The sequence below is a fragment of the Rhincodon typus genome, chromosome 31, assembly GCF_021869965.1.
Source record: "Rhincodon typus isolate 14 chromosome 31, sRhiTyp1.1, whole genome shotgun sequence".
NCBI lineage: Eukaryota > Metazoa > Chordata > Chondrichthyes > Orectolobiformes > Rhincodontidae > Rhincodon > Rhincodon typus.
Window position 1 is genome coordinate 37,100,163 of NC_063362.1, and position 72,089 is coordinate 37,172,251.

Here is a 72,089-nt window from a genome sequence, read left to right on the forward strand (position 1 = left end):
ATATAAGGGTCTTCCTCCCTTTCCATTGTATCCTCTGAGTGCCATATTTGCATCAGAATTCTGAGTGGGGCACCCTTGTCCTGTGTAAATGGAACACACGGCGCAATCCTATTGCAAGGACCGACTTTCAAACCAACTGCCAAAAACGTTATTTGTCACGTACCTGTCCATGGTGCTCACACCTTTATATCAGTGTGCATTTTAACTGCAGTCCAGCCACCTGGAAAAAACTGATTCTTATATGTTTTAGCACAGAACTCCCAAAAGGGAGTGAAGTGGAGGCAAGAGGAGAGAAGCAACGTCACTTCTCAGTCCTTAACAGCTATCACAGCATCCATTTTAGACCTTAACCAACCACATGAAATAGATGTTTACAGATCAAATGCCTGCTAAACATCTCTCCGATTCTTAATTTGTATTGATCAATTTATACAGTTGACTGAGTTAATTTAGCCAATTTTAAGCTTTGCGTGTGTTCTATCCACTCATTGTTAGCTACTGCTCCACTCTGCACTATTTCCTTTGCAATTATTTTCCAGTGGTGATTGGCTTAGCAAAGAGCCACCAGGAAAATATGATGGCACGATTAGGAACACACACTGGGGCCTGGACCCAGCCAGAAACACACACTGCAACCTGGGACCAGTCGGAAACATGCACTGAGGCCTGAACACAGCCAGAAACACAGGCTGGGGCCTAGGCCCAGCCAGAAGCACACACCGGAGCCTGGGAGCAGCCAGAAACACACACCAGGACCTGGGAACAGCTGGAAATGTACTCTGAGGCCTGGGCCCAGCCAGAAACACTCACTAGGACCTGGGAACAGCTAAAAACGCACGTTGAAGTCTGAACCCAGCCAGAAACACAGACTGGGGCCTGGGCACAGCCAGAAACACAGACTGGAGTCTGGGCACAGCCAGAAACACAGACTGGAGCCTGGGCACAGCCAGAAACACAGACTAGGGCCTGGGCACAGCCAGAAACACAGACTGGGGTCTGGGCACAGCCGAAACACAGACTGCGGCCTGGGCACAGCCAGAAACACACTTTGAGGACTGGGAAAATCCAGAAACATACAATGGAGCCTGGGCCATGCCAGAAACACCACTGGGGTTTGGGCCCAGCTAGAAACACACATGGAGACCTGGAAACAGCCAGAAACAGACACTGCGGCCTGGGCCAGTGAGAAACACTACTGGGGACAGACACTAACACATTTCTCTTCGTAAGATCCATTGTACAGTATTTTGTATCAATGAAAATTAAAGCAGATTTTCTTCTCTTTTGGCAACCTTTCCATAGACCCTTTCCGACTGACAGACTACATTTTTGAAATGTAGCTTTTTGATGTGCCTATTTCTTTCTTGCGGGCATTGTGCTGTCTCCATGTCTGAAATCATTACTGCAGTTTATTGTTATTCTTTCACAAGATGTGAGCATCGCTGGTTAGGCCAGTATTTATTGCCCAGAGGGCAGTTAAGAGTCAACTATATTGCTGTGGGTTTGGAGTCACATGCAGGCCAAATGAAGTTAAGGACAGAAAATGTGAGGCATTACTTGTGTGTGGAAGATGTTTATGTACTTTCTGCAAAAAGCATTTCAATTTGAAAATTTAAGGGAGACCCTTAGCCTTCTGTTTGACACAAAGTGCTCTAGTTCATGGTTATCAAGCGAAAAAGGCCCATATGGTATACATGCCAAAATAACATCAAATCAAACTTAAAATCTTTGATCATTACAAAGAAATTTTCCTTCGAAAGAAACATGTTTCTGCATCTTTGACCATGTATTATTGCTGTTTTACTGATCGTGATGGTACTGTTTATGTGAAATGTTTTGATGACATCTGGAGTCTTCATTCACATTCCAACATTAGAAAAAGTGGTTGCAAAGTTTCAAAGGTACAACGGTTGGTTTTGCAAAAGACATTGCTTCTCCATTATGGAGCTGAAGAATTAAAACATATCTTTGAGACGCCTGCACAAGATGAACATTGCTATATTTCAATCAAAGATGATTTCTCACCTAAGATAACTGCAAGAATCAATAAAATTGATTTCTGATGTGTGAAGCAAGCAGCAAATGAGACAACCGAACAATATTGCATGTGATTGAGACAACTAGCAACCAAAAGCGACATTGTGGAATATGTCAAAAGGGAAATCAAAACAATCAAAGAATATTATTCTTTTCAAACATACCATAAGCACTTGAGAAAGGCAGAAATCTGTCCAAATGGCTGGTAAAATATCATTACTATTTTCAAACTCCACAGTTACTGATCTTGAGGCTGCCAACACTATCATTACACTTGAGCTCAACTCCTGTGACACTGTCCATCACTCACATGACAGGAAACCACTTGCAAAGCAACAACAGCCGTCTCACAAGCAGAGTGCAAATTTCTCCTATTAATGGTTCTCCTGCCCCAGAGATTCTCCATATGGAATAGAACATCCTCCTACTGGTAATTATTGTAAAACCTGTGGGAAACACAATACAGTGGCTAGGGCAGCACAGTGGCTCAGGGGTTAGTACTGCTGCCTCACACCAAGACGGACCCAAGTTCAATCCCACCCTCAGGCAACTTTCTGTATGGAGTTTGCATATTCTCCCCATGTCTGAGTGCTCTGGTTTCCTCCCACAGTCTAAAGATGTACAGGTTAGATAGATTGGCCATGCTAAATTGCCCATAGTTTCCAGGGATGTGTGGGTCATCCATGGGAAATGCAGGGTCACAGAGATAAGATAGGTGTGTAGGTCTGGGTGGGATGCTCCTCCTGTGTTCTTTTCCTGGCTCAGCAACAAACCATATATGACAGTAACATTGTCTGTTAAGATGTATATACTCTCATAGATACAGGAGCATCTGAATGAAAATTCAATTATATGTCATCTCTGGAAAAAGATAGTTTCCACAGAGAACAGATCTGTACATCATTGCTGTCACACGCACTGTTTCTACAAACAACAACAGCATTCTGAATTGTACACTGACTACTTCACTGTCTTGGCAAACAGTAAACTTCCCATGGAGGTCACATGCAGACCCTAATGTGTCTACAGCTACACATCACTAGTGAAGAGTCCCGCTTCATGTCAGATAGCAAACCGAGAAGCAGCTTCAGTGTCCACTTGACCTTGACATAATTGAGAAAGAAGGAGACAGTCTGCCCCTTGGATCTCATCAATCTCATCAAGTCATCGGGAAACACAAGAACAAGGACAAGGTTAAAATCTCCATTGATATGTGGTCACCAAACCATGCAACAAGAAAGATACTTGACATCCATGATAACATGGAGGCAGTGTACAGTGCTAAACACCCCGCTTAAATTAAGCTAGCTTGATGGGATCTGGCATTGAAATTATCTTGGACTCAAGGAATCTGACAGTATTCCCCAAAGACATCAGACTCTCCAATACAGGAGGCTCAAATTTGAGGTCAATTCATGTATCTCAGCTCAAGAATCAGCACAATAGTTAGTTAGGTGGTTATTTTTAACTTGCACAGACCCAATAGGCAAAGGGCCTTTCTCTGTGCTCTAGACCTCTATGACTCTAGGATTCAGTTTGGACTTCAAAGACTTGAAGACACTTTGTACATTAGCGATGACATTTTCATCTAGGGTCACACTGAAAATGAACTTGAGACACACATACACATGTCAACAACGTCTTAGTGAATGTAATCACCTTGGACAAAGACAATTGCTTGTTAATTAAACCAGACTCTAGTTCTTTAGCCCTCTGTAAGGGGTATCATCTGATCCACAGAAAGTAAAAGCCAGTACAAATGTATAGGAAATCCAGAATAACCAGAAAATTGTCTGAAGTGACAATGGAACCCCAGACAACAATGAAGAGTTCAGTAAACTTGAAAACTACTTGCAGTTTAATCATTAAAGAACACAATCTTTGGCCAAGAGCTGAAGTTTTAGTTTTTTTAGGTCGAGAGTTTTACAAACACTTTGAAAAGAATGTGATAGCTGAGAATAAGTCAAGGAATCAAGACCTGTATCATTTTCTTTGCAATTACAGAGCAATTGTTCACTTGACTGGAAAGCTACACTAAGTTATGCATAAAATGTGTGCACATGTTTTCCTGAGCTACTCCGCCTAACTAATGATTACCATGTATGGGAAAACAATCAAAACTAGAAGAATGAATGAGATTAAATGCAGCATGAATGACATTCAGAAGTAGACTAAAGACAGGAGATATTATACTTGTGAAACATGACAGTCGTTTATTGCGATCAATGGGCAAAAATTGATAATCATAGCTAAACTCAGTTCTCAATTTATCACATGACATATTATTCAAAGCACTGAAAATCCCACTCATAATCATCAAATCTCATTCCAGCATCCCAGATGAAGAACATGAATTAAGTGTGGCCGTACCTAATGTCAGACATTATCCTGCTCATGAGCGGAAATGTTCTGCAATACTGAAGTGATTATGTTCAAAGTGAACTATTTTCAGTAGGTAAATAAATTTCACGGTATTTGATTGTGTTCATTGTTAAATTAATACCAACGTTAGAATAATGTGAATGCTGTTGAACGTTCATAAAATGTTTTGGGTTGATTTAGTAAACCTTTGGAAACAACCCATTGAAACATACAGTGTGGAGCTGGAGGTACACAGCAGGCCAGGCAGCATCAGAGGAGCAGGAAAACTGATGTTTCGGGTTGGGACCCTTCTTCAGAAATGGGGGAGGGGGAAGGGGGCTCTGAAATAAATAGAAAGGAGAGGCGGGACTGGGAAGGTAGGTGGGATGGTGATAGATGAGTGCAGGTAGGCAGTGATGGGGGTTGGTCAGTGAGGTGGGAGGAGCTGATAGGTGGGAGAAAAGACAGGTCAAGGAGGCGGGGATGAGAGGGAGGGTTGGTCATGGGATGAGGCCGGGGTGGGTGGGGAGCTTTTGAAGCTATTAAAGTCCACATTGAGACCATTGGGATGTAGACTCCCAAGGTGGAATATGAGGTGCTGCTCCTCGAGTTTCCGGGTGGCGTCATTGTGACACTGGAGGAGAAGAATCCCCCTTGTCCTCACGTATCACCCCATTAACCTCCAGATTCAATGCATCATTCTCCGCCACTTCTGCCACCTGCAATCTGACCCCACTACCAAGGATACATTTCCCTCCCCACCCTTATCTGCCTTCCAAGGGACCGCTCTCTCCATGACTCCACACTCCTCACTAGCCCCACCACCCCCGGCACCTTTCCCTGCAACCACAGGAAGTGCTACACCTACCCCTACACTTCCCCCTCACTTCCACCCAGGACTCAAAAAAGCCTTCCACATCAGACAGATGTTCACCTGCACATCCACTAATGTGGCCTATTGCATACTCTGCTCCCGATGTGGCCTCCTCTCCATCGGGGAGACTAAGCAAAGGCTCGGAGACCGCTTTATGAAGCACCTACGCTCAGTTCGCGACAAACGACAATACCTTTCAGTCGCGAACCACTTTAACTCCCCCTCCCACTCCCTGGATGACATGTCCATCCCGGACCTCCTCGTGTCACAAAGACGCACCCAGAAACTTGAGGAGCAGCACCTCATATTCCACCTTAGAAGCGTACAACCCAATGGTCTCAATGTGGACTTTACTATCTTCAAAATCTTCCCAACCTGGCCTCATCCCATGACAACCCTCCCTCTCATCCCTGCCTCCTTGACCTGTCTATCCTCTCTCCCACCTATCCACTCCTCCCACCTCACTGACCAGCCCCCACGACTGCTGACCTGCACTCACCTATTACCATCCCAGCTCCCTTCCCCAGCTCCATCCATCCTCTCTCTATTTATTTCAGAGCCCCCTTCCACCGCCCCCCATTTCTGAAGAAGGGTCCTGACCCAAAAAGTCAGCTTTCCTGCTTCTCTGATGTTGCCTGGCCTGCTGTGTTCCTCCAGCTCCACACCTTGTTATCTCTGACTCCAGCACGGCAGTTCTTAATATCTCTGAATAAAGGAATCTGTTGTTTAACAGCATGTGCAGTTCTGATTTTGAAAGCTGCTGGCTGAATCTTCCTGTTTCTACCTGAGAATGTCACTGTTGTAATGTTCCCCAATGGGGCAAATAATCAAATAAAGAAATATAATTTGTTGAAATCTCCAAGATGGATTTCTAATTTGAGAGAGATGCAGGAAGTTGTGTGCAATCAAAGAACTGTTTCAGCATAGGACGGGAGGAACTGGAAAACGAACAAAACAAATTAAATTGGTCAGATTTGTAGAAAAGGTTTAAGCTAATTACAAGTTCCATGAATTTCAATCAGTAAATGAATACAACAGCAAAGTATAAAAGCAAGCATGACTCACAATAAATTTCTTGTAAAGGGGAAGCGAAACTTGGCATTGGTCTTCACTGAACTCTTTGGCGCTATTCTGAAGGGTTTTATCACTTTGCTAGCTGCCAATTCCAATTCTACATGCATCCAGCCTGGACCTCCCTCTTTTGGTTTTTCAGTGTTTTGTTTCAGAATTGTGCAATATCTCCCGCAACTTCATTTCTTCATTAAACTTTCAGACAGTGCTCAAGGTAAGATCCAGCAGACTCAAACAATCTTTCAATATTTTAGTAAATCTAATTTGATCTTTAATACCGCTGAATTGAAATACTTATTAATGTTTTGAGGTCTGTGCAATGCATTTGGTAATCCAGGGTTAACTCTTTAATGAGAGCTATGTAAATAATTCTTGTATGTACAGACAGCATTGGGGTCAGAATTGTTATTTCTGAAAAATTTGATTTTTTGCATTTGGGCTTAAATTCTTTAATTATTAAATTATTAATAGAAACCTTAAAACCTGAAAATGGTTTTAAATGTTTGTTCTTGACACTAAAGGGACTGATCCCAACTTGAGAATTGTCCAACAATATTAGTTTGTATCTTCACTTTATTGATGTTTTTATTTACATCTCCTGGTTCCTGTCCTGGGAACGGGGGAAGGGGAGAATCTTTTATCATGCTTTGGTGGCATAATACCAAATAGTTCTCAGGTAAATCAGCAAGATTGTCACTTTTCATACATGAGTTATAATTTACAGAACAATCAAGCTGCTTCACCGTGAAAGGCTGCAGAGTTTTGTCCTGCCCACGTTCATGTCTGTATATTTGCATATGAGTGCACTGGTCAATAGATATTTATTGGAAATTGGAATCCTACCTAATTTCCTGCTCTCTAGCCCAGGGACATTTTGGGCCAATTTAGCTCCCACTAATCTACAGGGTCATTAAGCTGTGCAACATGCTGGTCTGCATGCATCTGTTTGTGTTCATTGCGGACTGGGTTTCTCTCCTGAGCACAGTGTATAACGGCTAGGCCTATTTCAGTGTGTTCCATTAAAGATGTGTGCTTGTTGCCAATCTTGCCAATCGATTTCCTTCTTGGGTGCCATTACTGCCTCACAGCACCAGGGACTGAGTTCAATTTCAGCTTTGGATGACTGTCTCTCTGTAGGTGTAGTTTGTACATTCTCATTGTGTCTGTGTGGGTTACCTCCGGGTGGTCCGGTTTCCTCCACAGCCTAAAGGTATGCAGGTTAGATGGATTGGCCATGCTAAATTGTTCCATAGTGTCCAGGGATGTGCAGGTTAGCTGTTTTAACCATGGTAAATGTGCAGGTATGGGGATAGAGTAGGGGTGTGTGTCTGTGTTGGGTGGCCTTTGGAATAGCCTCTTTCTGCACTGTAGAGATTCTATGATTCTGTGAGCTCAAAGAAAGAGGCGCTTCATATTCAAACTCCGAGGCAACATAACAATCGGCTGCCATTTTGCTAAGTCCCTTTTCAAGCAGGAGTGGATTCCATGTTGAAGATGGCTCACTTTTTGTTCGGTGTTTCCCTCACCTGATAACAGAATAGGTTTGCCCGGTTGGTGAAGTGCTGGGCCCTGGTTTTTAGGCCTTGATGTGATTAAGCAGGTGATGAACAATGAAAAAGATGTAGTCCACTTACTCATCCAATCCTGCTCCTTGCTTGCTGCATCCCAACATGAACCAGTTAAACACAGAAGGATATTCCCAGTAAGGAAGTGAGGCCCGCTCTAAATAGACAGACCAGGTCAAATCAGGGCCAGACTTACAACTTCTCTCTGAGGTCTGATAGGGGCAATGTCAACATCCTACACTGTCATCACTCCAGCAAAACCGGAACTGGATCCGGGCCACACCTACAAGGAATTGGATCTTGGCCAGATTCATTGGAACCATAACCTGGGTCACAAGAGGATAAGAGCTGAGATTTGAAGTTATATTTCAGGTTTCTTTGTGGGGCAGAGATGTCAAGGGTTCAACTCAGCATCTTGAAGCTTATCTGACCAACCTTCTATAGGAAGGACTCTGTTGGCCATTGGAAGATAATTTGACACTCTCACGGTCAGAGATTACCTATATCAGGAAATGCGAATCCAGTCACAGGCTGGGCATCATAGCATTCTTGGTGATGGGCATCCTTCAACAAGGGGAGTATTGAGGCTGTGTCCCTTTGACACAGGCTGTAATATAAAGAAGTGCCAGATCAGAAAGGACAAAGCAGCAGCCCACATGGCAAAACAGCATCACACCACTGTTTGAGAATGAACACGTGTGTTCTCTAGCCTGAATCACTTTATCTGGCTGGTTAAATCTCTGTGATACTGGTGACATTGTTCAGACACTAGTAGCTCATGGGTCTCCTCTATATTCTCAAAATGCTTGTGAGCATTTTATTCATGAACATGAGCATTTTATTCCGTTTTGGATACTGCTGGGGGAGATGGGTCACCAGGGGAAGGCAGCAGTAGCCAGGTTCATGGCACCGTGGCTGGCTCTGCTGTACAGAAGAGCGGGAAAAAGAGTGGAAGGGCTATAGTCAGAGGGGATTCGATTGTAAGGGGAGTAGATTGGCGGTTCTGTGGTCAATAACAAGACTCCCGAATGGTATGTTGCCTCCCATGTGCATGGGTCAGGGATGTCTCAGATCAACTGCAGGACATTCTCAAGGGGGAGGGTGAACAGCCAGCTGTCGTGGTGCATATAGGCACCAGTGATATAGGTAATAAATGGGATGAGGTCCTACAAGCAGAATTTAGGGAGTTAGGAGACAAGTTAAAAAGTAGGACCTCAGAGGCAGTAATCTCAGGATTGCTACCAGTGCCACGTGCTAGTCAGAGTAGAAATGAAAGAATAGGCAGGATAAACGAGTGGCTTGAGAGATGGTGCAGGAAGGAGGGGTTCAGATTTTTGGGATATTGGGACCGGTTCTGGGGGAGGTGGGACTATTACAAATCGGACGGTCTACACCTGGGCAGGACTGGAACCAGTGTCCGAGGGGGTGCTTTTGCTAACGCTGTTGGGGAGAATTTAAACTAATGTGGCAGAGGGATGGGAACCAAATGAGGAGGTTAGTGGACAGTAAGGAGGTAGTAACTAAAGCCTGTAAGGAGCCAGATAATGAAGTCAGTGTGACAAAGGGGAAGAGGAGGCAGAGAGCAGGTGATGAACGCAAAGGGACAGGTGGCCTGAGGTGCATTTGTTTTAATGCGAGAAGTGTAGTAGGTAAGGCAGATGAACTTAGGGCTTGGATTAGTGCCTGGGAGTATGATGTTATTGCTATTACTGAGATTTGGTTGAGGGAAGGGCAAGATTGGCAACTAAATATCCCAGGATATAGATGCTTCAGGCGGGATAGACAGGGAGGTAAAACGGGTGGAGGAGTTGCATTACTGGTCAAAGAGGATATCACAGCTGTGCTGAAGGAGGGCAGTATGGAGGACTCGAGCAGTGAGGCAATATGGTCAGAGCTCAGAAATAGGAAGGGTGCGGTAACAATGTTAGGGCTGTACTACAGGACTCCCAACAGCGAGCATGGGATAGAGGTATAAATATGTAGACAGATAATGGAAAGATGTAGGAGCAACAGGGTGGTGGTGATGGGAGATTTTAATTTTCCCAACATTGACTGGGATTCACTTAGTGTTAGGGGTTTAGATGGAGCAGAATTTGTAAAGAGCATCCAGGAGGGTTTTATAGAGCAGTATGTAAATAGTCCAACTCGGGAAGGGGCCATACTGGACCTGGTGTTGGGGATTAAGCCCGGCCAGGTGGTTGAAGTTTCAGTCGGGGATTACTTTGGGAGTAGTGATCACAATTCCATAAGTTTTAGAATACTGATGGACAAAGACGAGAGTGGTCCTAAAAGAAGAGTGCTGAATTGGGGGAAGGCCAACTATAGCAAGATTCGGCAGGAGCTGGGGAATGTGGATTGGGAGCAGCTGTTTGAGGGTAAATCCTCATTTGATATGTGGGAGGCTTTTAAAGAGAGGTTGCTTCGAGTGCAGAACAGACATGTCCCTGTGAAAATGAGGGATAGAAAGGCCAAGATTAGGGAACCATGGATGGCAGGTGAAATTGTGAGAGTAGCAAAGAGGAAAAAGGAAGCATACATAAGGTCTCGGCAATCGAAAGCAGACGAAGCTTTGGAAGAATATCGGGAAAGTAGGACCAATCTGAAATGATGAATTAAGACGGCTAAAAGAGGTCTTTAGCAAACAGGTTTAAGGAAAATCCCAAAGCCTTTTATTCATACAAAAGGAGCAAGAGGGTAACTAGAGAAAGGGTTGTCCCACTCAAGGACAAAGGAGGGAAGTTATGCGAGGAGTCAGAGAAATGAGTGAGATTTTTAATGAGTACTTTGCATCGGTATTCACCGAGGAGAGGGACATGATGGATGTTGAGGTTAGGGATAGATGTTTGATTACTCTAGGTCAAGTCGGCATAAGGAGGGGGAGAGTGTTGGGTATTCTAAAAGGCATCAGGGTGGACAAGTCCCCAGGTCCAGATAGGATCTATCCCAGGTTACTGAGGGAAGCGAGAGAGGAAATAGCTGGGGCCTTAACAGATATCTTTGCAACATCCTTGAGTATGGGTGAGGTCCCGGAGGACTGGAGAATTGTTAATGTTGTCCCTTTGTTTAAGAAGGATAGCAAGGCTAATCCAGGAAATTATAGACCGGTGAGCCTGACGTCAGTGGTGCGGAAGCTGCTGGAGAAGATACTGAGGGATAGGATCTATTTACATTTGGAAGAAAATGGGCTTATTAGTGATAGGCAGCATGGTTTTGTGCAGGGAAAGTCATGTCTTACCAACTTGATAGAATTCTTTGAGGAAGTGACAAAGTTGATAGATGAGGGAAGGGCTGTGGATGTCATATACATGGACTTCAGTAAGGCGTTTGATAAGGTTCCCCATGGTGGGCAGATGGAGAAAGTGAAGTCGCATGGGGTCCAGGGTGCACTAGCTAGATGGATAGAGAACTGGCTGGGCAACAGGAGACAGAGAGTTGTAGTGGAAGGGAGTTTCTCAAAATGGAGAACTGTGACCAGTGGTGCTCCACGGGGATCTGTGTTGGGACCCCTGTTGTTTGTGATATTCATAAATGATCTGGAGAAAGGTATAGATGGTCTGATTAGCAAGTATGCAGATGACACTAAGATTGGTGGAGGAGCAGATAGTGAAGGGGACTGTCAGACAATGTAGCAGAATATAGATAGATTGGAGAGTTAGGCGGAGAAATGGCAGAATGAGTTCAATCCAGGCAAATGCCAGGTGATGCATTTTGGAAGATCCAATTCAAGAGCGAAATATACAGTAAATGGAACAGCCCTGGGGAAAATTGATGCACAGAGAGATCTGGGTGTTAAGGTCCATTGTACCCTGAAGGTGGCAACGCAGGTGGATAGAGTGGTCAAGAAGGCATACGGCATGCTTTCATTCATCGGACGGGGTATTGACTACAAAAGTTGGCAGGTCATGTTACAGTTGTATAGGACTTTGGTTCAACCACATTTGGAATACTGTGTACAGTTCTGATTGCCACATTACCAAAAGGATGTGGATGCTTTGGAGAGGAGGCTGACCAGGATGTTGCCTGGTATGGAGGGCGCTAGCTATGAAGAGAGGTTGAGTAGATTAGGATTATTTACATTAGAAAGACCTGATTGAGGTCTACAAAATCATGAGAGGTATAGACAGGGTGGATATCAAGAAGCTTTTTCCCAGAATGGAGGACTCAATTAGGAGGTCACAATTTCAAGGTGAGAGGGGAAAAGTTTAAGGGAGATATGCGTGGAAAGTTCTTTACGTAGAGGGTGGTGGGTGCCTGGAACGTGTTACCTGCGTAGGTGGTAGAGGCAGGCATGATAGCGTCATTTAAGATGTATCTAGACAGACACATGAATGGGCAGGGAACAGAGGGATGCAGATCCTTGGAAAATAGGCGACAGGTTTAGATAGAGGATCTGGATCAGCGCAGGCTTGGAGGGCCGAAGGGCCTGTTCCTGTGCTGTAATCTTCTTTGTTCTTTGAACAGGCTGCACTTCAGAAAAGGTTGGTATAAATGCTGAGAATGGGATGTAGGTTGGGGGAAAAAGGGTAGTAAATGGTAGGTGGAAGTGGAACCCAGAGAAAGAGAACAACAGTTAGGGAGACAAAGGAAGGAGTAAAAGGTCAGCCTGCGAGAATGAATAGCTGCTAATGGGGACCATTAGTGGTTGACAATGGGTTAATTGTGGTAGCAGCCCATGTGATGACAAGGCCTGGTGTGTGGGGGTTGGAGCAAGGACATGGGAGAAGGTGCTCAGAGAAAGAACTTCAATATTGAGTCCTAAAGGCTGTGGAATCCCCAAGCAGAAAATGAGGTGATCTTCTTCCAGCTTGCTCTGAGCTTTGCTGGAAGACTGCAGCAAGTTCAAGTCAGAGATATTGGATATTGAGGAGGGAAATGGGCAGGTGTTACACCTTCTGTGATTGCATGGAAACACTATGTGGGAGCGTAGGGAAATGTTCAGTAGGGGGTGGCACTGTGGATCAGTGGTTAGCACTGCTGCCTCACAGCGCCAGGGTTCGATTCCACCCTCGGGCGACTGTCTGTGTGGAGTTTGCACATTCTCCCCGTTTCTGCTTGGATTTCCTCCGGGTGGTCCAGTTTCCTCCCACAGTCCAAAGATGTGCAGGCTAGGTGGATTGGCCATGCTAAATTGGCCATAGTGTTCAGGGATGTGCAGGTTATAGGTGGATGGGTCTGGGTGGGATGCTCTGAGGGTTGGTATGGACTTATTGGGCCAAAGGGCCTGTTTCCACACTGTAGGGATTCTAAAAAAACAATATGTGTCTCATGGTGACATCCCACTGGAGGTGGCATAAATGGTGACTAATGATTTTTGGATGTGGATGCTGGTGGGATGGTAGGTGAGGAGCAGGGAGACCTAATTGCTGTTGTTGGAGGGAAGAGAAGGGGTGAAGGGTCAGACACAAATGAAAGCTCTTTCAACCATAGCAGTGAGGAATTCTCAATTGAGGAAGAAAGTGGATGTTTTGGAGGATACCTTGAAGACACTGGCGTCATAGGAACAGATGCAACGAAGATGCAGAAACTGGGAGAATGGAATAGTCATTACAAGAAGTGTCTAAAGCCTGGCCTGGAGTTTTTGGTTGCCTGCCATCTCTACACTCAACAGTGGTCCCTGGCCAAAATCTCCAGTGGAGCTCAGCATAACCTGGAAGAACAGCATCTCATTTTCCACTTGGGGATCCTACAGCCTTCAGGACTCAATATCAAGTTCAACAATACAAGGACCTGAGCACCTTCTCCCATGTCTTTACCCCAACCACCACACATCAAGCCATGACATCATACAGGCTGCCACCACAACCAACCCATTGTCAGCTACTAATGGTTCCCATTAGCTATTGATTCTCCCAGGCTGAACTTTACCTATTCCTTTGTCTGCCTAACTGTTTTTCTCTCTGTCTGGATTCCATCTCAAACTATCATTTACACCTCCCCTATCCCATCACCCCATCTTTAGCATACACACAATTTTCCCAGATACAATCAGTTCTGAAGAAGGGTTGCTGGACTCAAAACATCAACTCTGATTTCTCTCCACAGATGCTGCCACATCTGCTGAGTCTTTCAAGCAATTTCTGTTTTTGTTTTGGATTTCCAGCATCTGCAGTTCTTTGAATTTTTTACACATCAGCATAGACTTGGGAATAGTATATTTGTGTCCTGGAGTTTACAGGTCAAAATAAATCATTGATGCAGTCTTTATTTGGCATGTTATACTCTAATGATGAATGTATACCTTAGTTTTACAGTGCCACCTGACATGGCACATCAAATGACCCATGTAGGATCGGTTCTCCTCTTATTGGTGGTGGCATCATCAGCTCAAGATACCTGTCCGGCGTCTTCTCTTATTCATGGCTCCCCTGGACAACCTGGAAGGCCTGGGGCACCTGGCAAAAATGGCAGGGATGGACCACCTGGCAGGAAAGGAAACCAAGGTAATTCATAGAACTTTAACTTTCCAGACTTCACCTAGTCAAAATCTTCACTAGCAAAGCTATTCTTGGAAGGGTACTTCAGTAGTGCTCTCAGAGACTTGTCTGAAGTTCATGTCTCAACTGAAAGTAAATAAAAAGTGATATCCTACTCTTGTGGTGATCATGCCCATTGATAATGCATTTCTGTATATAAGTCTATGTATCTGCTGAGGGGTGTTTAGCCCTATTAGCTGCATGGCTGGCTTACAATGCAAAGTGACACCAACAGTGTGGGTTCATTTGCCTAGGTTACCACTTTCTCAACCTTATCCCTCACCTGAGACATGATGACCCTCAGGTTAAACCACCAATTGTCTCTCTGTAATGAGAGAGCAGCCTATGATCTGCTGGAACTATGGTGCATTTACCTTTAATACAAATATCAGTTTAGGATTAATTCTTAGCTTTTGAAGAAAAGGAGCATGTTGTGTTACATTTCATTTTCAGTATGTCAAAATGCTCTTAAGGGACATGCACATAATATTATCATGGTGCCATAGCATGTGACCTGAGACTATAACTATCTCATTCTCCATGTTAGGTCAAATCATTTGGACCAGGGCACTGTATAGGAAGCATACTCCTCTATTGTAATCTATTAACCCAGACATTTATGTGCCTGAGGAAGATGGTGTTTGTATGTAATTGTTAGGGCAATCAATGTCTGTTGGACTCTTCAATACGACAACATCCACAGCTAGTTTCTTTTGTTACAAGAGATAACAGTTTACAATATCAGGTAAAATGCTCTGCTGGCAAAAAGCTCACACCAAACTGTTGTCCAGAACTTTAATCCAGAACTTCCAGTCTGCAAAGCAGTATCCCTGCAATCTGTAAAATGAAAGGTTGATCTCCCATTCCTCAAGTAGTTGCCTTTTCCTCACAAAATTTCCTTCCAGGAACCTGCTGGAAAAGTAGTAGCTTGAATCTCTCTCTGGTCAAAGATCCTGCTCATCTTCCCACTCTCCCAAGATAGACAAGGATAGGGGAAAGTCAATATACAAGCTACTCCTGTTTTTCCTCATCTTTTTGCTGTTAGAACCGATTCCATTCTTGTAAACATAGAACCCAAGCCCAACACAAATCAAATAAAAGATAAAGAGGAAGGTAGAGGTATTATAATGAGCCATAATGTTATCAGTGCAGGCTACTCCTGATCTTAATTTTTATGTTCAGTATTGACAAGTCAACACTTCGGGGTTTAGATGTTTCAGGTGTGATGGAGAGCAGTGTAAAAGTTGTGGAGGAGCTGCATTATTGATTATGGAGAATGTCATACCTGCACTAAGAGAGGATATCTTGGACAGCTCATCCAGCAAAGTCATACAGTTAGAACTTAGGAATGATGGTGTTATACTATAGGCCTTCTGATAGCCAGCAAGAGGTAGAGGAACAGATATGCAGGCAGATGATAGAGATGTAAAAACATCAGGGTTATTGCAGGAGGTGATTTTAATTTCTCCAACATTGATTAGGATTGCTTAATTCCTGAGGCTTGGATGGGGCAGAATTTGTTAGATGCATCTAGAAGGGAAAGTCATGTTGCAGCTGTATAAGACTTTGGTTAGGCCATGTTTGGAGTATTGTATCTTGTTCTGGTCGTCACACTTTAGGAAGGGTGCAGAGGCTTTCAAGAGGGTTCAGAAGAGGTTTGCTAGTATCAAAAACTGCCAGCAGAACTTTCCAGCAGAATTCAGCAAGTCTGGCAGCATAAAAGCAGAGATAACTTTTCAAGTCTGGTAATTATTCACCAGAACTTTGTTTTATTTTAGATTTCCCAGGATGTTGCCTAGATTGGAGTGTATTTGCTATAAGAGAGATTGGTCAAATTTGGAATGTTTTTGCTTGAGTGCTGGAGGCTGAGAGTCAATTTCATGGAAGTATATAAAACTTTGAGAGGCATGGATAGGGTGGACAGTCAGAGTCAATTTTCCAGGTTGGACATGTCAAATACTGGAGGGCAAAGGTTTAAGGTGAGAGGGGAAATGTTTAAAACAGATGTGCGAGGTGAGTTTTATACACAGAGGATAGTAGGTGTCTGGAATGTGTTGCCAGGGGAGATGGTAGAAGTCGATACAATAGCAATGTTTAAGAGGAATTTAGACAGACACATAAAAAGGCAGGCCATGTGCAGGCAGATCAGATTAATTTAGAATGGCATAATTGTTGGCACAGAATGGTGGACCAAAGGATCTGCTCCCATGTTGAACTGATTTATGTTCTCTGTTCTTTGTTCATGTGTATATTCAAATAACGGAGCTTGGGGTTTGTCTGTCTATTCTGAATTTTTAGAAATGTGACATTCAACTCTCAGACATGATGGAAATGGGAATCTGAAATATAATTCCAATTGTGTGCTGTCAACAGGTCTCCCTGGAGCAGTGGGTCTGGCTGGTCCCAAGGGACAAAAAGGAGAACCAGGCTTTGAGGGAACAACAGGGAAAGTTGGGCCTGAAGGTGAAAGAGGAGAACAAGGAGAGAAAGGTGCAATGGGGGAGAAGGGTGAGCGAGGAGATATCGGAGACCACACAAGTACCCTGAAGTCAGCCTTCTCCATGGCTAGAAGCACAGTCATGAGCCCAAGGAGAAATTTTCCAATAAAGTTTGATAAACAGATAAGCAACGAACAAAACCATTATTTCTCGAGAGCTGCAAAATTTAGATGCCAAATACCAGGCTTGTATTATTTCAGTTATCATGCCACCTCCAAGGGGAACCTTTGTGTTAACATCATTCTCAATCAGGATAGGCAGGTTGGTTTCTGTGATCAAGTGTACAATACTTTCCAGGTAAGTTCTGGAGGAGTTGTCCTTAAACTGAAGGCTGATGACTTCGTCCATCTTGAAACAACTGATGCCAATTCAATGCTGGGAGTGGATGGAGCTGATAGTATCTTCAATGGATTCCTCATATTCCCAGATTAAATCCGCATTTGGAGGATGACAGAGCCTTGTAACTAAACATCATGTGTTTGTTCAAAGTCTTGTAAAGCTGTAAAGATTTGTATTGAAAAGCTAAGGTTTTGAAACAGCCCCATATGATACCAGCATACAGCTAACTCATTTCTCTCTGCTTTATTTAAAGGCATATGCTAACCCATCTAAAATAAAAGGCTAATGTCTTTGGTAAAGGGAGAATTTGGTTGAATGTTTTACTGTTTATTGAATCTGCTGTCTCCTATGGAGCTGTTTCAAAATCCCAACAATTAATGAGACTGTAACAATACTGCTTGATTGACATTTATGATTTGTTACGATTTTTAAGAAAATGGACAATAGATCATGTTTTGAATTTCCTGAAAATTACGTGTCTGAATTTCCTGTATGATCTCTCAAGTGGACATGTAGTCAAGTCATTAAATATAGTCCATACTCAGTTGCAGCTCTTCTTTTGTCTTTGATTACACAATATGATGATTGATAGATGTGCCTTTACTTCTGTAAGTATAAAATGCATCAATTTCAATATAAAAATGATTAGTGTATCCTTAATAATTAGTACCTAACATTGCATCAACTTTATGAAATGTATTGAGGCAGCCAGCTCCAAACTGGTTATGTACACAAAGCTTCTATGTATGCCTTCAAATCTTAAATAAAGTGAATCATTTTATTCAATCTCCATTTGTAAAGAATGAAAAACAAGTTTAAATAAAAACATTGCTAATATCTACTGGAGGGAAATAGGAACTTGTAAAAGATAACAGCTCCAAATAACTAGCACCTGAAGAAGTACCTTGATTTTTAAGCTGATGAGCATTATATAAGGTCATAGTTTAAAAAGGCTTAATGTTAAAATTGCATTAAGCTTCACCCAACCTGATAATGTCACGCAGTCTTCAGGTAGTGAATCAGGCAGTCTTGCATTTGATCCTGATAGGGACAGGCCTGACACACCTGGCTCCTAATAGTTATAACCATGCCTGACGAGGCAATGCTAATTACACCTATTGCAGCCATGCAATATAGAGTTATAGAGTCATAGACACGGAAACAGACACTTCATTTCAACTCATCTGTGCCGACCAAGTTTCCCAAACTAAATTAGTCCCACTTGCATGCATTTGGCCCATATCCCTCAGGACATGTCCTATTCATGTTCCTGTCCAAATGTCTTTTAAATGTTGTAGCTGTACCTGCATCTACCACTTCCTCTGGCAGTTCATTCCACATGTAAACCATCCTCTCTGTGAAAAAGTTGCCCCTGAGGCCCCTTTTAAATCTTTCTCCTCTCACCTTAAAAATGTGTCCCTGAGTTTTGAACTCCCCATCCCAGGAAAAAAAAACCTTTACTATTCACCTAAGCTATGCTCCTCATGATTTTATAAAGTCGCCCCACAACCTCCTACGTTACAGTGAAAAGAGTCCCAGCCTATCCAACCTATCTAGCCTCTCCTTAGAACTCAAACCCTGCAGTCCTGGCAACACCATGGTAAATCTTTTCTGAACCCTCTCCAATTTAGTAATATCCTCGAGGCTGTAGTCTTGCTCGCCGAGCTGTTGTTTTTGATTGCAGACGTTTCGTCACCCTGCTTGGTAGCATCATCAGTGCACCTCTGGTGAATACTGACAACACAGAAACATGGATCAAGAACATCTCAGACCAACCACTTTCAGACATTGAGAAGACCGTCCTAGTGCATGGACTGAATTATAATCACACAGATGCCAAAAAAACTGACTTTGTGGCTGCACTGGAATCGACAATAAAGAGCAATGGACTCATGGAAGAAATACAACAGACCATCACACAGATGATAGTCCCACCACTGAGTAGAAAAGGTAAGTGGAACATATTCAACACAGAAGAGAAGAAAGCCCTGGAAAGATTCAAGAAAGACAGAAAGCTTGTAATCTTACCAACAGACAAATGACACATAACAGTAATCTTTAACAGATCCCAATACATCGAGAAAGCCAGCGCACCACTACCAGATACAGACACCTACCAACAGATGGCAATAGACCCAACACACAGTTAGGGAGATAGTAGGAACTGCAGATGCTGGAGAATCTGAGATAACAAGATGTAGAGCTGGATGAACACAGCAGGCTAAGCAGCATCAGAGGAGCAGGAAGGCTGACGTTTCGGGCCTAGACACTTCTTCAGAAATGGGGGAGGGGAAGGGGGTTCAGAAATAAATAGGGAGAGAGGGAGAGAGGGGGAGGCAGATAGAAGATGGATAGAGGAGAAGATAGGTGGAGAGGAGACAGACAAGTCAAAGAGGCGGGGATGAAGCCAGTAAAGGTGGGGAGTTAGGAAGGGGATAGGTCAGTCCAGGGAGGACGGACAGGTCAAGGGGGCAGGATGAGGTTAGTAGGCCTCCGCCGCATCTGCTCCCAGGATGAGGCATTCCACTCCTGAACATCTCAGATGTCCTCGTTTTTCAAGGACTGCAACCTCCGCTCCTCGAGAACGCCCTCGACCGTGTCTCCTGCATTTCCCGCAACTCATCCCTCACACCCCCTCCCCACAATAACAACCAAAACAGAATCCCCCTCGTCCTCACGTACCACCCCACCAACCTCCAGATCCAACGCATCATCCTCCGACACTTCCGCCATCTGCAATCCGACGCCACCACCAAAGACATTTTTCCCTCTCCACCCTTATCTGCTTTCAGGAGGGACCACTCTCTCCGTGACTCCCTTGTCCGCTCCACACTCCCCTCCAGCCCCACCACACACGGCACTTTTCCCTGCAACTGCAGGAAGTGCTACATCTGCCCCTACACCTCCCCCCTCACCCCCATCCCAGGCCCCAAAAAGACTTGCCACATCAAACAGATGTTCACCTGCACATCTGCTAATGTGGTATACTGTATCCACTGTTCCCGTTGTGGCCTCTTCTACATCGGGGAAACCAAACGGAGGCTTAGGGACCGCTTTGCGGAACACCTACGCTTAGTTCGCAACAAACAACTGCACCTCCCAGTCGCGAACCATTTCAACTCCCCCTCCCATTCCTCAGACGACATGTCCATCCTGGGCCTCCTGCAGTGCCACAACGATGCCATCCAAAGGTTGCAGGAACAGCACCTCATATTCCGCTTGGGAACCCTGCAGCACAACGGTATCAATGAGAAATTCATAAGCTTCAAAGTCTCCCCTCCCCCTACTGCATCCCAAAACCAGCCCAGTTTGTCCCCGCCTACCTAACCTGTCCTTCCTCCCACCTATCCCCTCCTCCCACCTCAAGCCCCACCCCATCTCCTACCTACTAGCCTCATCCCGCCCCCTTGACCTGTCCGTCCTCCCTGGACTGACCTATCCCCTCCCTAAGTCTCCACCTACACTCACCTTTACTGGCTCCATCCCCGCCTCTTTGACCTGTCTGTCTCCTCTCCACCTATCTTCTCCTCTATCCAACTTCTATCCTCCTCCCCCTCGCTCCCTATTTATTTCAGAACCCCCTTCCCCTTCCCCATTTCTGAAGAAGGGTCTAGGCCCAAAACGTCGGCTTTCCTGCTCCTCTGATGCTGCTTGGCCTGCTGTGTTCATCCAGCTCTACACCTTGTTATCTCACTTACCCATTGCAATTAGGCTCCATGAAGCACTGCAACAGTAGACAAAACAAGGACAAGAAAAATACTTTATATTAAGGCCCCACTTTAATTCCAGTGATAAAAGGGCAGACATAAAAGATGTGAAGAAAGAGTCCAAACAGAGGAAAGTTAGAAAAATTTTATGATCTTTAGATGATTAAGATACTCATGATTTAAAACATGATTTCAGTGGGAAGATTTAGTAAGTCTGATGCCATAGAACCATTTAAAAAGTTGTATAAGACAACATGCAAAGTGTTTCGAGTTTGAAAGGCTGGAAAGCATGCATTCTAACCAGAATGAAGTGCAGCTTGGCTGCAAAAGTTGGAAATAACCTGAGGAGCAGTGTAAACTTACAGAATTGCTATTTAAGACAAATTGAAACTTAAAAGAAGTTACATTGTACAATGTTAGTGAAAGGAATCTAAAGCTTTATTGGAAGAATATGATGATCAAGGATGCAGGCTCATGTTCCGTTACAAGAAATTTTTTTTTGTAATGATCGAAGATTTTAATTTGATTAGATGTTATTTTGGCATCAACAGATGTTATTTTGGCATGTACACCATGCAGGCCTTTTATTTGCTAACCCTGAGTTGGAATGCCTTGTGTTGAAAAGCAGGCTACAAGGTCTTCTTTAAATCTTCAAATTGAAATGCCTTTTGCAGAAAGTAGATAAATATCTTCCACACAAAAACAAAACTTCATATTTTCTGTCCTTAATCTGGCCTACATGTGACTCCAGACCCACAGCAATGTGATTGATATTTACTGATGTCTGGGAAATCAATAGTGAGGCATGACTCGGTGAGTATGATTATGTCAGACTGTTGCTGACCAAATTTTGGCACAATCCCCACCCTCCCCCCATTCTTCCACTGCCCAAAAAGCTTATGAGGAGGACTTTACTTATCAACTGGAGAGGATATTCCTTTTGTTTTTTTCCCGATGCCATAGTTGATGCTCAGGGCTCTGTCAATTTCAATCTTTCAGATTCTTTCCTTGTACTGACATGATACAACAGAGTGCAGAGTTAATCCTTTTCAATGGGCACTGAGAGCCAAAAATATTATAGTGGCTACATGTAAATGAGATCTGACTCACATGGATAATTTTTGATGTAAGGAAATCTAATTGGAAGATTCTGCAAGGAGATGCTCCTCCAATCAGAGACCATCTTCTTCCACATTTGCTGCTGATAGGTTAGTTTGTGTGAATAGCAGCAGCAGTTGTGGGAAAACTCCCTCTGACTGTAAGAGCAGTTATCTGGGTAAATGGAAATAGCTTCTTTCAACCTGGCAGTGAACACAGCAGTGGCATTGAGTCTGCTGGAGATTCGAGGGGAGACTGCAAAGGATAGGATGCCTGTTGGGTGAGCGAGGGAGAAAGAGGTACTCAGCCTGAGAGAGAAATGGGGGCAGACAAGTGAGGAAGGATGTGTGAGTGAGTGAGAGGCCATGAGTGAGTAAGGGAGAATAAATGAGTGTGTCAGTGAGTGAGTGTCAGTGAGGGAGATTGAGTGAGTGTGTCAGTGAGTGAAAGTGAGTGATGGAGAACAAGAGAGTGTGTGAATGAGGGAGGGAGGCGATTTCAGACTGTGTGCCACCTGAGATGAACACAAGGTTGATGTTAGTTAAGCGCAACTCCTTACCACAGCCCCAGGCCCTCCCCTTCACTGGTGATCAGAACTTAGGGCTTGGTCTAAAAAGACAAAAATGGTTTTCGTAGTTTGCTGCACTACTTGGCACAATTTAGTCGTGACTTTTATTAATCAGTCATTTATTTAAGTTATTAACTTATTGTTTTGGCCTTGAATCTTTTCTGATTTTCATGTATAGTGTTGTACCAACCATATCTGTTTGAAATTTACGCACCAGCCCACGTGAGACAAAAATTGAAATGATTCATCAGTATCTCCACATGGAAAGGTTGGACAAGTCTGATAAATTAAATGGTGGTAAGCAGCATGTTACAGAGGTCAGTAGCATTATGTGTCATGATCGTAGATAATCAAACACAACCCAAACCTCTGCCAGGATCTCCTAATGTAAATAATGAATCAGGGAGACCCCAAGCTGTTGCTTGGCATTTTACTGCACTTTTATTGGCATCATACTGCACTGAAATTCCATTCAAAACTAAATGACAAAACTGTTTAGTATGACAGCAGCAACAAAGATCAGAGGTAGATATAATCATTCATCACCCTTATCTTTTATAAATTCAGAGCAGAATTTAAGGACATTACACCAATGAACATGTCCCAATTTGTTTTACCTGAGGCAAGTAAAGAAAGATGTGTCGTTTTATTGCAACTTTCACAGCTTCAAGGTATTCTGAAGCATTTAAGAACCAATCAAGTACTTTTAAAGTGTACTTACTGTTGTAATTTCAGAAAGGGAGCAGATAATTTGTACCCAATAAATTATGACTGAGAAAATGAGCAGATAATTGATTTTAGTGATGGTGATTGAGAAGTAAGTGTTGCTAGGACACCTTTCAGCTCTTCTTCAAAATAGTCCATGGGATCTTTAATACTCATCTGAGCTGGAAAATGGGCTCTCAATGGAGTATTTCCAACAGTGTGACATTCCCTCAACACTGCACTAAACATCAACCTAGATTCCATACTTTGTGACTCAGACAGCATAGAAATGGGCCCTTCAGCCCACCACATCACTGCCAACCACCAAGCACCAAACTACACTAATCTCATTTATCTGCACTTGGTCCATAGCCTACTATGGCACTTTAAGTACTCATTCAGATGCTTCCTAAATTTTGCAAGGGTACCTGCCACTCTCTCAGCAACACGTGTGGTATTTATACCACCTTCTGGGTGAAAAACTTTTACTCAGATCACCTCTAAACCATTTACTCCTCAACTAAACTACACTCTCTGGTCTTAGACATATCTGCCACCAGGAAAAGATTGTTACAATCTACTTTGTCTATGCCTCTCATAATCTTGTATGTGTCAATTTGATCCTCCCTCAGCCTCCTCTGTTCCAAGGAAAACAAAGCCAGCCTATCCAGTCTCTCCTCATAACTGAGACTTTCCATCCCAGGCAACATTCCGGTGAGTCTCCTCTGCACTCTCTCTGGTGCAATCATATCATTCCGATAGTGTGGTGACCAGGACTGCACACAGCATTCCATCTGTGACCTAACCAATGTTTAATAAAGTTGCAATAAGATTTACTTGCTGCTATATTCTACATCCTGGCTAATTAAGACAACATCCCATATGCCTTCTTCACCACCATGTCTACTGGAGCTGACACCTTCAGGGACCTATGGGCTTTTACAGCAAAGTCCCTTTGTTCCTCAGTACTCCCTAGTAACCTACCATTCATTATGTATATCCTTCCTTATTAGACCCCGTAAAATGCATCACCTCACAGTTATCAAGATTAAATCCCATCTGCCACACTCTGCCTAATTTACCATCTGATCAACATCAGACTTTAGCCTGAGGCCATCCTCCTGACTATCAATAACACCACCAATTTTTGTGTCATCTATAAACTTACTAATTATTCCTTCTACATTCACAATTTGTGATTTTCGATATGCCAGCCCATATGACTTATCCCACAAAGACTGGATTTATATTAAAACAGACATCTTGAAGTTGATTAACAACACAAACTATTTATATGGCTACAATACCAGAGACTTACATAGTCTGGGTTTCTGTGCTTACTCATTGTACACACATAGCTGACTGACTACACTGACATCGTTACATCGAGAGAGTAACTGAAAGTGTAGTTTGTCCCTTATTCAGGAATGTCACTTGTCATGATGTTTAGAATCTATGAACAGTGCACAAATCACTGGATTGGGATTCAAAGTTAGATTATTCTGACTGAAAGTTGAGTGTTGCACAATCATCAAAACTTCATAAACACCTAAAGAACTATAGATGCTGTTAATTAGGAACTGAGACAGAAGTTGCTGGAAAAGCTCTGCAGGTCCGGCAACATCTGTGAAGAAAAAGTCAGAGTTAATGTTTTGAGTCCAGTGACCCTTCCTCAGAACTGATGGTAGCTGGGAAAACATTGATTTATATACAGAAAATAGGAAGGGGGGTGGGTTAGGGAATAAACGATAGAATAGAGCCCAAAGAGAGAAAGAAGAGCAGTTGGATAAACAAAGGAATTGATAATGATCTGGCTAGGAGGGTGAATATTTCTTAATGGGGACTGTTAGTGACGAACAATAGGTAGTGTGTAATGGCAGGCTATGTGATAACAAGGCTTGGTGTGTGGGGTAGGGGCCTATGAAATGGAAGAGTTTAGGCTCTAAAATTATTGAACTCAATCTTGAGTCCGGAGGGCTGCAGGGTCCCCAAGCGGAAAATGAGGTATTGTTCTTCCAGCTTACATTGAGTTTCGCTGGAACACTGCAGCAAGCCAGATGTTAGCCAGGGAACAGGGTGGTGTGTTAAAGTGGCAGGCAACAGGTAGCTCAGGGTTTTTTTTTTGCAAGCAGAATGTAGATGTTCTGTGAAGCGGTCACCCAGTCTATGCTCCATTTACCCAATGTACAGGAAACCACATTGTGAGCAGCAAATGCAGTAGACTAGATTCTGGGAAGAGCAGGCCAAGTGTTGCTTCACTTGGAAGGTATGTTTGGGCCCTTGAATATGGGGGAGGGATGAGGTAAATGGGTATCAAAACTTCATGTCTGAGGGAAAGCCCCTCTTTAGGATTTGATTGCAAGATTCAAGATTAACTTTTCATTGCAGTACTGAAGCAATAGTGTATTGTCACAGTTGATGTCTTTTAGATTAGACAGTTAACCAAGACAACATTTCTAACCTGGTTGACATCAAAGATACCAAGGTTCTATTTTAAAAATCAGAGAGGTTCTCCAAGTGATCTGGCTGATATCTGTCTCAGTATCAACATCAAAAAAAGCAGATTATCTGGTCAGTGTCACATGGCTCTTTATGGGAATTTGCTCTGTGCAAATTGTTTGCCACATTTCCTAGATTCCAAAATTGAATACACTTTGCTTAAAGTTCTTTAGTAAAATAAAAAGTAAAGCCCTTTGACATGGCTGGTGGTCATGAAAAGTACTGGATAACTATAAGACTTCCTTCTTTTGTGTTTCTTTTATTATTCCCTTCTCTGGGCATCACAGAGACACGACTGCAAAGGTATTGGACTGGGAACTAAATATCTAAAGGTTTCTAAAGGACATGAAGATAGGCAGAGGAGGCGGGGATGACTTGTTAGTAAGAATTGAAATTAAATTGCTAGCAAGAAGGGCTGTAAAGTTGGAAGGTGTAGAATCTGTGTGGGTAGATTTGAGGAACTGCAAAGCAAATATAACCCTGGTGGGAGTTACGTACAAGCCTTTGACCAGTATTCAGGATATGGGACCGAAAATAAATTAGGAGATTGAAAAGGCATATAAGAAAAACACTATTACAATAATCATGGGGACTTCAACATGCAGATGGATTGAGAATATCAGGTTGAAAGCGGATCCTCAGAAAAGGATTTTGTGGAATGTCTACAAGATGGTTTTTTGGAGCTGCTTGTGGTGGAGCCCACTGGGGAACAGGCAATTCTGGATTTGGTGATGTGTAATGAGGCAGATTTGATAAGGGAGCTTAAGGTGAAGGAACGCCTCAGGGGCAGTGACAACAAAATGATGGAATTCACTCTGCAGTTTCAGAGGGAGAAGCTGGAATCAGCTGATGTAACAGCATTACAATTGAGTAAAGGTAACTACAAATTGCAAAGACAGGAGAGAGTAGCTGGCCAGAGTTGATTAGAAAAGAAGCCTTGCAGGAAAGACAGTAGAGCAGCAATAGCAGGAGTTTTGGGGGTAATTTGGAAGGCACAGCAGAAACTCATCCCAAAAAAGAAGAAACATACAAAGGGAGAATGAGGCAATCACGGCTGACAAGGGAAGTCAGGAACAGCATAAAAGCAAAAGAAAAAGCATACAATGTGGTAAAGATTAGTAAAAAAACCAGAGGTTTGGGATGCCTTTAAAAACTAGAAGGCAACCAAAACAAAATTAGACGGAGAAGATGAAATATGAGTGTAAGTGAGTTGTAATATAAAAGAAGATTTTAAAAAAAAGATATATAAAAGATAAGAGGGAGGCAAGAGTGGACATTAGACCACTGGAAAATGAGACTGGAAATGTATTAAAGGGGAACAAAGAAGTAGCAGAGGAATTGAATACGTATTTTGCATCAGTTTTCACAGTGGAAGACACCAGTAGCACACAAGAACTTCCAGAGAGTCAGATGCCGAGGTGACTGTAGTGGCCATCACTGAGGAGAATGTATCGGGGAATCTGAGATGTCTGAAGGTGGATAAATTACTAGATAGACTATACCCCAGAGTTCTGAAGGAGACAGTTGAGGAGATCATAGAGGTATTGCTGGTGATCTTTCAGGAATCAAGGGAATCAGAATGGACCCGAGAAAATGGTTCATGTAATACCCCTGTTTAAGAGGGCATGGAGGCAGTAGGCGGGAAATTATAGACCAGTTACCGTGACCTCAGTTGTTCGTAAGATTTCAATGTCCATTATTAAGGATGAGATTGCAGAGTATTTAGAAGTGCGTGGTAAAGTAGGGCTGAATCAGCACAGCTTTATCAAGGGAAATCATGCCTGATGAATCTGTCAGAATTCTTTGAGGTAACAAGCAAGTTAAACAAGGGAGAGCCAGGGGACATGATCTATTTGGATTTCCAGAAGGCCTTTGACAAGGTGCTGCACAGGAGGCTGTTAAATAAGATAGGAGCCCATGGTGTTAGGGGCAAGGTAGAGGGTTGGCTGACTGGCAGAAGGAAAGAAGTGTGGATAAGGGCGTTTTATTCAGGATGGCAGCCGGTGACTAGTGCAGTTCCACAGGGGTCCGTGTTGGAACCACATCTATTCACATTATACATTAACGATCCGGACAAAGAAACTGACGGCATTGTTGCTAAGTTTGCAGATGACACAAAGATTGGTGGAGGAACAAATAGTGGTAAGGAAGTGGGGAGGCTGCAGAAAGACGTAGACAGGCTACAAGAGTGGGCAAAGAAGAGGCAGATGGAATATATGGCAAAGTATGAGGTTATGCATTTTGGTGGCAAGAATAGAGGCATAGGCTATTTTAAATGGGGAAATGCTTAGAAATTTGAAGCACAAAGGGACCTCAGTGTCCAAGTTTAGGATTCTCTTAAGGTTAACATTCAAGTTCAATTGGCAGTTAGGATGGCAAATGTTCCCGTTGTGGCCTCCTCTACATCAGGGAAACCAAGCGGAGGCTTGGGGACCGCTTTGCGGAACACCTACGCTCGGTTCACAACAAACAACTGCACCTCCCAGTCGCAAACCATTTCAACTCCCCCTCCCACTCCTTGGATGACATGTCCATCCTGGGCCTCCTGAAGTGCCACAACAATGCCACCTGAAGGTTGTAGGAACAGCACCTCTTATTTTGCTTGGGAACCCTGCAGCCCAATGGTATCAATGTGGACTTCACAAGCTTCAAAATCTCCCCTCCCCCAACCACATCCCAAAACCAGCCCAGCTCGTACCCGCCTCCCTAACCTGTCCCTCCTCCCACCTATCCCCTCCTCCCACCTCAAGCCCCACCCCCATCTCCTACCTACTAGCCTCATCCCACCTCCTTAACCTGTCCGTCCTCCCTGGACCGACCTATCTCCTCCCTAACTCCCCACCTACACTCACCTTTACTGGCTCCAACCCTGCCTCCTTGACCTGTCTGCCTCCTCTCCACCTATTTTCTCCTTTATCCATCTTCTATCTGCCTCTCCCTCTCTCCCTATTTATTTCAGAATCCCCTTCCTCTCCCCCATTTCTGAAGAAGGGTCTAGACCCGAAACGTCAGCTTTCCTGCTCCTCTGATGCTGCTTGGCCTGCTGTGTTCATCCAGCTCTACACCTTGTTATCTCAGATTCCCCAGCATCGGCAGTTCTTACTATCTCTGGCAAATGCAATGTTAGCTTTCATTTCAAGAGGGCTAAAATACAAGAGCAGGGATGTACTGTTGAAGCTGTACAGGGCTCTGGTCATTTGGAATTTAGAATATCGTGAGCAGTTTTGGGCTCTGTATCTAAGGAAAGATGTGTTGGTGTTGGAGGGGGTTCACAGGAGGTTCACAAGAATGATCCAAGGACAAAGGCCCTGTCATATGAGAACGGTTGAAGACTCTGAGTCTACACTTGATGGAGTTTAAAAGGATGAGGTGGGATTTCATTGAAACTTACAGTATACTGAGAGGCCTGGATAGAGTGGATGTGGAGAAGATGTTTCCATTAGTAGGAGAGAGACTAGGATCCAAGGTAACTGCCTCAGAGTGAAGGGACAACCCTTTTGAACAGACATGAAGAGAAATTTCTTCAGCCAGAGGGTTGTGAATCTGTGGAACTCCTTGCTGCAGAAGGTTGTGGGGGCAACGTCATTGAGTGTATTTAAAAATAAGGTAGATAGGTTTTTGGTTAGTAAGATGATGAAGGGTTACAGGGAGAAGGCAGGAGAATGGGGTTGAGAAACATATTAGCCATGTTTGTATGGTGGTGCAGATATTTTGGGCTAAATGGCCTGATTTTGCTCCTATATCTTAAGGTCTTATGATTATCAGGATGTCTGGTATGTTGTGAGTTAATCCATTTCACATCCATATGTTTCTTTTCAGTGTTAGAAACAATGAGCACAACCAAATAAATGGATTGGGCTCGAATTTTGCATGTTTTTATCTTCCTTGGCTGAAACAAAATAGTATACATTTTTACAAACAACTTTAGGGCCAATAATAACAAAACGAATAAAATAGGGAACTGAAAGTTGGCATTGTCAGAGTTCAGACAGAGGACTTGGCATGAGCAGCAGCCCTCTTACATCACTCTTCCCTCCCTTCCTCCCTCCCAGTGTTCCAGGTTAACCAAGAAGTATTCAGAATTGCTCGAATCATTGAGAATCCGTTAAAGTCTGATCTGGGTGTTCTCGTTTGAAAGCTTCAAGTTTCAATAAGGTAAGAACTTAATCTCTTAACATAAAATTCAGCAGAATAAAGTTGTTGAAATATTAACATTGTTTATAACATAAATTGTTTATCATGTATCATGACTGAAAACTTGAAATGAACTTAACCCCTTCATCATTATATAATTCAAAACCGAAACATGAAAGTAACATTTGAGGTACATAGGGAGATAATGCTATTCAACTATTCAAGAATTTGACAGTAAGGTGCTATTTTAGACTTTAGAAAGTTAAGCTATTAAAGCTGTCACATCCAGTGATAATTTTAATTGACTCATGTTCTGAAAAAATCATCAGAGAGCTGTTTCCAAAGCAAAGGGATGAAAATCTTTTATTCTTACCATCACTAAACAAGCTTCTTGTTGGACCCTGTCGCCGCAGCATTTACACAGATTAAGATATGGCTCATATTGCTCAAAGACAGTCTGAGAGTTGATTGTATAATAGCACGTGATGAAAAATTTTGACTTCACACCCTCTAGCGTTTAGTTGTGATACATCAGTATCAGTCTGAATTAAAATCTCACTGTTACCTCTCTACACAAAGTTAGATTGTATTTCTTGTTGCTCACTGTCCACACTCTACCCCTTAGTCTTAACTGTTAGCACAGAGTCTGCAAATAAATCACTGTTCACTGTTAGGATACATTTAGACTTTATTCCTAAGTATAAACTGTCAACATACTGGCAGGATATATTTCTTGATGTACAATGTCAACATACAGTCAGATTGTACTTTTCAGTGTAAATTATCAACTTTTAGACTGTACTTCTCATTGATATCCATTAACACTCAGTCAGACAGTCTCCTCCTGTTACTACACCCTGTTATTTCCTGTCATAGTCTGACTCTATTCTCACTGTTAACTATCAATACACAGTTACACTCCACTTTTTAATTTAAATAGTAGATACACAGTCAGACTGTACTCCTCATCATTAACTGTCAACAAACATTTTACCCAACTTCACAACCTCCTTTGCAAACTTTCTCCAGTCTTCCAGTCTCCATTCCAGTCTCTCCACCTTCCACACAAACTTGCACTCCCACTGATCTCTCCAACAACCATCTGATCCAGAAGGCCACATTCTCCATAGCTGACTGTTATGTTCTGGCACAGATTCCAGACCAGACAGGCACTGCCACTTTAAGACAATTACATTACAACACAATATGTCACATTCCAGCATAAAAGTACCACCACTCTTACAGTCACTGTCTCTGTGCAATGCAGTCACTGTAGTCAGTTGGGTGTTTGTGTCATTTTCAGTAACGTCAGTAAGCAGTGAAACCAGGCTATCTGTGTACAATTTGCTTTGATTCATTTTGCGTGATGTGGGTGTCTGGCCAGCATTTATTGTCCCATCCCTAATTGCCCTTGAGAAGGTGATGGTGAGCTGCTTTCTTGAACTGCTGCAGTCCACCTGCTGTGGGTTGACACACAATGCCATTTTGTAGGGAATTCCACAGTTTTGACCCAGTGACAGTGAAGGAACAGCGACATATTTCCAAGTCAGGATGGTGAGTGGCTTGGAGGGGAAATTGAAGGTGGTGGTGTTCCCATGTATCTGCTGCTCTTGTCCTTCTAAATGGAAGTGGTTGTGGGTTTGGAAGGTGCTGTTTGAGGATCTTTGGTGAATTTCTGCTGTGCATCTTGTAGATACTACACACTGCTGCTACTGAGCATCGGTGGTGGAGGGAGTGGATACTTGTGGATATAGTGCCAATCAAGCGGGCTGCTTTGTCCTGGATGGTGTCAAACTTCTTGAGAGTTGTTGGGGCTGCATTCATCTAGGCAAGTGGGGAGTAATCCATCACACTCCTGGTTTGTGCCTTGTAGATGGTGGACAGGCTTTGAGGAGTTAGGAGGTGATTTACTTGCTGCAGTATTCCTAGCCTCTGACCTGTTCTTGTAGCCACTGTATTTATGTGGTGAGTCTAGTTGAATTTCCGATCAATGATAACTCCCAGGATGTTGATAGTGGGAGATTCAGTGATGGTAACACCATTGAATGTCAAGGCACAGTAGTTAGATTGTCTCTTTTTGGTGATGGTCATAGCCTGGCATTTGTGTGGCACGAATCTTACTTGCCACTTGTCAGCCCAAGCTTGGCTATTGTTTTGTTGCATTTGGGCATGGACTGTTTCAGAGTCTGAGGAGCCGCAAATGGTGCTGAACATTGCGCAATAATCGGTGAACATTCCCACTTCTGACCTTACGATGGAGGGAACGTTATCGAAGAAGCAGCTGGAGATGGTTGGGCCTAAGGCACTCCCCTGAGGAACTCCTGCAGAAATGTCCTGGAGCTGAGATGATTGACCCCCAACAACCGTGAACATCTTCCTATGTATTAGGTATGATCTAACCACTGGAGAGTTTGCCCCCGATACCCAATGATTCCAGTTTTTCTAGGGCTCCTTGATACCACACTTGGTCAAAAGCAGCCTTGATATCAAGGGCTGTCACACTCGCCTCACCTCTCGAATTCAGCTGTTTTGTCCATGTTTGAACCAAGGCTATAATGAGGTCAGGAGCTATGTGGTCCTGGCAGAACCCAAACCGGGCGTCACTGAGCAGGTTATTGCTGAATACTGTTGATGACACCTTCCATCATTTCACTGATGATCGACAGTAGACTGATGGGGCAGTAATTAGTTGGATTGGATCTGGCCTGCTTTTTATGTACAGGACATACTTGGGCAATTTTCAACATTGTTGGGTAGATGCCAGTGTTGTAACTGTACTGGAACAGCTTGGCTAGGGGAGCGGCAAGTTCCAGAGCACAAGTCTTCAATACTATTGCTGGAATGTTGTCAGGGCCCATAGCCCATTGTCTCTGATATTGCTTACTCAATGTGAACCAAGACAAAGTATCAGGGTTGAGATTGTCATGCAGAGACATGAAAGGATACTATTTCATTGTGTGCAGCCTATGTCATATGATGTGTTAAGAACAATGGTCAGAACCTAAAGAAGTAACAACACAACCGAATTGCGTATAATCAACTGGCTATCACGCAGGATGATGACTCAGATAGTGAAGTTATCACGCCAGACTAAAAAACACACATCACTACAGCACAATACTGTTGCTACTGAGTGTCAGTCGTGGAGGGAATGGATGCAGATTTCGTGCCAAGCAAACAGGCTGCTTTGTCCTGGATGGTGTCAAGCTTTTTGAGTGTTGTTGAAGCTGCTCTCATCCAGACAAGTGGTGAGTATTCCGTTACATTCCTGACATAGATGGTGAACAGGCTTTAGGGAGTCAAGGGATGAGTTACTCACTGCAGTATTCCTAGCCTCTGACCCACTTCCGTAGCCATTGTATTTATATGGTGAGTCCAGTTCTGTTTTTGGTCTATAGTAAACTGCAGAATGTTGACAGTATAGGATTCAGTTCTAGTAATGCCTGTGAACATCAAGGGGAGATGCTGGGATCATCTCTTATTAAAGATGGTTATTGCCTATTATTTGCGGGAGCAAATTTGTCAGCCCAAGGCTGGATATTGTCCAGATCTTGTTGCATTTGAACATGGACATCTTCAGTATTTGAGGAGTCATGAATGGTGCTGAACATTGTGCAATTAACAGTGAACATCCCCACTTCTGACCTTACGATGGAGGCAGGCCATTGATGAAGCAGCTGAAGATGGTTGGGCCTAGGACACTACCCTGAGGAACTCCTGCAGAGATGTCCCAGAGCTGAGTTGACTGACCTGTAACAACCACAATCATTTTCCTGTGTGCTAGGTATGACTCCTACCAGAAGAGAACTTTCCCCCGATTCCCGTTGATTCCAGTTTTACCAGGCTCCTTGGTGCTACACTCAGTGAAATGTGACCTTGATATCACTGTCACTCTCACTTGCCCTCTGAAATTCAGCTCTTTCCTCCATATTTGAGCCATCTCTGTAACATCACTAAGATTAAAACCCAGACTGTGATATAGACTGAAAATTGGGGCTCAACTGTTCAATAGAGATGTTAAGAAGCATTTATTCACAGAAAGGATTTCAAGAGGTTTGGAACTCTCTTCCACAAACAGTCATTAATGTTAGATCAGTTGTTAGTTTTAAATCTGAGATGGATAAATTTTTATTAAGCAGTGGTATTAGGGCACAGATCAGCTGTGATCTCATTGAATGATAGAATAGGCTTGCGGGACTGAATAGTCTACTCGTGTTCCTATATTCCTATGTCTCTGTGATATCATAACTTTGTAAATATTTAATGTTGTAAATAAATTTCAGATATCTGACTCTAGAAGAACCTGACTCTTTGTGGTATATTAGTCAGACTGATGTATATATGGTAAACCACAAAATATCATCACTGAGCACAATACATCTCGCTGTCTGTGGATTCACATCACATCACATCACAACACAGCACACCAGAGTACCAGTCACCTCCCCAAGCCCCAACCACAATGCCATCTCCTCCATCTCTACTCCTGGGCTGTGGCAGTGACATTGTCTTTCTACCTATCTCACTCAACAGGCCAACTGTCAGACTAGCTGTCAGGCTTTTAACTGGTTAGTCAACCCATCTGTCAGGCTTCAAGGTTGTCAGTCAGATTAGCTGTCAGTCTGTCAATCAAAATGGCTATCAGGTAACCAGTCCATCAGACAGACTGGCTGTCAGGCTTTCAGATTGTCAATCTTCCTGGCTGTTGGACTGCTGGGCAGGAAATCTCTGTAAAAGCATTTCAATTCAATGCTATCGTTAATTTTAATTAGTTATCCTCAGAATCTGTATTTCTTGACCAGCCCTTTATTATCAAGCTCAATTGCCCAGCTACTTAACATGTCAGGCTCAAATGTCATTGGCTCCAGTTTGTTGCCTCAAGTTGACTTTAGTTAAATCTGCATCAAGGACACAGTGACATACTAACCACTAGATGGGGCAACACACACAGATATTGTGGAGAGAGTTCTAATTGAAAATTGCTGCTCTTTCTTGGAGAATCATAGATAACAAAAGATTTAATTATCCTAAATGTAACCTACTTCTTTGCAATCGAATTTCATTGTAATTCTACCTGATGTTTTGTGTTTCTAAATGTATAATTTGATTGTGTGATATTCAGATCCATACGTTTGCTGGCCAGGTTCTGGCTGCACATTTTTCAGGCGCACAATGGTTGTCATTTCGCTGATGCTACTGGCGTCGATACTGAGTTCATTAATTCAAGGGTTCGAAACCAATTCTGGAATCCCTGGGGTGCCTGGTTGTCATGGAATACCAGGGATACCTGGCAAAGATGGTAGAAATGGCATAAAAGGAGCAAAAGGAGATCCAGGTAAACCAGTAGAACCACAATAAACCACGTTAATGTTGTGTTCACATTATAGGTCCAAACATTAAATCAGTTATTCCAGCATAAACAACTTAGAAGCATCTAACCAGTGTATAGAGTGACAGAAATGGGCTCTTATTAGAATCAGAATTAGAATTAGGTTTGTTGTCACATATACTCACACAGACACAGTGAAAAGCTTACAAAGTCTCTGCATATGGTGCCATTTTAGATACACAGGTACATAGGTACAAATTCTTCAGAATAAATTCGAAAAAGAATGGAAATGTGAAGTCCAGTATTACAGACCTCCATGTCATCTCAGGTATAAAAGTTTCTCCGTACAAATTCTTAGGAATAAGTGAGAAGAATAAAGAAATAAAAAATTCAGAATTATATTCCTTCCAAGCAAAGAAGACAGAGCAGGCAACTCTACACTAACCTCCAGTCCGTGCAGGGCAGACTTCACCTCGAGACTCTCGAGGCCGGGACTATACATTGGGCTTCACCTCGAGGCTTGTAGTCTGCGCTGGGCTTCGCCTTGAGGCTGGGGGTATGCGTTGGACTTTACCTTGAGACTGCAAGTTCACGATGAAGCCAGGAGTTTGCTCTGGCTTCACCCTGGACATTGCCAATGCCACCCAAGTAGACCATTAGGATTTATAGTACTAAAGGAAGCTGTTTGGCCCATTATATCAAAGTATGACTTTCCTAGGACAGCTGAAAATTACTGTCACTGTCCCACATTCCAAAACTCTTTAGCTCCGAGGTCTTTAGCTTCCCAACTTCAAATGTTTATTGTGATTTTTCTTTAAAAGTTTAAAACGTTCCAAGTATATATATGGAGCCTGGGTACTATTCCAGAGTGAAGACTTGTGTAAATCCAAGCAAGATGCTGCTACCCAGGCTGCTGGAGAGCTGTGGGGAGTGAGTACTGATATGACCAATTCCAGCCCTGATGTAGTATTGAGCAAAGGGGTAAGCTGGCACAACTGACCATGTAAATATTTTTCTCAGCTTATTGTGTGGCCTTTCCAATTGGCTTTTCACATTAGCTCCTTCACTCAGTCTCAGCACGACTATCACGTCCCACACCCTTTGTAGGCATTGCGATGTGCCCATGCTCACCCATGTATTTGCCAATTTGATGAAATGAAATTGCCTTGCTCTGACCCCAGAAGAATTTTTTTAATCTATTCAATTTTGCAAAATTGGCAAGATTGGCAAGGACAGTATTTATTGCCCACCTGCAATTGCCCTTCAGCTGGCGGTATTAGAGATCTGCAACTAAGTGATTTGCTTAACCATCCCAGAGGGTGATTACAAGTTGACTACCCTTACCGTAGGTATAAAGTCCACAAGGAAACCAGAGCAGGTAAAGATATCAAATTTCCTTCCCTAAACGGAATCAGTGAAGCAGATGGGTTTTATACCAAACCAACAGTTTTCTGATCGTTAAGAATGAGATTGATTTATTAATGAATTGAATATAAATCCCCAGCTGCTGTGGTGGGCTTTGAACTCATGCCCCCAGAGCATTAGTGCAGGCCTCTGAATTCTTAGTTCAGTAAAATTACCAGTACTCTACCATCTGCTTTGGCCATTAGCCTTTCAGATTGTCTCTGCTTACCAAACTGATTCATTAATATTCCCTCAGGGAAGCAATCTCCTACCATTACCCGGATTGGCCGACAGTGGACTCCAGCCCCAAACTTCTATTTAACTGGCAAGCAAGCCACTCAGCTAAGAGTAGAGGGAAATAACTGCCAAACTTGCTAAAGACATCCACAATCCCACAATTAGAAAATATTCTCAATGGGGGCAGGAGCAGAGATCATTTCACGATACAGAATTTGCAGTGGTTATGGTGGTGGAAAATGACATTGAGGAATATTGTTCCCTCAGCTTTTGCTTTATTTACATTATGCAAGAGCTCGTTCCAAACTGTTAGAGTTCTTTGCTTAATGTAACCCTGTCCTCACTTACTGTCTGAATGCCATGCTCTATCTGCACTCTAATCCCAGTATTACTTGTGGAGATCACCTGGGTATAAATGTTATTAAACATAACAGATAATTCTACTTCTCAAACTATAATCAAGAGGCAAATATATAGACAAATATTAAAACATTTATTTAGTTTTATATTATCCACCACATTTGCATAATTACCTAACCCACAAACCATGACACACAAATGTTTTCTGATGAAGGGTCTAGGCCCGAAACGTCAGCTTTTCTGCTCCTATGATGCTGCTTGGCCTGCTGTGTTCATCCAGCTCTGCACCTTGTTGTTTCGGATTCTCCAGCATCTGCAGTTCCTACTATCTCTCACACACAAATGTTAATGTCTACAAGTTCCACTGACTTTTGTATTAAGAATAAAGCTTTTCTGGGCTGTTGGAAGTGGGACCCTTGGAAAGGTGAGATAGTTCAGGAGTTGGTGAGTTCACCAGATTTCTAACTGGCAACTCATTGGCAGGTTTTCTTGTGTGTTTGTTAATAAATATTTCTTTAAGAGGCAATCTAGCCAGTACAACCAACCTATTGGAGGCAGCTGGTGACACGGTAGGATAGCTGCTGATCCTGAAATTGTAATGCTGAATGGCTGGTGTTGTGGTAATGGCTCTGGCCAGCAGTCATGTAGGCCCAGGCTATGGCCCTGGGGATGTAGGTTCAAATCCCATCCAAGGAACTGGTGGGTTGTAATTTCAATTAACAGAATCTGAAATTAAAAGCTAGTCTCTCTGATATTGACCAAAAAATTATTACTGATGGTCAGAAAAGCCCATCTAGTTTGTGAACAGCCTCTTTTTGGACCTGCTGGGTGATTTTGGAGTCTGCTGCTATTCACATTTATCCAGGCTAGGCAGTGGTACATTCTGGCTGGCATGGACCATTTTGATTTATCTACTAGTCCATCACATCACAGATACATTTTAAAGTTTGTTACATGGTGATTTTGTGTTTTATCTTTGCTTTTTGACAGGTGTCCCTGGCTTCGCTTTCTCTCAGGGTGAAGATGGTGAGAAAGGTGATGCAGGAGACACAGGCCCGGCTGGAAAAAGAGGGCGCAGGGGGCCTGCAGGGGAAAGAGGGATTCCAGGCATTGTGGGAGAGAAAGGGGGAATGGGGCAATCAGGGGACCACAAACGCACATTGAAATCTGCATTTTCTGCAAAAAGAGGGGGGCACACATATCCACCACGGGACACCCACATCAGATTTAGTAAAATCATATCCAATGACCAAAATCACTACAACAGCGACACAGGTGTGTTCACTTGTAACATAACTGGCTTTTATTACTTTGTGTACTACGCAACATCAGATAACAACTTATGCGTTAATTTGAACATGAATGGAATAAAGAAAGTTGGCTTCTGCAACCACGGCCAGTTCTACCAGACCAGTTCTGGAGGAATTGTACTCCACTTGCAGGTCAATGACGAGGTTTGGCTTGAAGTAACAGATTACAATGCCATGATGGGTAAAGAAGATCACGACAGTATCTTCAGTGGATTTCTTCTCTTTCCAGATTAAGAATTCAAGTAAAATTTTTGGCTGAATGTTCTGCTGGAAATTTAAAAAATTTGTCTTTATCATGTGTCTAATATTTGCCTATTAAAATTGAGACTAATAATATCAGCTTCCTTCTCACTATTCGTGTTGGTCTTGTTTTTAATCTGGCAATTTTACCTAGAAGCTACTTAATGCCCATATCAAAAACTGCCTATGAGAGATTGTAATATTTAATTCATAAATTCTTTGTTAGACACAAAAAACCCACTGTTTCTGCTCTCTTTCAGTACTAACCTTGACAGTCTTTTCACAAAACATCACATCATTTCAGACATTTATAGCATAGCTGCCCCCTCAGAAAGACACACTGTTAGCTCAGATTGAAAGTCTAATCATGGGTTCTGTAAGAGACAACTTTATTTCAAGCCAAATAGTGTTCGTCAATTCTAGAATTCGGTTCACTCAGTTTTCTACTTCCAACAGACAAGTAAAAGTATACTCTGTAAAATGTATAAATTCAGGAGTTGTTTACTTATAATGACTTACATATTTCAGCAGCAGCTTCAATAAATTTGTAAACTTGCCTGAAAAAGCTAGCTGCCCTCTATGTATAGTAATTCTCACTCTGCTTATATATCATGAGAAACAGCCAGGAGATAAATGTTACTTGTTGATTATAGTATGTCCGAAGTGAATAATCATTGCCTTTTTCTGCATTGAAAATGTATGTGGACTCACAAGCAATTTATTCAAGAAAATATTCAATAAATGTGTTTTACATTGTAGAACTTTCTCATTGCCTGATAACACCATCACTTCAGTGATGCCACATTGAAGTTGTTATGAACTGTCCATAAGTGCTGATTGATCTCCACATGGAACAAACCAGGTTCTTCAAACACAACTACGAAATGCAAACAATAAGATAATGGTAAGTGGTTATCCATGAATGCCTGGAGTCTGCTAACATGTCAAAAGATCAATATGCCTCATTTTACTTGCTCAGTGGCAAGTGTTCAATAATGAGTAAAAGCATCAGCATGCTAGTTTATCTCACTGTTTTATTTTGGGTGAGTAGTAGAGAGCTTAGTTCCATGGAGTGCTGCTTCGATAAAGAACCAAGCTTGGACATTTCGTGAGAGGTAAGTTTGTGAGAGGGAGAAAATGGTACCTCAAAAAAAAGTAGTGTGAGAAACAACAGCTGTTGGAGAGGTCTGAGAGCTGAGGTTGAGTGACATTAATTAAATTTAATAGTTCAACCAAGGTTCCACATGGGAGATAAAGAAGGTAAAAGCATGCAGGATTCACGGTAACCTGGCCAGATGAATCCAAAATTGGCTCAGTGATAGGAGACAGAGGGTGGTGGTACAAGGCTGTTTATATGACTAGAAACCTGTATGCAGTGGCATGCCACAGAGATCAGGGCTAGGTCCCTTATTGTTCGAGACATGTATAAACAATATAGATGAGAATGTGGGAGAGAAGATAAGTAAGTTTGCAGATGACAGAATAATTGGCCAGGTGGTTGACAATGAAGAAGAATGTTTTAGGTTATAGGAAGATATAAATGGATTGGTCAGATGAGCAGGCCAGTGCCAAATGAAATTTAACCATGGTAAGTGTCTGGTGATGCACTTTGGAAGAAGGAACAAGACAAGGGAGTACTCAATGAATGATAAAACACTAGGATGCTCAGAGGAACAGAGGGATCTTGAGCTGCTTGTTCACAGATCCCTGAAAGCAGCAGGGTGGGTTAATTGTGTTATAATCTCCACATGGAACAAACTGCGTTCTTAAACCACAACCATGATATGTTGACAATAAGATAATGATAAGTGAGTTATCCAGGAATACCTGGAATCTGATAATGTGTCAAAAGATCAACATGCCTCATTTTACTTCCTGTCCTTAAGAAGGCAAACAGAAATCTTGCTTTTATCAGTCGTCATTAAATATAAGAGCGGGGAAATTGTGTTGGAGCTGTTCAGAACTTTGGTTAGGCCACAGCTGCAGTGTTGTGTGCAGTTCTGATCATCACACTATAGGAAGGATGTGATTGCACTGGAGGATGTGCAGTGGATATTCGTTAGAATTTTACCTGAGGTGGAGCATGTCAGCTATGGTGGGAGGTTGGATGAGTCCTGGTTGTTTTCTTTAGAGCAGAGAAGGCTAAAAGGGAATCTGATAGAAGTGTGTAAGATTATGAGAAGCATGAACAAGATTTGGAATGACACAGTGAAGATTAACATGGTCCTGGCATGCAAATTCATGAAGAATTCCATATTTTTGGGCCCTACCTCTGGACCTGGAGGCCTGGATTCAAGTCCCACCTGTTCCAGATATGTGTAATACCATCCCTGAACAGGTTGGTTAGAAAAATAGGTTAAATTCTTTTTATGGAAGGAATTGACTGGCCCTTAATTGAGGGGTCAATAACAAGGAGACATAATTTCAAGGTGAAAGGTTTAGAGGGGATTTGAGGATAAACTTTTTCACCCAGGAATGGTGGCAATCTGGGATGCACTGCCTGGGAGGGTAGTTGAGGTGGGAAACTTCACAACCTTTAAAATATATGTGAATGAGCACTTGAAAAGAGATGACATTCAAGATTATGGGCTCGGTGCAGACTCAATGGCCAAAAGGTCTCTTTAGTGCTGTATGACACTATGATGCTATGATTCCATATCAAGGTACTAGCTAAAATTTAAAGGTGCGGAAAAATGTTTATTAACTTTCTCCTTAGATTGAGGATGCCTGAAACTTGTTGCTTGCTTTTCCAGCACCAACCTGGATATTTTTTCAGCCAGACACCGGGGTAGAAAGTAATGAAGGCAAAATCCTGTGGATGCTGGAAATCTGAAGCAATCACAAAATATGTGGGAGAAACTCACCAGGTCTGATAGCATCTGCAGAGAAAGAAACAGAGTTAATGTTTCATGTCTAGTATGATTCTTCTTAAGAACTGTGTGGAGAGTAATTCCAGCTGCTGGACCTCGGGCTCAGGACTTCTAAGCTTGAGGGGGCGGCTGGGGTCATCATGGAGTTTTAGGGAGATCATATGATCTAGGACGTAGTCACCCCACAGGCAGCGAGAGGCTAGGAAGGCTGATGTGTACAAATATAGAAAAGTGGGAAGAGGTAGGAAATGCAAAGGTCTTAAGAGTTTATGCCACTTTCAAATAGGGACTTGGCATTGGCAATTACTGGGATTGTGATCCAGGCCATGCCAAAAATGTGGTGCGCAGGAGGAAACAGCACATGTAGTTTTTGTAGGAGGCACTATTGTCAGGGAGAGACAGGCTGAGATTTCTATGAATCCCATTTTTGTGCTTGTCTCCTTGATGCCAGAATATAACACAGTGAAGCATTTAACAGAGAGAGTGCAGAATGTTCTGCTGAGTGAAGTTAGTGAGCAAGAAACTGTGAAATACATCAATACAAGCAGCAGAGAGAAGTTGGTCACTGAGCTCCTCTAGCATTTCAGAACCGAACGAAGAAGCTAAAAACTAAGATGTGAAAGGGAATAACTTCTGGATTATTCTCTGTGCCAAGTACTACCAAGAATAGAAGTAGGAAGACAGGGAGAATCCATGCATGGTACAGGTCTGGGGGCTTTAGATCGTTGGGTAGTGGGACCAGTTCTGGGACAGGAGGCATTGGTTCAAGAGGAACAGACTACATCTCAACAGGGTCGGGATCAATAGCTTCATAGATAGGTTCACTAGTGTTTTAGTGAAACGTTTAAAGTCGATGAGGGGGCTTGTGCCCCAGCATACAGAAGTAGAAAAGAGGAATAAGATGCATAAATAAGGTTATAATACTCAACAAAGATATATTCCATTGAAAAAGAAAGACTCTTATGAACAGAATGCACCATCCACAGCTAACTGAGGAAGTCAACGATGGTGCCAAATTGAAGTAAAATGCTTAAAATGCTGCAAAGACTAGTAGTTAGCTAAAACATTGGGAAACGTTTACTTATCAGCAAAGGTTAACAAAATACAAAGTAAGAAATTAGAATATCAGAGTAAACTAACAAGAAAACTCAAAACACAGTAAAAGCTTCTACAAAATATGTAGAAAAGAGTAGCCAAAGTGAGTTTAGAAGTTGAGACCATAGAATTAGATCTAAAGAGAAATGGCAAAGCCTTTGATCAAGTACTTTCAATCTAATGGTTACATTGTTGAAAATACAAGAAGTATCCCATTAATAATAGAGGAAATCAAAGTGCAAAAGAAGGCCAGACCTTAAAACAATCACTATCATTAAAGAAAATGTACCAGGAAAACTACTGGAGGGCTCAACCACTGAGGCAATATGAGTAGAGGTCAAAAATAAGATGGGTATAATCACTCTAATAGGATCATACTATAGATCCCCCAACAGCCACTGAGACATTGAGGAATAAATATGTAGGCAGATTATGGAAAGATGCAATAAGAACAGGATTGTCATAGTGGGTGACTTTAACTTCCCAGTATTGACTCTCTTAGAGCAAGAGGCTGAGACAAGGCAGAATTTGTTAAGTGCATCCAAGAGGGTTTCTTGAAACAGTATGTGGATAGACCAACTACAGAAGGGCCATACTGGACTTTGTCTTGGCTAATGAGCCTGGCCAGCCTGCCAATGAGTCAGCATTTTTGAAACAGTGATCACAATTCCTGAAGTTTTATGGTAGCTATGAATAAGGATAAGTCTGAATCTTGCTGAAAAGTATTAAATTGGGGGAGGGGAAATTACGTCAGTATTAGGTAGGAGCTAGAGAGTGTTAATTGGGAGGAGCAGTTATCAGGCAAATCCACATTTGACACGTGGGGACAAAAATAGGAATTTCTAGAAAAGCTCAGCAGGTGTGTTAGCATCTGTAGATAGAAATCAGAGGAAGGGTCCTCTCTGAGTGCAGATGTGACATTCTCTCTGATTAGTAATCTGAGGAAGGACCACTCAACCCAAAATGCTAACTTTGATTTCTCTCCACAGATGTTGCCAGACCTGCTGAGCTTTTTCAGCAATTTCTATTTTTATCTCTGATTTTCGGCATCTGCAGTTCTTTCAGTTTTTATTTGATGTGAGAGTTGTTTAATGACCTGCTGATCGGAGTTTAGGATTGGCATGTTCCAGGAAGGAGGAAGGACAAAGATGGCAAGATTAGGGACCTTTGGATAATGAGGGAGGATGTGAATTTAGTCATAAAGGGAAAAGGAGCATAATAGAAAGCTAACATCAAACAGGGCCCATGAGGAATATAAAGAAAGCAAGTAAGAACTCAAGCAGGGAATTAGGAGAGTAACAAGGGGTCATGAAATGACCTTGGCAAGTATGGTTAAAGAGAATCCCAAGGCATTCTATACATAGATTAAAAGCAAGAGGATAACTAGGGTGCTGGAAAAGCAAACAACTAGGCAGAGTATGTGGGCGAGATCCTAAATGAGTACTTTGTATCGGTATTCACCCAGGAGAGAGATATGGAGGATAATGATATTTGTGTAGAGCATGCTAATATACTAGGGCATTTTTAGATCAAGAAAGAAGTGGTGTTGGGTCTCTTGAAGAGCATTAAGGTGGATAAGACCCCAGGGCCTGATGGTATTTATCTCAGGTTATTGAGAGCGGTAAGAGAGGAGGTTGTTGGGGCCTTGACAAGGATCTCTGCATCCTCACTCGCCATTGGAGAGGTCCCAGAGGACTGGTGAGTAGCTAATGTCCTTGTTTTGTTCAAGAAAGGAAATAGGGATAATCCAAGAAACTATAGACCAACGAGTCTCATAATAGTGGTTGGGAAGCTTCTGGAGAGAATTCCTAGGATTAGGATTTATGAGCATTTGGAAAAGCATGGCCTAATTAGGGACAGTCATCATGGCTTTGTGAGGGGAAAGTCATGTCTTACTAACTTCTTTGAAGTTTTTGAGGACGTGGCAAAGGTGATGGATGAAGGTAGAGCAGTGGATTTTGTCTACATAGATTTTAGTAAGGCTTTTGACAAGGTCCCTCATGGTAGGCTCATCCAGAAGGTTAAGATGCATGGGATCCATGATGACTTGGCCGTGTGGATTCAGAATTGACTTGCCCACAGAAGGCAAAGAGTAATGGTGGAAGGGCATTTTTCTGACTGGAGGTCTGTGACTAGTGGTGTTCTGCAGGGATCTGTTCTGGGACCTCTGCTGTTTGTGAAATATATAAATGACTTGGATGAAAATGTAGATGGGTGAGTTAGTAAGTTTGCAGATGGCGCAAAGATTGGTAGAGTTGTGGATAGTGTAGAAGGTTGTCAATGGATACAGCAGAATATAAATCAGTTGCAGATATGGACGGAGAAATAGCAGATGGAATTTAATCCGGGTAAGTGTGAGGTGTTACACTTTGGGAGATCAAATGTTAAGGAAAAGTATGTAATTAATGGCAGGACTTTGAACAACATTGATGTACAGAGGGATCTTGGGGTTCAAGTCCATAGCTCCCTGAAAGAAGTCACACAAGTTGACAGGGTGGTAAAGAAGGCATATGGCTTGCTTGCCTTTATTGGTCAGGGAATTGAGTACAAGAGTCAGGATATCATGTTACAGCTTTATAAGACTTTGGTTCAGCCACAATTAGATTATTGCTTTCAGTTCTGGTCACCACATTACAGGAAGGATGTGGAGGCTCTGGAGAGGGCAGGCAGAATGGATTAGCTTAATTTAATGTCATGTTCAACATTGTGGGCTGAAGGGCCTGTTCCTGTACTGTTCTAAGAATAGCCTAAGAATAAGGGGTAAGCCATTTAGGACTGAGATGAGGAAGAATTTCTTCACTCAGAGAGTTATGAACCTATGGAATATCTCCCGCAGAAAGCTAGTTCTGAGGAAGGCTGACTGGACCCGAAAGGTTAACTCTGATTTTTTTCTACACAGATGCTGCCATACCTGCTGAGCTTTGTCAGCATCTTCTGTTTTTGTCCCACAGGAAGCTGTTGGATCAGTTTGTTAGATATTTTCAAGAGGGAGCATGATGTGGCCCTTGCAGCTAATAGGATCAAGGGATATGGGGAGAGGGCAGGAATGGGATACTGAGATTGCATGATCAGCCATGATCATATTAAATGGTGGTGCAGGCCCGAAGGGCCGAATGGCCTACTCCTGCACCTATTTTCTATGTTTCTATGTTCCATGTTCCACTATTCAAAAAAGAAGGGAAATAGAGGAAAAAACTATAAGCCAATTAGCCAAACATCAGTTATTAAAAAAATGCTAGAATCCATTATTGAGGAAGTAATAGCAAGAAATTTAGAATATCCTAACACTTTTGTTTAATGGAAGGGAAATCATGTTTGACAAATTTAATTAGTTATTTGAAGATAAAGCTGCAAATCCATTGTTGTGTCATCTATATGTAACTGAAATGAGGTAGTTGGATTTTGTTTACTTGATGATCTCTTAAAGGTTTTCTGACAGGTAGATTAATATATAAAGTTCAGTGTAAACTTCAGACACAGCCTGTGCCTCAAGTGCTACAGAGCTGACAGCATGTGGTCTGTGATCATGTGCTAGCATCTGGGTACTTGGATTATTTGCATACTGAGCTCTTAAATGGATATCAATCCAAAGGTGATAAGGCAACATTCCAACCAAGCAGTTGAAAGATTATCAGGGTATGTGGGCATATGGAGTTGAGGCTAAAACCAAATCAGCCATAATCTTATTGAATAGCTGAACGGGCCCAAAGGTCAAGTTCTGAAAAAGGGTCACCGGACCTGAAATGTTCACTCTGATTTCTCTTCACAGATGCTGCCAGACCTGCTGAGCTTTTCCAGCAACTTCTGTTTTTGCTTCTGATTTACTGCATCCGCAGTTCTTTTGGTTTTTGCCAAGAGTCAAGTGGTCTATTTCTGTTCCTTGTTCATATATTCATAGAATTAACCCTCCGTGATGAGCTGCTGCCATTAGTGAGTGAAAATTCTGATAGTCTCTTCTGTGGTTTCATCTATTACCATATATATATACACACACACATACATATACATATATATACCTTGACTGTGTATGAACTCCCACTTGTTTATAGGCACATCATTCGTCAGTTACAGTTTTTAGTGCCAAATTTTTATTCCAGTTTATTTGAGTCAGATCCATCCTTATCCCATTGAAGTTGGCTCAAAGTTAGTTATTCTTACTCTGGGCTGGTGTTCTTTTCTGTAACCAATACAGTATTCTCTGTCCCCTAAATCTTAGACCACAATCGCTTGATCCATTTGGCCCATCTCATTCCCATGAACCTGGTCTAGCAATGTCTCCTTAAATGTATTGTTGTGTAAAGTTTTCTTAGACACACTCTAGATATTCTTACCCCTCTCTGCCCTTGACATTATTACTATCCCATTTCATATTCGGATAATTGAAGTTTCCCAGTCTTGTACCTCTCCACAATTTCCTTGTCAGTTTCCAGAATACAGTGAGTAATGTAATTGTACTTTTTTGCTCCTTAGCTTGAGCCAACTTGATTCAGTCCTTGACTCCTCTGGAACACCCTCTCCCTTGAGCACTGCAATGTCTCCCTAACAAGCACCACCAACCTTCCCCCCTCCATCCTTTCCTTCCTTGCCTGAACACCTCGTATCCAGAAAAATTTAACACCCAGTCATGCCTTCCTTTGAGACAGCTCTTCCCATTATAGCAGCAAATCATATTTCCAAATGACAATCTGCACCTGTATTTCACCAATCTTATTTGTCATACTCCATGAATTCACATACATGCACAATTACCCTGGTTTAGACTTTATTACTTCCTCCCTTCCTCTGAGCCTACCTAATAACTTACTATTTCCTGCTCTAGGGCATCTCTTTCTCCCAGCTGTGTATCTTAATGCTCCTGTCTGATATTATCTTTTTGTTCCTACACTACTGCCAATTTCCCTCACAAAGAAATTGTTCCCATCTCTGTATAGATGTGCATTTGGCTTATGCACATGCCATCTCCATCACAGCTAGTCCCTGTTTCCCAGAAATCTTAAGTCCTCCCTCCTGCGCCATCCTTCCATTCATCCCTTGCTATGTGATTTATAGAGAGAGATTGCAGAGCACTGGGGTACAGAGAGATCTGGCTGTTCTCACCAAAAATGTTAATTATGCAGATATAGCAAATAATTAGGAAAACAGATGGAATGTTGGCCTTTATTGTGAAGTGTTGGAGTATAACAACAGGGAAGTTCTCTGCAAAGGCACAGCCACTAGTGAGACTAGAATACTCCAAATAGTTTTGTTCCCTTACTTGAGAACGTAAGAACTATTAGGCAATTCATGAAGATGTTATATTTTGAGTAAAGGTTACACAAATTGGGAATAAAAACGAAAGAATTGCAAATGCTGTAAATCAGAAACAAAATCAAAAAAATTGCCGGAAAAGCTCAGCAGGTCTGACAGCATCCATGAAGAGAAATCAGAGTTAACGTTTTGGGTTCTGAGGAAGGGTCACTTGACCCAAAACGTTAACTCTGATTTCTCTCCACAGATGCTACCAAACCTGCTGAACTTTTCCAGCAATTTCTGTTTTTGTTGCACAAATTGAAATTGTATTCACACACTATACTTTACAAGAACGAGAGATGATCTTATTGAGACATGTAAGATTCCAAGAGTTTCGTAGTGTACAGGCTGAGTGGGAGAATTGGGAATTTGGTGGATAAGTTTCAAAATAAGGTGTCTTCCATTTACAATGGAGATAAGGAGAAATTTCTTCTCTGGAGTCTGTTAGCCCTTCAGAAAACGAATCAGATGATTCCTTTTTTTTGGTAAAATCTGAACATACATGTTACTTGCATTCTTTCTTTTTAAATTTGTTCATGGGAAGTGTGTATCCCTGGCTAGGCTAGCAATTATTGTCTATCTCTGATTGCTCTGAGGGCAGTTACAATCCTCTTTGCCATGGGTCATTGGATTCAAAATGTTAACTGCTTTCCCTCCACAGATGCTGCCAGACCTGTTGATGTTTTTCTAGCAATTTCTGATTTCCAGCATCCACAGTTTTTTTGTTTATTTTTGGTCTATTTACAAGAAACCCTCCTGGATGCATCTGACGTAATCCCCCCTCTCCCCTCCTATTCAAGCTCCTGGCACTAAGGGAGTCCCAATCACCTTAGGGAAGTTAAAACCATTCACCCCAACAGCCCTATTGTTTTCAGAATTTTCCATAATCTGTCCACATATCTATTCCTCCATCTCTCACTGGCTGTTGGGAGGTTTGTCGTACAACCCCGTCGAAGTGATTGTATAAGTGTTGCTTTCCCTTCATTTTGCTATTTCTTGTGAATTGTCCTGTTGAGTGCAAAATGAAAAGCTTGGATGAAATATGCCTTGTTGCAGTAATATTCAGGTCTGTACATCGAACATTTTATTTTGCACTTTACCAAATTTCACCACTTGACCTACTCAATTACATTTCTAACTTTTTTCCAACTTCGATGAAAGGTCACTAACCTAAAACATTATTTCTGTTCCTCTTGCCACACGAGCTGCCTGAACTGCTGATGTTTTGTAGCATTTTCTGTTTTATATTTTGGATTCACAACCTTTATAGCGTTTTGCATTTGATTTATTGGTCAGTGATGAGTTAACTACTGGGTGAATGACAGAATCATAACCAGTCTCAGCATCCATCATCTAAGGAAAACCATCCTGTGAGCATTCTGTGGGATGAAATTGGACTATGTCGTATTATCCCAATGACCATAAGTCTTGTGGACATTCCAGTTCTAGCATGAGGAATAGTAACTCGAACAAGGTGTGGAAACTACTAACTTCGTCCTCATGAAACACCATGCGCAACAGGAGTAGTGAAGAAGGAAATGATTGGAGGTGAAAGAAAACCCATTTTTAACAAAGTGTGATTGTTTGGCTAAGATTATTAAGTGACTTGGAGCAGGGGATGGAGAGTGAGCATCAACTCAGAATGAGTATAGAAAATGAACAGAGACCATGAGTTCAGATTGAGAGGACCTCTTCTATCAATTCTGAAAGCAAATTTAATAGATTGTTTAGGTTTTTACAAAGTTTTGTTCCAAAAGATCTGATAGTTCTTTGCACTCAAGACCAATGTGAGCCACTGTGACATAAAATAGGCAAGATTCAGTTACACTCAGACAAACTAGAAATTTGTGAAGTGTGAAGTGAGCTGAATTTTCACTCTTCAGCTTCCCCCTCCTGCACTTTCAGTTTCTTCTACCTTGGTGTCACAAATGAATTAGAGTTTATGGAATAATTAGTCCTTCTTGGACTGCTGTGATAGAGAAAATGACCTGAAGGACAATTGGGAATGGCCAGTAAGTGTGCCATCCCATGAAATAAATTTTTAAAAAGATGTAAATAAGTAGTATATGAAGAGAATAAACAGAATTGACTATTCTATTCTGTGTATGGTAGTTCTAATGCAACATTGAAGAGTAAATGTTATTTGAATTGTCACAGCAACAAACCCATGAATAAAAATATACACATCTTTCAGTGCATCTGGTTAGTGAGATAAAATGAAGAAATCAACAAATCCCAGATAAAAGGTTCAGATTTTAACTCTGACCTTTATGTTTCCAGAGGAAGTATAAAGCTACATGCATCCAGCACCTACTAGGCAGCAATGGGTGATGATGGAGAATGCAGCTGTTTAGACTTACTCATTCCTTTGTCTCCACTTATTCTGGGAGTAAATTGAGGTGCCGGTGCCTGCAGCTCGACAGCAGAAAGGTCCCAAGGTTGTCTCACAACTGAATCTGAAAGATAGGAATGAAATCAGCCAAATGCTTATTTGTTTAGAGCTCACATCTGCTGTATTGAGTATGACAACCTGCATCAGGGGAGGAGTTGGCCTCTTTAGCACAGACCTGGGGCTGTTGCTTCCATTGCTAACTGCAGTTAGTGAGCTTAATCCTTCGACTCAATGTAGTGCATGTCGAGAACAATCAGGTCTCTGTGTGAAAGGGCTGCAATAGATTATCTCCTCCAGTTTTTTAATTACAAATATGTACATTTAGTTGACAACCTTGAATTCATGCTCTCCTCCCTCCCCCCACTTTCACTAACTCCTCACATTTTCTTTATTAAATTGCGCTTGCAATCTCATTGGCATTGTTTCATAATTGCATACGTCCCCATTATGAATGGCATGGTGACACTAGGGTATTCAGAACTGCACAGGAACGGGATGAATTGTGTTGTCACTCATACTGATTCAGTCTGAACTTCAAACAGAAATTGCCTTCAGTGGGGGAGGGAGTTCGGAGGGCTGTCACAAATAGCAGGCACATGGCTCCTGGCAGGAACATATCTTTAAATATAAAGTAGTCCTCAGTATATAACCAATGGCCTCCTGAAAGACAAAGCTTGTTATGCTAGTCAGGTTCCCCAAGTGGTATAGAACTTGCACAGCCAGCTGGCAGCTGGGTTCTGTTGATTCGAGTGATTCCTTTCTCATTGTTTCTCTCGGTCAAAGGACTCATCTGTGGCAAATGATTGTTTTCTGCTTCTGCTCTGCAGACCAAAACCATCTGCTTTATTGTTAATTTGCATGTTAGACATCAGACACAATGCGTCCTTGTGATTATTTCTCTGCATCTTAACAGCAAAGTGAGAAAACAGAATAATTTAACATTGGAATTAAAGTGATCGTCAAGCCAGCCTGCTCTGTCATTTCTGAACTTTTATGCTTTCAATGAAAAAAATGTTATAAATGCAGCATCATGCAAAGACAGGGATATTGTTCCAATTGCTTAAGAGTGTTCTTATTTTTTTTTAATTGTCTGGCTATACTGTCCTGGTTTAGGCATGGAAGAGAGTATTGTGAATAGTTTTCACAACAGGGGACATTTGATTTGTTTCCACAGGATTTGCATCTTTGTACCATATGTTTGTGAGCAAACAGAAATCGAGCTTTCCATGACATTTTAGTCAGGATTTTCAAATCCTTTTTAGAATTTGTTTGAATTATTAAACTTTTTACTCAAACATTCGCTATCTTAGTGCGACAGAAATAATTCAAGGTGGCAAATTCTTTAAGAAAACATGTTCCAACCCTTTGAACTGACCAGTTGAAACCACAGTCTGGGGAGCCGCTGTTTAATAGCAGCAAGATAACTGTGTGATCTGCACCTACAGACTGCCACTACTCACCAGAGCAAAGGAATGAGCTGAAGCACTTGGACACTGATTGTTTCAGTGATTAACGACTGCAGTTGGAGCTCAGTGATTGGGGTTAATCCTTGTAGGACTGCTCTGCATGTCACCAGTGAGGAGAGCAAAGGCGGTAAAGACAGCGTTCCAACAGATGATGGATCAGCGAAGCCTGTGGCCTGAATATTGATGGGTTTCTGTTCTAATCCCAAAGGTGAGGATGTGGATAGATTTGATCCGCCTTTGAGATTTAGAGACTGCAGAATTCAGAATCACTAAACAGGTTGTGCAGAATAGAACGGAGGTTCCAATGCACTAACCCAGCCTCTCAGTAACAGTGTTCCCATTAGTTTACCAAGTAACAGCTAATGTGAATAAAACAAACTAAAGAACTGTGGATGCTGGAAATTAGAAACAAAAACAGAAATTGCTGGAAAAACTCAGCAGGTCTGGCAACATCTGTGGAGAGGAATCAGAGTTAACATTCCACCTCCTATTACCCTTCATCAGAACCATTCTGCTGAGTTTTTCCAGCAATTTCTGTTTTTGAACAGTTAACCTGAAACTGCACAGTGAGATGGCTGTGATGTTGAAGAGATGGACATGTTGTGGAGGGATTTAAAACTATGTTTCAAACAAAACAGGGATACTGGCAATGAAGGGAGGAAATCAACAAAAATGTGTGGTAAAATAAACAGGTAATAGGTATTGTTTAATAACATTACCCTGAAGGACATTTCCAGGATATCATGGAGCGAACAAATGAGTTAATGACTAGATGTCATAGGATTAAAATAAGTGGCAAAAGAACTGGAAGAGGTGAAATAATTTTACACAGAAAGTTGTTATTTTATCTTTTCCTCCCTCTACGGAATGTGGGCCTCACGGGTAAGGCCAGCCATAACGAGTGTCTTGCTCAGCCGTTTCAGAGGCCAGTCAGGAGTCAACTACATTGCTGTCGGTCTGAATCACATGTAGGCCAGACAAGAAAAGTTGATAGATTTCTTGCCTAAAGGATGTTAATGAACTACATGGGTTCTTACCACAGATCATGACAGTTTCATAGTCACCATTACTGTGACTAGCTTTCAATTTCAGATTCATTAATTGTATTTAGTTCCAGCAGTGGTGGGATTTGAATCCATGCCTTCAAAGCATTAGCCTGGGTTTCGAGTCTAGTGATTGCTATCAAGCTGCCATATTCCCAAATAACCTGGGAGGCACTACCTGAAAAATTGTGGCAATCAGATTCCATAAAAGAATGTTGGACTGATTTATAAGTTGAAAAGGACTAGGCTAGGTTTAGGTCCAAGTTAAATAGTTTTCTCGCAAAGCCATCACAGGACTGATAGGCAGAGTAGCCTGCTTCAGTGCCTTAAGGTTTCATCATTCAGGAATTCATGCCAAGTGCCATGATATTGAATGTATCCACATGTGAGCCTCAAATCTACCAACCAGCACCTGAGAATTCAGGATTTGGCCTGTTCAACTAGTCCCTTCTAAAAATAAAGTTACAGCAAAGTCTTTTCACACATTTTGCCTGTGGGTTACATTAACAGATTTTTCTGGTAGTTCATGATTTCTACATTTTACTTTCTCACATTTGATTGATGTTTGCTGTTGAAGTTGCAGCACAGAAAATAATAATGGAATTTTTTGGAGATTTCAAACACATTGTATTTAAACAAGGAGGAGGAACGCAGAACCAATAAGTAAAAATTTAACAATACCTGAGGCACTCAGCCAAATTTTCTCAGCTCCATGGAAATGGCAGAAGACTGACATGCTGGGAAAATAGGGAGGAGCTGTATTGGGATGGATGCTTGATACATTCCTGTCACCAGAGGACTTTGGCTTGCTGGGGCCTCAGTCAACTGCTCACTTCACAGAGCCAAACAGTGTAAAGTAATTAAGGTTCCACCTAAGGGGCATTTAGTGATTTTATTGAAGTTGACCTGTCCCCTCAAGTGCAGAGACCAGCAACTTATTGGAGGCTCCCTCCTGAGAGGAGCCTGGGTTTGAATATCAGAGCCAAAGACTCGATTCTTCAAGGTTGAAACCTCATCCATTACCTCTCCTGTTGTCCACACCACTCTATCTCTGCTGACCTCAGGAATTAACTTCACTACAGACAACCTAAGGCACCTCCATACTCTCTTCAGCAGCATCCATCTTTCCTGTCCTGACATGGCTGATAGCCCTCTCACTTTTCTGCGCTGTTTCTCAGTCGGATGGAGCTCGTTGGGGGCAGCTATATAGTTTGTGAAAGGATCATGCACAATGGCCCACCATGGTCACTCCCAGGGCCTTGGTCCAGAACTGAGGCCTAATCAGCCCATTATTATTTCAATAACTGTCCCTATTCCAGCATAGCCATTCACACCCAATTCCACCAGAGACAGAGAATACTTTTCAATGGAACATCTGCGTGGGTTTCCTGTGGGTCCTCTGGTTTCCTCCCACATTCCAAACATGTGCAGGCAAGGTGGATTGGCCATGCTAAATTTCCCTTAGTGTACAGTGACGTGCAGGCTAGCAGGATTAACAATGACAAATGCTGGGTTACAAGGATAGGGTAGGGGGTTGGGTTTGGGAGGATACTTTTCGGAAGGTCAGTATGGACTCAGTGGGCCGAATGGCCTGCTTCCATGCTGTAGGTATTCTATTCCTCTATTTCTATTTCTCGATCCACATCATTAATTGAAATAAGCACCAAGGTGAATATAACTTGAACCATCCTGAGAACTGCATCATGTAATTATTGTTGATTAAACCTAGCAATTATCTCTATCAATTAATCTACAACAGACACAGAAATATCACAAAGAAAATCCCTGATGATGCAGAACCTTGGGACCCAATAGCTACCATTAATGATGCTTCACGAGACAGTTTGTCACAAAGATGAACTATCATCTGCAGGTTAGGACAAACAAGCTTTTCCAATAAAATCATGGTTATTGAAATGTGTATTGTTCATATTTAAGGATCTATCTTGATGACCAGAGGTAGATTCATCTCCAGTAATGAAGGGTTAGTCTGCAATAAAAACTGCTCAGATTTTGCCAAGGAGACAAGTAATTGGCTGCAGGACACACTGCAATAAGTGACTGCTATTTTGAAGTCCCTGCTAGATAGGATTAGTGTGCGGGGCTTTCAAGTGCCAGTGGTTTGGTTAAATTAGAGAGAATATCTCCAACCGCAAAGCTGCCTCCAACGTTAATGTATGCCATTTTTGGCGTTGCACAAGATTGGGATTATATATTCACTACACTAGCAGTATAACAAACCTGCCCCTCTCCTAGACCCTCACTCTGCTCCATTCCCACTTGCTCAGTCCGCCCATGTCCCAGACCCTCACTCTGCTCCATTCCCAGTTGCTCAGTCTGCCCGTGCCCCAGACCCTCGCTCTGCCCTTCTCTCAGATCTGCACTCTGCCCTGTCCCAAACTCTCACTCTGCCCTGTCCCAGACCCTCACTCTGCCTCCCCCAGACATTCAATTTGCCCCTGTCACAGACCCTCACTCTGTCCCTGTCCCAAACCCTTACTCTGTCCATCCTTCATATCTTCACTCTGCTCCTGCCTGAGACCCTCATTCTAACCACATCCCTAACTCTCACTCTGCCCCTCTCTCAGACTCTCACTCTGCCCATGTCCCAGATGTTCACCCTCTGATGTCAAATTTTGAGGATAAAGGGTTGGAAATTAATGGAAGAAAGAAATTCTTACTGTTGAAGTTGTAAATATATGCTTTTGTTTATACATTGTCCAGAGTGATGTACACTACAGGCCATGATACCAAGACAAACAACTGTGGAAATAATCACACTTAATTCCTGGTTTGTGTTGACATAAGTGACCTGCAGCTAATAGCAGTTAAACCCATACAGATCTGCATTCCCTCACATCGGAAGAGGAACATGGGGGAAGGTTTACCATCCATAGGCTGGACACTAACAGGGACACCAGAGGGCAGTGCAGCCACAGACAGGTATCCCTGTGGGAGAGTAGTGTAAGGTAGCTGATGAGGACAGAAAATTAGAGGTTGGATTCCTTGCATTGTCTCATTTATTCGCTGGGTATGGTTCTTTCTAAATTTCAAGGAGCAACTCTTGAATAGCCATCATTTTCATCAACTGCCAAACTTTGAAACTGACACACTACGCCCTAAATCTTTCACAGATACACACATTTTTCAAGGAATTCACACTCTGGTTCTATGGAGAGTTTGATCTGATTGTCTATTAAGAAACTGCATGCAGATTGAGTGCAGTCAGTGTGATAGAATTAATCTTATGAGCATGAAAATATGCTTTAAAAATTGACAGTATATACAACCACATTGCAATATAATTGTTGATCGGTCAGCTTGTGCCTGTGTGGGGAGGAGAAAGAATCAGCACTCTTGTAATCTCACGTACTGAGTTCCAACTTTCACAGCTTTAGTCTGTTTTAATGTTTTGGATCATGAAGAAAGACATTTTTCATTTCACAGCACATTTAAAATTCTGAATCCTCCAGTGAAGCGATAACAGGGATAATAGGAATGGATTAAGATTCACATCCAGCTGTTTCACTCTGTACAGTTCAAAGTTATTACCTTACTGATGAATTTATGAGACTGCATTTCCTCACTGCCAAGTGCAGGCAACGAAGTTGAAGGAGGTTCCAGAGGCATGGTCAAGTTTTATGGGACTTTACATGCCAAAGGTTCTAGCAAAGCTGATGTTAATTAAACTGATAATGTTTGGTGCTAAGGCAATAACTCAATCCAGAGGCACTAATAACATCACAAATTGAGACAGACTTTGCATCAGCAACAGATTAAGGAGCGAGAAATTCATTTTTGGTGATACAGCACAATGGATGATAATGAATTGTCAATTTGTTGAATGTAAGATGTATACATTTTTGAATGCATTGCTTGAAAATCTGTGTATTTGTGCCCCATAATTACAGTGTAGTGCTAAGCTTTATGTTTTGCAGCAGAATATTAAATATGGGTTGAGAGTGACAAGAAATTTTGGAAATATATAGCTGGTCAGTCAGCAACTGTAAACGTAACAGACAGGTTAATGGTTCGGTGACAGCTCCTGTAATTCTGACAGCCATTCTGCACCTTCTATTTATACTGCAAACTATCTAGGACACCACAAGCTTCATGTTATGTCACTCTCTGTGTTATTAGGTATGCTTGAAATAAACTTGTGCTTAAATTTGTACAAGCTTCCAAACCAAGCAAACCCATTTGCACAGAGAAGTTAACATTATGAGTCAAGCTTGGGCATGGCGTCCTTTTATAATACATCGAAAAGGTAAAAATTCAGTTAATTCCAGCAATTTAGGAACTTGTGAGGTAATTAGAGGTAGTTCTGCTATAACATGTTTTGTTAACGCAAGTTGGCTGTAATGTGATTGATGAATAGTGGACACTGTTTGGAAAACGGTAACTTCCTGCTATACAAGTATAGCGATTTTCTGTAGAGATTTCCCTATACACGATTTTCTGTAGCACGATTTTCTATAGCATGAGGTCACACAAGAACGCAACTTTCACGTTATAGGAGAACTACCTCTACGACATGTTATAGAATGAACCTCAGGCAAAGGAACCTCAGTGGACATATCTCAGTACAAGCTGGTACAGTTTTCTATTGTGGGTATTTTAATCAATTTTTCTTACCACAGCTGACAGCGTATTGGAAGGATTGATTAACTGTCATGGGCTTTAACACATTTCCATTCACTAAACGCAGAATAGGGGATGGGTACCTTTCTATGGATTGAAAGCAATCTTCACAGCATATAACAGGGAAAGGGCTCAAACCGCCTGTTCTCACACAGACCCTGATCTCTATTTGACAAGATATATAGCAAAAAAGATGTCATTGATTTTTCTAGCTTTCTGATAGTTGGAACACAAGGCAAATTCAATACGGCTTCAGGGAACCTTTATTCCTATTACAGTAGAAAACTACCAAACATAGATGAAACCATTGAATGAATAATTGGGAGACTGCCGAATGAGTGAGCCATTCATTACACCAGATAACTGCTCAGGCGCTGAAGATATAAATATACATCAGTTATCAATATTATTAATGATAATTTATTTCTAAAAAAACAGTTTTTCCTCTGCTCCTGAAGACATTGGCTCACATTTGGATACAGTCCTTATGGAATCTAGCCATCCTCCAGTGTCATGCCCATGGTGTGGGTGCCAGTCAATTATTGTAATCTGAGAAGCATCACAGAGCCAGATGCCAGGTCTTCATTTACCATTCCAGCAGCAGGTCTCCTTGGCAGAAACCAGACCTTGGTTTGTATTAACACTTTGTTGCTCAGAATACTGAGTCCAATGGTCATGCCTTCAACTGAGATCACAGCAAGAATTTAACCTGTGTCTTTCTGGTCTGTGCGGTACCATTCCACACCAAGCAACTAAATAAGTCCCAATTAAAGATCTGTTGTTACTTTTGTGCTCATGTTTCAAGTGAAGATTATTGATTCCTTTCTATTAATAAATATAAATACAGCAGTTCATTTTGGGACTCACTGTACAGTGCAAAGTTGAATCAATCTAGTAACATAAGATGCTGACCTTTATGTAAGATTGGCATCTGGTGTTCACACAATAGGGAATGAAAGTCACTTCTAAGTTCCTGAGAAGGAGTGATGCTCCATAAGCAGAGAAAGAAAATAAAATAGAAGACATGGATGGAATTCCGAGAGATTAACCTTACTTTAAACGGGCATCATTATACCTTGTTGGCATTCTTGTTCGACAGTTTTCCTGTTGATCCATTATCTCCTAGACAAGCAAATTAGGCATGTGATTTACTATTCAGCCTGATCTATGATTAACAATCAGAAGAACTCCTTAATTATATAGTGTTGAATGTGTACTTTGTCTTTAATAGCACTCCATGTGCGATATGTATGCAATGCTGTGATTCTGCCTGGCAGTTAGTCTGCTGCATTTCTGCAAACCGTACAAACAGACATAAGTTAATTTACTGTACTGTCTGTTTTGTAACTTGTGATGTGTTTTACTGTTTTAAATAAACAAACCCACTGAGTCAGTCAAGCTCTGATGAACGACTGATGGCTAGGCCATCATCATTTGTTTGACAGGTGATTAGCAAGTTTCCCTTTAGTTCAGACAGCTTCATGAAACATAGAATCATGAAGCACAGGGGAAGTCTATTTAGGCCATCAACTACTTCCACTTCCAATTTCTTGACTATAATGCTTCACATTGTTCTTGTTTGTGCATTTGTCCAAATCTGTTTTGAAAGTTACTATGAATCAGTTTCCATTATCCTTTCAGACATTGCAGTCCAGATCATAACACCTCAATAAATGAATACTTGGATTTAAGTAGCACCTTTCACAGCCAAGTCGTAAAACAGTCAACTGAGTACTCTTGAAGCGTAGTCAGTGTTATAATGTAGTGACAAAAACAGAAATTGCTGGAAAAGCTCAGCTGGTCCGGCAGCATCTGTGGAGAGAAATCAGTGTTAATGTTTCTGGTCTAGTGACCCTTCCTCAGAATGTTATTCAATCTGCGATGACCAATGCCAGGGACAGGACAAGACAGGAAGTAAACAGTGTTTGTACTACACATTGCAGGACACTGCATGCATTTCACATGTACAGTGCTATAATTACTGATTATTTCAATCTGTCCTGTGAAAATGCTTGCTTAATGCAATTGCTCCTTGGAGGGCCTCACATTACACACAAGTACAGTCAGTGTGCTCATACAGAAAGAACACTGACTCCACACAGTCCAGCTGTGGTTGCAGCCATTTTCCATTTCCGATGCATATTTACAAGTCGAGTAAAAATGGAGGGCAACACAGCCCTGCCTGGCATTGTGTGTCTCAGGCTCAGCTGGAAATCAAGATGCCCACCTGCGGAGTATTCCTGGCAATCCCTGGACAGACCATCACTACTGATCCTCTACATATTCCCACCTTCACTTGGAATCAGTAACTGCCATCCTTACACTTGAATCTCCATTCTACATTTTAGTCCTGTCAATCATTGTGCTCCCCCACCCCCCACCATTGAGGCCACAATGTTGGTGACCTCTGATAATCCCCCTCTCCCAAAGTATTCTATTTTAACACACACTGCCAGCTATCCACATCCCCCGCTGCTTACATTTCCCCCTTTACCATCTTTGTCCCCTCTGCATTCCAAGTTACTGCTTCCAAACCTCAACATTGAAATTTCCCACTTCCATATCATAGCTAGATCCCCTGGGAACTCTCTTTCATGCAGTTGACCAGCCCCCTTTGTGCTGACCGTCACTCACCAACCCCAGCTGCCACTCAGCCTATGACCCCTGACTTCTCCCTAAGCAGCAATTTCTGACTGCTTGCACTGGACCTGCAGGACTGATCATGGCCCAACTCCCCAGACTGCAGCGAGGTGGACCCCGGACCCTGACCACTAGCCATATCCAAACCCCTGGAGTATCACTGCATGATGCCCTTGACTGACAGAATGGGGACCCTGTGACTGTTGGCAGTACTCCTTCACATGACTGAGGACTACTCCCCTTCAATTTTGAGACATCACCATTCAATGAAGGACAATTCCAGTATTTAAAAGGCATCTGGATGGGTATCTGAATAGGAAGGGCTTAGAGGGATATGGATCAAATGCTGGCAAATGGGACTAGATTAATTTAGGATATCTGGTTGGCATGGGTGAGTTGGACCAAAGGGTCTGTTTCCTTGCTGTTGAACTCTATGACTCTATGACATGTAGTGTGTTTGCTATGTAGGCTGTTGGCACATGCAATAGATGTGAGAGTGCACTCAGCACAGTGCCATATAACAACATGTCCACTCCTTCGACCGCTGACTAATGACCAGTACAACAAGCTACCTGGCTTTGTCTCTGTGCATGGCAAGAACAAAGTATTGTGAGTCTTTAAGGTGTGGCTAAGGAGGCAAAGTGCCAAAAGCATTGGCAAGGCAAGGATGCTCTGACTATGAAAGGAGACACAAAATGAATGAGCACTGGGATTACAAGCAAGCAGGCCTGACATGCAGCCTGGTCTAGTCCATGAGCTGAGTGCCGAGCCCCTGTCACAATATCCCAGTAGCAGCATTACAACGATAGGCGCCAGTGTGCTCCAAAATGCAGTGTAAAATGTATGTGTTGGATTCAAAATTCCAAGAGGTGTATGCAGTCGCTGCCTATGGAACGTGCCCCAAGGTGTTGGTGCCTGGTGTCTGAAATGGAGGACTGAAGGAGCAAGCAGTGACCAAATACCTGCTCTGACCTTCATGTTAATTTTTTGTCGTCTAGTTTCTATCTTGTGAGTGGAAGATTGAGAAACCGCATAGTAATGAGGTGGGATTAAGTAAAAATGGGATGTTAATGGATGCTAATGAATGCAGATAGTCCTCTTGCCACTCATTAGCAAGAATATCAGTTGGAAGTCTGGCCCTTTTGCTCTTAATGTTGAGAGACTCCTCATTAACATCTCACAAGATTTTCTCAACTTTCTCATCATGAGCTATTCAGGGCTTTTGTATTTGCTGCCTGGTCTACATTTGGCTTGGCTTGTGCCCATAAATAATTTGTACTATATAAAGCGGAAAGGTTCTATTGATCTTCTACAAGACTGAAAGCTCAGTCCTTCAAGGGATGTCTTTGAATCTTTCTCATTTCTGCTTCTAGCACAATTTGAATAGCTTTCGCCAAAGTGAAATCTTCCTTGGACTGTAATAAATCTGACAAAGACTCATCAAGAATTCTAACAACAACTTTAATTCTTATGAATTTAATTTTAAGGACCCATCATTATAGTTCTATACAAATCTGACAATATCATTAGTGAAATTATCTATGGATTCCCCTGCAGACTGATCACTTCTGTAAAATGTTGTCCTTTCAATGACTTTGTTCCTTCTCAGATTAAAGTAATGATCAAATGCTGTTAAACAACTTCAAAGATATTTGCGTTTTTATGTTTTTTTTTGATAATTTATAGCATCATTAACTCTAGGTCCTATTTAATACAATAGTACATTCAAATTGAAACTTAAAATTTACCTTTAAGTATTGCTGAAAGGAAACATTTTATTGAAATGTTTCATTTTGCTTTCATCAGGAAAATTCACAAGAATACCAATTCAAGGAGCATGCAATATAAAAGTTAGTTTTCCCTTGAATTAGTATTCTTGTGAATTGTCCTGATGAGTGCAAAATGAAAAGCTTTGATAAAATGTATCTTTTTCAGCAATATTTGAGTCTCTACTACCAAATGACTATTTACCTCTAAAGTAATTCCTCCTTCTCCTCCTCCTCCTCCTGCTCCTCTGATGCTGCTTGGCCTGCTGTGTTCATCCAGCTCTACACCTTGTTATCTCAGATTCTCCAGCATCTGCAGTTCCTACTATCTCTATACCTTAAGAGGCATTTTCTCCAAAATAACCATTCCTGTATTCTGTTTAGCCCTTCTTTGATGGTAGGACTTGATGGCAATATAATTTTTCCTGTCTTCTTAATGTGATCACTTATTCTCTTTACTTCAGAGCTGTCAGAAAGTTATAGTATCTTGGTGTTGTTTGCTCTATTTTCCTCAGAGTTTGAAGAGTCTGCAGTAGATAAATATTGTTTTAAAGCTTGTACTCTCCCATTAAGTCATTTGGTTTTGTTTCTCTTGTCTTAAAGTCTCTTCAAACATTTAAACTCTGAGCAACAATGTTGCAGTTTTTTGCTGCAAACCTTTCAACTCTATTATAGTGATGCTATATGATATTCTCCCAAAGAAGTTTTAGGTTTCGTATTGTGGAAATACTGTATCTCTGTTCTCCTAACTTGGGATTTTGTTACTCATTTTCTTATCAAGATTATGGTTTTCCCACCTTCTGGAGGCATTTCCAAGGTGGACACTTCCCATCTTTTCATGGAAAAAGTGGACCCAGTTCTGCTTTGGATGATCTAAGATACAATGCACGTCCCTGGCACAATGTTTAAAATAAATGTCTTTGGCTGTGCCCTTCCTACTTGAAAACACAGGGTTTAAATTATGAATGCTCTGGTCTTATCACAGTCTTAAAATTCTTCTATCTGTCTTCTTCCATTAGTTATCTTAAATGGACAATCCGATTTTTCTGATACAGCAGTCTCAGCATAATACTCTGGCCCTTGTTCTGTCTTCAGTGACCGTTTCTGACCAAGCCTACTCACAATGATGATGACAATAGTCATTTTGAAGGCAAGCATTTCTTTTCACTTCTAACCTTCCAAGCCTGGTCTTTTACGTCACTATTTTAAAGTTCATCCCCTTGTCTATGGGGATTTATAACTAATATTTATAGATGTCTGAACTCTTCCAAAAGAACTCTGTTACTTCCAGTATGAATGTTTAACTCTTTTCCTGAACCATACTGTTTTCCTTACGCTTCTTGAATGGATTTTTGAATGATTAAGAGTTAATTTTCATGAGATACTTCAAATTGCAGGGTGTCCTTTTCTAATAATTACCAAGACTATCAGGAGCCAGTGATGATATGATTGTCTCCATCAGGACCTCATGCTAAATTGCTTCTCCATTCAAGGACTGAGATGCTGACATTAGACTGGGTGGAGTTTAGCACAGTTTCAACAATACCTCTTTCAGAGCTTTGTACTTCTGACAATGCAACACTTCCTGAGTACTGCACCATAGAGGCGCACCATAGATTATGGTGCCTAATCCCAAAACATTGTGACTCTGAGATGAGGGTGCTGCTAAGTGAGCCACAGATGACACAATGCAGAAAGCAATGCTTCCTCATTTTACTCCCGCTTTTTTGCCTTTAGTTAGATATTTCCACATCAGTCTGTTCAGAGATGTTATTGACACACTTCGGCAGCAAGTGGGACTCCTGACTCAGAGGTAGGGATGCTACCATTAAGTCACAAGTGCCTTTTGCCTTTAGGTAGTAGTCTTTCTGTCACAAAATAGCTGCTCCTGATTTACTTTATCCAAACTCTCAGGGAATTGAACAACTTTATCACATCTCCCTTTAACCTGTTCCGTCCTAAAGAGAACAATCCTAGTCTCTAGTGTCTTCATAAAACTGATGTACCTAATCTTTGTTATTATTCTTGTCAGCCCTCTCTCAAGGAATTGGCATTGTTCAGAAAGTGTTCCATGACCTAACCAGATTTGCCAGTAATGCTCGCATCCCATGAATGAATAAAATAAGATTCCTTCTCAAACCTCCTTCCTTCAAAGCACTTTTCTTTCTTATTCTATCTTATTCCCTTCTTTATCTCTAACTCCCTGAAGCCTCCTTTTATTCCAAGTTTCTCTCAACACTCTCAAATCCTTCACTGGGTCCACTTACTTTGAACAATTTAACCAAACTTTTTGATTATTTCGAACATCTGCAGGGAATGCAATGTCAAGTTTTGAGTTGGAATTTGTGACTGGGACTGTTGTTAAAGGGTAAGGGACCTATACAGAAGAATGAATGCTTTCACCACCATGACTTATTGCTCTACCCAAACAGTTTACAATATCAGTGATTAAATTGAATGTTTCCTTGTTTATTTGCTAGTAGCCTCCAGGGATGCTATTAACAACAGAAGTAAAACACTCCAGATGTTGGAAACAAAAATAGAAAAAGCTATAAATATTCTGCAGGTCAGAAAGTGACTGTGAAGGCAGAAACTGTGTTAACTCTTCAGGTTGATAACCTTTTAATTTTTGTCTGGATTTTGAAATATTTATTCATGGGAGATGGGTGTCGCTTCTTGGGTTAGCATTTGTTGTCCATCTTAGTTGACCTTGAGAAGGTGATGGGAGCTGCCTGTTTGAATCGCTGGAGTCCTGTGGTATAGAGACAACCATTGTGCTGATAAGGAGGGATTTGCAGGATTTTGACTCAACAACAGTGAAGGAACAGTATTATATTTCCAAGTCAGGATGGTATATGACTTGGACGGGAATCTGCACGTGGTGATGTTCCCATGTATCTGTTGCCCTTTTCTTCTACGTGGAAGTGGTTGTGGGTTTGGGAGGTACTGCTGAAACAGTCTTGGTGAGTTGCTGCAATACATCCTGCGCATGGTACACAGCGCAGCCAAATGTTGTTTAGCTCCTCAATAAGATGTGATGAAAGGATGCAGGATTGGTACTCAACCCCAAGTTCCACTTTCTGTGTGTAGCTGCCAAGGGGAAATAGCTTGGCCTCACAGTAGGTTTTGTTATGGTAGATGGGCAGAGAAATGGCAGATGGAGTTCAATCCAGGCAAATGCAAGGTGAAGCATTTTGGAAGATCTAATTCAAGAGCGAACTATACAGTAAATGGAAAAGCCCTGGGGAAAATTGATGCACAGAGAGATCTGGGTGTTCAGGTCCATTGTAACCTGAAGGTGGCAATGCAGGTCGATAGAGTGGTCAAGAAGGTATACGGCATGCTTTCATTCATCGGACAGGGTATTAAGTACAAGAGTTGGCAGCTCATGTTACAGTTGTATAGGACTTTGGTTCGACCACATCTGGAATACTGCGTACAGTTCTGATCGCCACATTACCAAAAAGATGTGGATGCTTTGGAGAGGGTGCAGAGGAGGTTCACCAGGATGTTGCCTGGTATGGAGGGTGCTAGCTATGAAGAGAGGTTGAGTAGATTAGGATTATTTACATTAGAAAGACAAAGGTTGACGGGGGACCTGATTGAGGTCTACAAAATCATGAGAGGTATAGATAGAGTGGATAGCAAGAAGCTTTTTCCCAGAGTGGGGGACTCAATTACTAGGGGTCACGATTTCAAGGTGAGAGGGGAAAAGTTTAAGGGAGATGGGTGCCTGGAACGCATTACCAGCGAAAGTGGTAGAGGTGGGCACGATAGCATCATTTAAGATGTATCTAGACAGATACATGAATGGGCAGGGAGCAGAGGGATACAGACCCTTGGAAAATAGGCGACAGGTTTAGATAGAGGATGTAGATCGGCGCAGGCTTGGAGGGCTGAAGAGCCTGTTCCTGTGCTGTAATTTTCTTTGTTCTTTGTTCTTTGTTATTGTTCACCATGAGTGGCTGCTTAAAGGACCAATATCATTGGGATTTGTGGGCTGTCAGGTTGAATATAACCCAACAATTGTGCATGTGGGATGGGATAGAGGGGTGCTTGTAATGAGAAGAATGGTCAGGGTCTCAACTTCTAATGCCCTAAAGGCTCTGTCTTGCAGAACTAACTTTTCAGACAATTGGAACAGATCCAGAGGTGACTATTGGGACTTTCCTGACAGTCTAAGATAAATATTGACATCTCTTCTTCTTATCCCATTTCTCACTGTTAATTCACCTTAACCTCTGACCTTCTACTCTCTGAGGCTGAACAATCTGTACTAAACAAAGGGTTTATTTCCTTCCCTTTATGGTCCCACCTTATTGAATTGAACTCTCCTTCAGCTGTCCTTGCCTCGGTGTCCACTTCTTTGGACAGGAGTCCTCTCCCCATTCTACTTGCGCTTGTCTCCAACATTTCAAGATGGTGGCACCAGCAAGGCGGCATCCCAGGGGAAGGCGGCTGAAATGGGACTCTTTGTGAAGTGGCAGCAGCCTGTCCTGGCAGAGGAGCCAGGGACTCCTGGTTATGGTCACAGCAGGCCCGAAGTGGAGCCTCCTAATTATTGATGAGGCAGCAGCAGCAGATCCTGGTTGTGGTAGGCCTGTAGCCAAGGCTTCCTGGTTATCAACAAGGTAGAGGCAGCAGAGGAGCCAGGAATTCCTGGTTGCAAGGCGAGTGTGGGTTCAACACGGGACTCAGCATTGGTGGTGGCGTTGGCAAGGTGGGCCCAGCAACAAAGACTGAACCTAAAGTTTGGCAACTCCTATGTTAGTGGGTCCGGTGCAGGCAGCAGCGAGGCAGTGGAGGCAGCGCTGACATCATTGGTGAGCTGGCTCAGGACTCAGAACTTATGACAGAGGCAGCGAAATGAAGATAGACACTCTTTAATAGACACTCTTTCAGTTATATCTTTTTATTCTTTTTATACATGAACTGTTATCAAATAGTGCCAGATTGTGGTGACAGTTGAAGCTTTTCACTGTATTTTACTGTACTATTCAGTGTAAAATGACAATAAATCATTCATTCATTCAACACTCTCCCTCCGCTTAGACTCCCCTCTTAGCCTCTTACCTAAATTTTATCTCTTCATGGAGAACTGCTGGCATGACTCATCACGCTCATTTCTCTGCTTCCTCCCCCACTTTAACCTGTCTCCCCCTGAACTTGCTGCACTCCGTTCTCTCATGTCTAAACTTGACTTGGTTATCAAACCTGCCAACAAGAGTAGTATGGTTATCTGGTGTACAGACCTCTATATTGCAGAGGCTGAGTGCCAACTCTCAGGCACCTCCCCCAGATCATGATCCCACCATTGAACATCAGGCTGTTGTTTCCAAGACTGTCACTGACCTGTTCTCCTTAGAAGGTCTCCCCACTCCAGAGCTTCCAATCTCATAGACGCCCAACCCTGTGTAGCCTATCTCTACCTCCTTCCCAAAATCCGCGAACAGAACATAGCCATCATTTCAGGCTGTTCCAGATTCACTGAATTTATTTATTTCCATCTTGATTCTATTTTTCACCCACAGCGTGGTGAGGTGTACTGGAATGCATTGCCTGGGATGGTGGTTGAGGTGGGTGACCTCATAACCTTTTAAAATGTACTTGGATGAGTACTTGAAGTGCAATAACATTCAAGGCTATGGGCCTAGTATGGGAAAGTGGGATAAATTTAGGTCATAGAGTCATAGAGTCTTGCAGCATGGAGACAGGTCCTTCGGCTCAAACTGGTCCACGCCGACCAAAATGTCCAGCAATGCTAACCCCACTTCCCTACACTTGGCCCATATCCTTCTGAACCTTTTCTTCCATGTATTTGGCCAAATGCCTTTTAAATGTTGTTAATGTACCTGCCTCAACCACTTCCGCTGGCAGCTCATTCCATATGCATACCACCTTCTGTGTAAAAAAGTTGCCCCGAGGTTCCCATGTATTCTTTCCCCTCGTAACTTAAACTGATGTCCTGTAGTCCTCGAATCCCCCACCCTGGGAAAAAGACTGAGTGAATTCACCATATCCATGCCTCTCATGATCTTATACACTTCTATAGGATCCCCCCTCAGTCTCCTATGCTCTAAAGAAAAAAGACCTAGCTTATCCATCCTCTCTCTATAACTCAGTCCATTGAGTCCTGGTTATGTCCTTGTAAATTTCTTCCACACTCTTTCCAGTTTAACAACATCCTTCCTATAGCAAGGTGACCAAAACTGAACACAATACTCCAAGTGCAGTCTCATCAACATCCTTTACAACTGCAAAGTAACTTCCCAACTTCTGTACTCAGTGTCCTGACTGATGAAGGCCAGTGTGCCAAAAGCCTTCTTCACTGTCCTGTCTACCTGTGACTCCACTTTAAGAGAACCATGCGCCTGAACTTCAAGGTCCCTGTATTCCACTATGCTCCTTAAGGCCCTACCATTTACCATGAAATTCCAACCGTGATTTGACTTTCCAAAATGCAACACCTTACACTTATCTATATTAAACTCTATTTGCTATTTCTTGGCCCACTTCCCCAGCTGATCAAGATCCTGCAAGTAGGTGCTACAGGTAGTAGTGTATTTTTGACCACACCGTATCAATGGGCTGAAGGGTCTTCCCTATACTGTATGGTTCTATGGTTCTATGAGTCTATCATTCAATGAACTCATCTCGCTTTCTCCAGTCAAAGGCATGGTTATGGGTACATGAATGTGTCCCAGCTCTGCCTGTCTCGTTGTGGGGTATGTGGAACATTCTTTGTTCCAGTCCTGATCAGGGTCCTACACACAACTTTTTCTCTAGTACATCAATGATGGCTTCAGTGATGCTTCCTGCTCTAGTCCAGAACTGGAAAAAATCATGAGGTTTTCTTCCAATTCCCTTCACTGACTCATCACTGATTCTTCCTTTAACTTCCTTGACTTCACTGTTTCCATTTCTGAGGCTCAGCTGTTCACCAATATCCATTACAATTCCGCTGACTCCCACAGTTACCTCAACTATCCTTTCTCACATCCTACTTCTGACAAGGATTCCATTCTATTCTCCCAGCTTTACTATCTCCATCACATCTGTTCTGATGGTGCCACTTTCTGTTGGGCTACTTCCAACATAATCTCCTTTTCCCTCAAGCAAGGATTTCTCCTTTGTTGTGGTTGGTAGTGCCATCAGCCATGCCCAATCCATTCTTGCATTTCTGCCCTCACCTCATCCTTCTTTCCCTTGTCCTTACTTCCAGTCCCACTTGTCTCCACATTCAAAATATCATCCTCCACCATTTCCACCATTTCCGCAGAATGTCATCACCTCTCTTCCACTGTCAGCATTCCACAGGGACCATCCCAGTTCCCTTTGTGACACTGTGGCCCACTCCTACATCACTTCTAATGCTTTCTCACTCCCCCAAAGTACCTTCGCATACAATAGCAAAAAATGTAACACTTGCCAGTTTACCTCCTTTTTCCCCATTGAGCAAGGTCCCAAACACACCTTCCAGATGAAGCAATGTTTCACTTGTATTTCTTCCCATCTAGTCTGCTGTAACAATGTGTTCTTCTTTATGTTTGTGAGACTAAACACAGATTGGGAGACCACTTCCGCTGTATCCATAGCAATGACCCTGGTCTTCCAGTTCCTTGCTATTTTAACAAACCACCTTGCTCTCATGTTAACATTTCGATCCTAGGCTGGCTGCAGAGTTCCAACAAGGCCCAATGCAAGCTCGAAGAGCAGTACCTCATTTTCCATTTAGAACTTTGCAGCCTTCAGAACTCAACGTTGAGTCCAACAACTCAGACTATGAACCCGATCCTCCATTTTGGTTACACCCCCTTCCCCTGTGTCTTATTTGAATGGGTTTTTTCTCAGCAGAGCTGATCTATTTTTCACTATTCACGCCCACCATTTACATATATTCTGCATCTCAATCTCTCCTTTACCACCATCTGCATTTACTTTTTCTTTTGCTCTGGCACCTTTACCATCTATTCTAATCACTGCTCCTGTCCCATCATCTCCCAGACCTAATCAGTTCTGAAGATGAATCACATTGACCTTGAAACGGTAACTCTGTTTCTGTCTCCAGAGAGATTGTCAGATCTGCTGAGTTTCTCCAGCATTCTCAGTTTATTTCAGATTGCCAGCATATTTGCTTTTATTTAAGATAAATCCATCTTCAACTTCTTTACTTGTTCTCTTTTTCTTAAAGCAGGAGCTTCTAAGAAAGAACATCCAGCATCTGTTAACAGAGGATGGTAGCTTATTTTATGAACAGTGTACAAGACTTTTCAGGGAATTATTGAGTGAGTCCAGGAAAGTACAGTGGGTGAAGTACCCAATGGGAACAGGCAGCAAAAAGGGAAACTCATAGCCATGGATATCCATCCATATGGCTTTAAATGGCATTGGAACCGTGAACTGGCAAGGTGAGGAAAATGTGGGCACTTAATGTGACTTAATCTGGTCCAATACCCATCCTATTGATGAAGTGCAACTCTTTCCTATTGAATGGAATTGAGTCATGGTCTCGATGGTGATAAGTTGTTGAGGCTCTGCACAATAGGTCAAAATTCTACACACCCTCGAGCTGCATCTGTGGGCAGGCTCGGGGCATCAGTGGATTAATGTCTGGTTGATGCTGAAAATAGAATTGGGTGGGCGCCAGCCGGAAAGCCTCCAGCTGTGCAAACGTTCGGATGTTCAGGCTGCCACTATGAAAACTCCACATTAAACTCCTGTTGATGGCCACAGTCATCTCCCTAATGAAACAAAACTTCCTCAAATGGATTCCACTGGTATTCCTGGATTTCATTCCACTAGCCAATTGTCAGCTGGCACTACACACCTGAGAGCCATCCATTACTTTATCTGCACACCTCCCCCTGTCTATTCAGCAACAGAGTGTGTATGCTGGGTTATTTGCCAGACCTCAGTTCTGAACAAGAGTCAAATTGGACTTGAAGCATTAATTCTGTTTTTCTCTCTCCGCAAATGCTGCCAGACCTTCAGAGTTTCTCCAACATTTTCTGCATCTGTTGGCCGCAAGTGTTCTGTACAGTGAGAAATTAACAGAAACATCAGGAAACAAAGGACTGCACGAACAATAATTGAGAAGCTGTGGAGTGCAATGCAACAGATGGATTAAATCTTCCACCACTGGGCTCTCTCAGCACTAGAGACTGATAGTCTGTAGTGAGCAGCATGGACTCAATTTTTCTGGTTGAGCAATGTATGAGGAGTAGACAGGGGCAGTCAAGGGGAAATTCCTCACCCTGTCAATGGAAAGAAATTGACATAATTTCAGGTGTTATAATGAAGCCCTCACTCTTGGAGTACAGACGCAAAAGTAGCAGCAAAAATGATTATCTAATGGTCTCTCCATTTTCCCCATGATATGGAAAAAGAGAAACCAGTAAAACTGGTGAAAAAGACAAGCTACTCTGGCTCACCTTGCATATTTCAAATTGGGACTCCAGTCTATCCAGTATATTGGTTTCCAAGTATTATGGGTTTACTTCTACTGGTTTCTCCCTCTAATTTGATATAATGCAATTTCTGTTTTATTTTGAGGTCTGCTGCTCTAATTTTAGCTGGGATCAGGTGACTAAGAAGAGGCAATGCCCTCGTTGTATAATCGCTGGACAGTTAATCCAGAGACTCAGGTAATGGTCTGGGACAATGGATTGAATCCCGCCATAGCAGATGAGGAATTTAAGTTCATTCAAAATCTGGAATTATAAGTCTAGTAATTACCAAGAATCCATTGTCGATTATTGGAAAAACCCATTTGGCCTACATGTGACTCCTGACCCACAGCAATGTGGTTGAGTCCTAACTGCCATCTGGGCAATTAGGGATGGGCAATACATGCTGGCTTAGCCAATGACGCCCACATCTCATGAATGAATAAAAAAAATCAGTTCCCACTCCCCACCCCTTTACGCAATCCAATTTAAGAAAGAACTTCATCACATGGTTCTAGATAGAGTTTTCCTTTGAAGCTGACAACTGACAGCTCCACACTTGTGGCAGTTAACAACCTCCTAGTTCTTCATGTAATCCTTTTAGGGGCAATCTCAGATAGCTGTTTTCTAAA

The 72,089-nt window shown here is 42.2% G+C and overlaps 2 protein-coding genes across 3 annotated transcripts; both read left to right on the forward strand.

Annotated features, from left to right (window-relative positions):
• Nucleotides 1-6,416: 6,416 nt before the first annotated feature.
• Nucleotides 6,417-18,004, forward strand: LOC109918419 (complement C1q subcomponent subunit B-like). The gene is made up of 3 exons (XM_048615216.1): nucleotides 6,417-6,557; nucleotides 14,152-14,348; nucleotides 16,755-18,004. Exons 2-3 carry the CDS (start codon nucleotides 14,171-14,173, stop codon nucleotides 17,309-17,311), a joined length of 735 nt encoding a protein of 244 aa, XP_048471173.1. The 5' UTR covers nucleotides 6,417-6,557; nucleotides 14,152-14,170; the 3' UTR covers nucleotides 17,312-18,004.
• Nucleotides 18,005-29,811: 11,807 nt separating this feature from the next.
• LOC109918420 (complement C1q subcomponent subunit C-like) lies at nucleotides 29,812-39,567 on the forward strand. 2 transcript variants are annotated; one of them, XM_020518347.2, is made up of 3 exons: nucleotides 29,812-29,950; nucleotides 35,052-35,264; nucleotides 38,250-39,567. In XM_020518347.2, exons 2-3 carry the CDS (start codon nucleotides 35,102-35,104, stop codon nucleotides 38,801-38,803), a joined length of 717 nt encoding a protein of 238 aa, XP_020373936.1. In that variant the 5' UTR covers nucleotides 29,812-29,950; nucleotides 35,052-35,101; the 3' UTR covers nucleotides 38,804-39,567. The 2 variants fall into 2 exon arrangements, with proteins under 2 accessions (XP_020373936.1, XP_020373935.1); XM_020518346.2 differs by having other exon boundaries at nucleotides 29,816-29,950; nucleotides 35,073-35,264.
• Nucleotides 39,568-72,089: the final 32,522 nt, after the last annotated feature.

Coding starts and splice junctions, on each gene's coding strand:
- LOC109918419 (XM_048615216.1), top strand. CDS start 14,171: ATGGCACATCAAATGACCCATGTAGGATCGGTTCTCCTCTTATTGGTG. Junction 14,349..16,754: donor TGGCAGGAAAGGAAACCAAG/GTAATTCATAGA, acceptor TGCTGTCAACAG/GTCTCCCTGGAGCAGTGGGT.
- LOC109918420 (XM_020518347.2), top strand. CDS start 35,102: ATGGTTGTCATTTCGCTGATGCTACTGGCGTCGATACTGAGTTCATTA. Junction 35,265..38,249: donor AGGAGCAAAAGGAGATCCAG/GTAAACCAGTAG, acceptor GCTTTTTGACAG/GTGTCCCTGGCTTCGCTTTC.